The sequence below is a fragment of the Bidens hawaiensis genome, unplaced genomic scaffold, assembly GCF_021521415.1.
Source record: "Bidens hawaiensis isolate Kalapana, Puna unplaced genomic scaffold, B.hawaiensis_p1.1 tig00002125_1, whole genome shotgun sequence".
Taxonomy (NCBI): domain Eukaryota; kingdom Viridiplantae; phylum Streptophyta; class Magnoliopsida; order Asterales; family Asteraceae; genus Bidens; species Bidens hawaiensis.
Genome location: NW_027491113.1, coordinates 2,373,278 through 2,445,366, shown reverse-complemented (window position 1 = coordinate 2,445,366; position 72,089 = coordinate 2,373,278). Strand labels below are relative to the sequence as shown.

Genomic DNA, 72,089 nt, shown 5'->3' with positions numbered 1-72,089 from the left:
ACATTATAACTCGAGCCTCTACTCTAGGTCACCTCAGCAAACACCGCAGCGTTCGACTTAGTTAAGTACCCGTAAATATACACATAAGGTCGTACTCCCTACAGGAGAGCGTCCTACGACCAAGGGTGGTGCGATGTGCCCATTCATCGCATACTACCACCTATGTAAGGATCCAGACATACGTATACCATAGCCTGAGGGCTAGGTTCATACCCATAGTTATAACGGTTTTAGGAACACATAGTTCCTTGTAAACAATTTCATATAACAAGTTTGACTCATTTGAAAACAAGTTTAAAAGTTTGGGGGTGTATTCACCTTATCTCTTTAGGATCGGCTTCACTCACCGTCCAAGGGTCTTTCCCCTCTTTATCTCGCACCTATAGTACGAGTATAAATATTTGTTAGTCAGATACACGATCCGGCTTAAGACCGTTAGTCTTATCTCAATCCTCGATGAACCTTTAGTTCATTTTCTTTTACTTGAAAACCTTTAGTTTAAAAGTAAATTATAAACCTTTAGTTTATATAGAAACCCGACGTTTCTTCTTCTCCAAGAAACGTAATCATTTTCTTTTATTACTTAAGAATACTCTTTATTCATTAAATAATATTTTCATAACAAAGAATATATACATATATACTTGCACACATATATATGTATTCACCATATTCAATAATCAATCTTTTATTCATTTCTTTGTTATGTTTATTTCTCTTTTATCGAGGTATCGAGTATAACCTCGACTTAAGGCTTAAGCCTTTAATATAATATTATATTATATTGAATTGTCGTTACGCCTAACCTTAGTGGCGTTTAGAAACTCTAAGGACTCGAGCAGCACTCCAACGCCGCTTCTTTTCTCGATCAATACTTTTCTCGACACACAAATCGACAAACGGCAATCATCAACACACGTTGGCACGTACTTCGAGAACAAACACCATCTTGGTCAAATGTGGGTGGAGGGTGGCACGAACTTCGAGGAAACGTTGTATACAAACGAGGGATCGGGGCACGCTTATCGAGGCAAATCGATTATACGAACTTGGAATTCTAGTGAGATGTTAGAGAGAGAAAGGAGAGCAGATTTTGGTGTGAGTTAGAATGAATCCCGAACCTGCTATTTATAGACAAAACTTGGGCTCCCATCGCGGTACGCGATGGGTGCCAGCCGTATCGCGATATAGGTCTGTCAAGTCACTGCATAGGTGTGACATTCGTCAATTTCGGGTCTCGTTTGTATTCGTTTTTGTATTCGTTTATCATGTAAACCGACCCATTTTGTACACCAAAGCTTATGATATAATCAAAATGATGGATTTTATGTTACAATATTGTTTTACACTTGTTGGGTCTTGAAAACATTCTTTTTGGTCCTTAAAACTCCTTAAAATAACTTAAACCAAACTTTGGGGACTATTATTGCCATTTACCAAAAACTTGTTTGACCATTTCAACTAGAGGTGTTCAAAAAAACCGGTTATAGAACCGGTTTGGTCGGTTAACCGAAAACCGGTTAATAGAAAAACCGGTTATTAAAAAACCGGTTAGACCGGTTATTGAACCACCGGTTAGTACTTCGGTTACTCATTCGTGGACAAAAACCGGTTATTGAACCAGTTAGTAAAAAAACCGGTTAAATTTAAAAACCGGTTAACCGGTTAAAGGTCAAAAACCGGTTAACCTAAAAACCGGTTAACCGGTTTTTAGGTTAACCGGTTTTTGACCGTTATAAAACGGCCATTTGACCGTTTGGGTCCTTTTTTGCCCGTTTTTTCTTGATTTCTAGCCGTTTTTTTTAACATTTTACCCCCACAAACAACTATATATAGTTTAGGTTGGGTAGGTTAGCTCACACTCGATTATACAACTCTACTAGCTCTAAACGTTTATTTCATACGCGATTATTTTGTTATCTCACACTCAATTATACCACATTACCACCCCATACGCTCTTATTTCGTAGTCGTTTATTTCATACCCGTACTCGTTTATTTCATACTCGATTATACGCTCTTATTATCATGGCCTCCCAAAGTGCTGCTTCATCCGTCAACATGGGTGCCTCGAACACAGACATAACGGTCGTTCGGATCATCCCCACGAAACGAAACCAAGATGTGTGGCAACATTTCGACCTATGCGAACTGTCTAACGGTCGCCAAAAAGCTCGATGCAAGCACTGTTTGAAGTTCTATGCCAAAGATGGGTTAAACGTGATCGAAACGCAAAGAAACAGTTTTAAAAGAATGTTACGAGATGTTTTTAGCAACAATAAAACATTTTCAAGATACAAAAAATTTTGTATAGAAGCTAATTGTCAATGGTTGGGGCCAAATTGGGATTGTCCAACAAGATGGAACTCGACTTGTAATATGTTTGAGAAAGCCATCCAACAAAAAGAATCATTAATTGCGTTTCATCAAATTTTGTCAAGTAGGGGTAAATTTGCACCATATGATCCTAGAAACTGGTTATTGATTGAGATCGTTACGGAGGTCCTTCAAATTTTTAAATCTTGCACAACTAGTTTATCCGGGGTTTACTATCCAACAAGCCCCATTGCTTTACCAAAAATTGCTGTCATGTGCACAAAGTTGAGTGAACTTGATTGTAGGGGTGCACCTTATTTTGATATGGGTGTAAAAATGAAAGAAAAATTTAGAAAATATTTTCAACAACTACCCGCTGTTTTGACATGTGCTGCTGCGTTAAACCCTTGCATCAATGTTGGTGGTGTTGAAGCTTTAATAGAAAAAATTTGTGATGAGCTTGGGGTAAACGACGATCAAAACCCCTATTATAGCCAAACTTTAAAGAATGCTTTCAACACCACCTTGTCAAACATGTATGATGTCTACCTTACAAAATACGGGTCGTCTTCCCAAATTCATGACTCGTTAAGAGCTGTTGCCCAATCCCAATCCCAAACCGACCTTGAAATGGGGATGTACTACATGATTTGGGAAGACGCCGGTAAACGTCAAAGGGTAAACACCCCAAGCAGTGAACTTGGAAGGTATGGTGGTACCAACTTTGTGAAACACATGACTCCGGATGAATTTAGAAGTCTTGATTTGCTGGCTTGGTGGAGAGGTAAGGAGGATGAGTTTCCGATCCTCGCCGCCATGGCCAAAGATTTACTAACGGTCCAAGCTTCCACGGTAGCTTCGGAGTCTGCTTTTTCTGTTTCTGGCAGGGTTATATCGATTAGGAGGACTCGACTCACTGCACCAGCTATAGAGATGTCGATTTGCTACAAGGATTACTTGGACTCTTTAGATAGGGCACAACATCAACGCTCACTCGAGGGGGAAATGGAGTATGAAGCGGGCTTGTATGAAGACGAGGTCAATGAAGGACACACTCAACCAATGACCGATGAAGAAGCCGCGTACGACGATTACCTAAGAAATAGCTCGGGATCGGGTAGCGAAGAAAATTAGTTAAAGAAACAGCAAACATGGAGGCAAATCATGAGTAAGAAACAGCAAGTTGTTCATGTAATCGTGTCTAAGCATTCTTTTTCCTAATATGTGCTCTTATTTACTTGTTGATTTGGATTTTTCTAATTTAGTTAAAGAAACAGCAAACATGGAGGCAAATCATGAACAAACTGCGATTGGGAACAACAGGAGCATCTGCTAGTTCACGATTTAATGTTTGTATTTTTGAGTTAAATCATGAACAACAGTTCTTGGCAGAGATTTCTTCAGTGTTAATGATTTAATGTTTGTATTTTTGAGTTACGAATATGCGATAACGATTTAATGTTTGTATTTTTAATGTAAAAACTATAAATGAAAGTTATGTGTTTTTAATCTTTGGTTTGTTGAAAACACATTCACCAACACACACTCATACTCATCTTCCAAGCAAAGAACCCTAACAACGAAAGCAAAGAATGGCTTCGGTCAGTCCGTTTTGCCTTGTAGTTACCGGTTTGCCTTGTAGTTGCCGGTTTGTTTATACTGTGAAAAAATAATGGTCTTCATTAAGTACAAAATATAAAAAACAAATATTCGTATTTGAAACCGCGAAATTTAAAAAAAAAAAAAAAAAAAAAAACCGGTTAATAAAAAAACCGGTTAATAAAAAAAACCGGTTAATAAAAAAACCGGTTTATTAACCGGTTCTAACCGGTTTCTAAACCGGTCCTAACCGGTTAGACCGGTTAGGGTTTTGACAGAAAAAAACCGGTTATTAACCGGTCCGGTTATTAACCGAACCGGTTTTTTTCCGGGCCAAAAAAAACCGGTCCGGTTAATAACCGAACCGGTTTTTTTAAAAAAACCGGTTTGTGCACCTCTAATTTCAACCATCACATGCATCTTTACCCTATTTGTATGAACCATACTCTTACCATTATAAAAGCAAGGCTCCAAACACCATTTTGGTTGTTCATCTTCTCCAAAATCTCTCTCAAATCCAAGTATTCATCTTCAACATTTTGTTATTTTGATTTCTTAAGGTCAACTAACTATAGTCTTTCATTTTAACTTGTTCATCTAATATTACTAACACATGAATATGGTGGTACAACATATATATAATACACACCCCTTGTTTCCTTTATTTGTTACTTCACCGACTCCGGTTGGTTAAGTTTCGAATGTCATAAGGCAAGGCTTCATGGAGGACTTCGTGTTCTTGATATATATATACACACACATAACTTATTATACATATCACTTATGACTAACTTCTAACCCTTTTAGTTTGTTCATCTTATTTACAAATTCCATGGTGTGGGTTTGTATAAAACTAACCTCGGTTTAACCGAAACTAGTCCAAACCGGAAACCGAACTTTTGTATACTAGTTTTGTTAAAATAGTTGTTTAAACATGTTTATTGCTAGATTTGAGTTTCAAAAATCATTTTTACAAGTTCTTTGATATTAAGCATATGGAATCCATCTATGAACTCGTTGGGAGATGGAAACCTAACTAAACCGAAACTTTTGCTTAAAAGACTTGTAGTTAACTTTTTAGTTGTAAAATTTAAGTTTTCTTCATTTATAAACCAATATACAAGTTCTATGATATTTGGGCATTTAGAAACCATCTATGAACTTTTTGTGAGATGGAGACCGAACCAAACCAACTATACCGACTTTTACTCGCTTAAGACACACAAGTGTGTTTTTAGCTATCAAGACATGTATATTTCTTTAAAAATAGTTTACAAACTGATTTTAATTATTTTCTTAAGTACTTGGAATTGTTGGATCCAACTTGATTTAGTGGGCTAGTGTTTTGGCATGACGTTGTATCTCGATTTATTGTGTTATCATTGTTATTTGAGTCTAAAACATGAAAAAGTCGCGGTGGTTACGTGCACATGTTTGGACTCCAACGTGGTGTTTTATAAAACCTTTTATTTAGTGTTGGAATATCAAGTCATGGTGATTTCATGCGCGATTCTTCCGACTCTATAAATCTCAAAATCTCAAATTTTTAAGCCTTAACTATCTCAAAAAAAAAATCATTTACGTTTTGTTTACGGTTTTGTTGTTTATAAACAAAGTTTTATATTTTATCTAACACTAACATCTTCCCCATACTAACTCTTGGATTCACAAATCAAAAATCGAAATCTCATTTTATTTTATACACCTTTATATTCATTTCGTTTTATCCAAAACTTATCCCATTTTCTTTATAAATGTTATCATGCCTCCGCTAAGACGCCAACCGCGATATGACTCCACCCGACGTATGGCCGCTCTCGTCGCCAAGCAAATGGCCGCGGTGATTCCAAAACTTATGACCCAATTACAAGCAAACCAACCTGCACCCGTTGTTGCACCTATTGAACCCAAACCCGCATCCTACCTGCTTAAACAATTTACCAGTGCCAACCCGTCCGAATTCTTTGGAACCAATTGTGCGACTACCTTGTTGCAATGGTTCGAATTTGTGGAGAATGTGTTTTTACACAGCGAATGCCCCGAAGCGAAAAAGACAAACTTCGCTTCAAACATGTTTAGGGGAACCGCCCTAACATGGTGGGGTAGTGTTATGCACCTCCAAGGTACGGAAGTGGCCATGGCTCTTCCATGGGCCGAGCTCAAGGAACTTATGAAAAAGAAATTATGTCCCAAACACGAGCTCCAAAAGCTTGAGGAAGAATTTTGGAACCTAAAACAAGAAAGTGGTGATAATGTCGCTTACTCGCTCCGTTTCCACGAGCTAAGCGTTCTTGTACCTCACTTGGTTACCCCACCCGAACGTGAAATTGACAAATATATTGGGGGTTTACCGATGAAAATCCGGGACTCGGTCATGAGTAGCAAACCCGTGAACCTTGAGGAAGCCATCACGTTAGCCGGTTGGCTATCGGAAAATCACGTGAAGGCGGGTACCCTAACCCTCAAGAAAGCAAGTGAGAAAGACAAGCCCGAGCCCGCACCGCAAGCCAAGGTTGAACCCGCACCACAAGCCATAAACTACTCAAACTCCTCCCGACACAACAATAACAACAACAACAAGAAACCCAAAAACAACTACCGAAACTTTGTCGTTACCCAACCTCAACAACAAACCCAAGCTCCCCAAAACCGTAGACCCTATACCGGTCCTTACCCGCTATGTAACGCTTGCCAATTTCACCACCCAACAAACTCGCCTTGTCGCCAATGTACCATTTGTAACCGACTTGGCCATCTCAACACCACTTGCCGATCCGCCCAATGAACCCGACCCAACCAACCTAACCAACCAAACCAACCAAGAACTTTTCCCCAAAATTCCCAAAACCGATATACACCCTACCCACCAAACCAACCCCAACCACCCCGAGCTTGTTACAATTGTGGAGATCCAAACCATTTCCGCAACAATTGCCCTCGCCTCACCTTTGCTAACCAAACCATGACCGTACCTTACTACCAAACCCAAGCTTACCAAGTCCAAACCTATCAACCCCAAATTCCCCAACTCAATACACCACTCATCCAACCCATCCAAGCAATCCAAGCACCACCTCCACCTCCACAACAAGCACCTCAAGTCAACCATGGTAATCAAGGTGAGCTTTTATGATGAATGAAAATCAAGCTCAAGTGGCAAACGATGTTGTGAACGGTATGTTTTTGGTGAACTATCATTTGGCTTCTATTTTATTTGATACCGGTGCCGATAGAAGTTTTATTTCTTTGAAATTTGAGTCGAAACTTGCGTTGCCTCGAACTAAGCTTTCCCGACCGTTCTCTGTTGAAGTCGCCAATGGCAATTCTATTACCATCAATTCCGTCATCCGCGATTGTTCTCTTATTCTTTCTAAGCCTAAATTCTCCATCGATCTCATCCCGATGCAAATGGGTAGCTTCGATGTCATAGTAGGCATGGATTGGTTATCTTTGCACCGTGCCGAAGTCGTTTGTTTTGATAAATTCATTCGCATCCCGCTCGTCAACGGTAAAATTCTTAAGGTCTTTGGAAACACAACGTCACAAAGGCTAAACCTTATGTCGTGTGCTCAATCGCAAAAGTACTTACGCCAAAAGTACGTTCCGTTTCTAGCTCTCTCGGTGACAAAAGATAAAAAGGAAAGGAAGATCCAAAATATTCCTATTGTTCGTGGTTTCCTTGATGTATTTCCCGATGATGTTACCGGTCCTCCTCTCGTTCGTTCGATTGAATTTCAAATCGATCTTGTGCCCGGCGCGATGCCCGTGGCCAAGGCTCCTTATCGTCTAGCCCCATCGGAAATGCAAGAACTATCAAACCAACTCGAAGAACTTTCCGATAAAGGCTTCATTCGTCCAAGCTCGTCTCCTTGGGGCGCTCCCATTATCTTCGTGAAAAAGAAGGATGGTTCGTTTCGTATGTGCATTAATTATCGTGAACTCAACAAGCTTACTATTAAAAATCATTATCCATTGCCATGTATCGACGACTTATTCGACCAACTTCAAGGCGCAACTTGTTTCTCCAAAATTGATCTTCGATCGGGTTATCATCAATTGCGTGTTCGCAAAGAAGACATTCCTAAAACCGCTTTCCGTACTCGATATGGACATTTCAAATTTTTGGTTATGCCCTTCGGGTTAACAAATGCACCCGCTGTATTTATGGACCTCATGAACCGCGTTTGCAAACCATTCCTTGATAAATTCGTTATTGTCTTTATTGATGACATCCTTATCTTTTCTAAATCCAAAGCCAAACATGAACATCATTTGCGTTCCATTCTCGAACTCCTTAGAAACGAACAACTCTATGCCAAATTCTCCAAATGTGAATTTTGGCTCGAGGAAGTTCAATTTTTGGGACATATCGTAAACGACAAAGGTATTCATGTTGATCCCGCTAAAATTGAGGCCGTTAAGGATTGGAAAACTCCAACGACTCCCACGGAAATTCGATCATTCCTCGGTTTGGCCGGATATTATCGGCGTTTCATTCGGAATTTTTCCAAGATCTCTTTGCCTCTTACCTCTTTCACCCATAAGGGACAACCCTTCGATTGGGGTTCGAAGCAAGAGGAAGCCTTTTGTACTCTCAAGGACATGCTTTGCAATGCTCCTATTCTAACCCTTCCCGATGGAAACGACGATTTTGTTGTATTTTGTGATGCATCCCATCAAGGCCTTGGTTGTGTTCTCATGCAACGAGGTCAAGTCATCGCATACGCATCAAGGCAACTTAAGGTCAACGAGAAGAACTATACGACTCACGATCTCGAACTTGGTGTCGTCGTTTTCGCTCTCAAAATCTAGAGACATTACCTTTATGGTACAAAATGTGTGGTTTTTACCGATCATAAAAGCCTTCAACACATTTTCGACCAAAAAGATCTCAACATGAGACGACGACGATGGGCCGAATTACTTAGTGATTACGATTGCGAGATTCGCTACCACCCCGGTAAAGCGAATGTTGTCGTCGACGCCCTAAGTCGAAAGGTTAATGTTAAATCCGTTCTACTTCTAAGCGTCGTTGTTCAAACCGATCTTCAAATTCGTATCTTTCAAGCTCAACGCACCTCAGTCGAAGAAGGTAATATGTACGACGAAATGTCATGTGGAGCCGAACTTCAACTCAAAACCAAACCCGATGGTCTTTTGTATTTTCTCAATCGTTTGTGGGTTCCCGATCGCGATGACCTTCGTACTTGTATTCTCGACGAAGCTCATAATTCGCATTATTCCGTTCATCCCGGTGCGGATAAGATGTATTTCGATCTTCGTGCTACCTTTTGGTGGCCGGGTATAAAAAGGGATGTAGCGTTGTTTGTATCTAAATGTCTTGCTTGCTCGAAAGTCAAAGCCGAACATCAAAGACCTTTTGGTCTACTCGAGCAACCACCGATTCCCGTTTGAAATGGGAAGACATTGCTATGGACTTTATCACCAAATTACCCAAAACCCAGAAAGGCAACGATAGCATTTGGGCGATCATCGATCGATTAACCAAATCTGCTCATTTCATTCCGATTCGTGAGAAGTACTCTGTCGAGCAGCTTGCTCAAATCTATGTTCGGGAAATCGTGTGTCGACACAGTTTGCCATTGTCTATCATCTCCGATCGCGATGCACGTTTTACCTCTCATTTTTGGCGATCTCTTCAAGAAACTTTGGGAACACGTCTCGATCTTAGCACCGCTTATCATCCTCAAACGGACGATCAATCCAAACGTACAATCCAAACACTCGAGGATATGCTACGAGCATGTGTTCTTGATTACGGTGGGAATTGGGATTCTCATATTCCATTCATCAAGTTCTCCTACAACAATAGCTACCAATCTAGCATTGATGTGGCTCCTTTTCAAGCTCTTTACGGTCGTAAATGTCGTTCCCCGATTTGTTGGAACGAAATCGGTGAAGCTCAAATCACGGGACCCGAGATAGTCCAAGAAGCCACCGATGTCATTAATCAAATCCGTAAGAATCTCCTAGCCGCTAGAAATCGTCAAAAGAGTTACGCCGATATACGGCGAAAACCTATCGAATTTAATGTTGACGATAATGTCCTTTTAAAAGTATCTCCTTGGAAGGGGGTAGTCTGTATTGGAAAGAATGGTAAACTAGCTCCTCGTTTCGTTGGTCCTTTTAAAATCCTTGAACGTGTTGGGAAGGTGGCTTATCGACTCGAACTACCGGAAGAACTTGTCGGTGTTCATTCGACTATTCATGTATCATATCTTAAGAAGTGCTTATCCGAGGGTAATCTCCATATACCTCTCGACGAAGTACATGTCGATGAGTCGATGATCATGGTTGAACGACCCGTTGAGATCATGGATCGCAGCGAGAAGTAAACCAAGCGTAGTCGTATTCTGTCAATCAAAGTTCGATGGGAATCACGGCGTGGCGCGGAGTTCACTTGGGAAAGAGAAGACACAATGAAGGAGAAGTATCCACACTTGTTTGCATCATCATCGTCATCTTAATTTCGGGACAAAATTTCCTAAAGTAGGGGATACTGTGACATTCGTCAATTTTGGGTCTCGTTTGTATTCGTTTTGGTATTCGTTTATCATGTAAACCGACCCATTTTGTAAACCAAAGCTTATGATATAATCAAATTGATGGATTTTATCTTACAATATTGTTTTACACTTGTTGGGTCTTGAAAACATTCTTTTTGGTCCTTAAAACTCCTTAAAATGACTTAAACCAAACTTTGAGGACTATTATTGCCATTTACCAAAAACTTGTTTGACCATTTCAACCATCACATGCATCTTTACCCTATTTATATGAACCATACTCTTACCATTATAAAAGCAAGGCTCCATACACCATTTTGGTTGTTCATCTTCTCCAAAATCTCTCTCAAATCCAAGTATTCATCTTCAACATTTTGTTATTTTGATTTCTTAAGGTCAACTAACTATAGTCTTTCATTTTAACTTGTTCATCTAATATTACTAACACTTGAATATGGTGGTACAACATATATATAATACACACCCCTTGTTTCCTTTATTTGTTACTTCACCGACTCCGGTTGGTTAAGTTTCGAATGTCATAAGGCAAGGCTTCATGGAGGACTTTGTGTTCTTGATATATATATACACACACATAACTTATTATACATATCACTTATGACTAACTTCTAACCCTTTTATTTTGTTCATCTTAGTTACAAGTTCCATGGTGTGGGTTTGTATAAGACTAACCTCGGATTAACCGAAACTAGTCCAAACCAGAAACCGAACTTTTGTTTACTAGTTTTGTTAAAATAGTTGTTTAAACATGTTTATTGCTAGATTTGAGTTTCAAAAATCATTTTTACAAGTTCTTTGATATTAAGCATATGGAATCCATCTATGAACTCGTTGGGAGATGGAAACCGAACTAAACCGAAACTTTTGCTTAAAAGACTTGTAGTTAACTTTTTAGTTGTAAAATTTAAGTTTTCTTCATTTATAAACCAATGTACAAGTTCTATGATATTTGGGCATGTAAAAACCATCTATGAACTATTTGTGAGATGGAGACCGAACCAAACCAAACTATACCGACTTTTACTCGCTTAAGACACACAAGTGTGTTTTTAGCTATCAAGACATGTATATTTCTTTAAAAATAGCTTACAAACTGATTTTAATTATTTTCTTAAGTACTTGGAATTTTTGGATCCAACTTGATCTCATCACGTAGTTTGGACCGATAAAACCGAACACTCGCTTAACGTGCGTTGTTAGTTCTAAACAATAGATCTACATACTTGGTTAAGTGTTAGTATATTTTAATGAGTTATCTCATAACAATTAATATGTTGGAAAGTTGACTTTGGGTTTGACCATTTGTCAAGACCCGAATCGACAACCCGAACACTCGTTAAAAACCCGTTTTAGTATATTTGTCCCAAAGGAACTTGCATTTTAGCATTTTTCCCACCTTATTACGTAACATTGGTTAAGTAAATATTAAGGTTAGATACTTTAACCCGGTTTCGAGCAAACTTACATTTTTAAAGGATTGTTATTATAAATTCTTAAATAGTTACATTTTAAACCTTGAACTTTAATTGTTTACTTTTTGCAACAATTATTTTATTTAAAGATCTTCAAGACAACCATTCTAAATCCAAGATTTTATTGTCATTTAGGCCTTGCTCTTTAAACTTCATCCATCCGGTTATTCATCTTTTATCGATCAAGTTTTATACTTGAACGTGAGTAACTTCATACCCCGTTTTTCTATCTTTTGTTTTGGGGTGACATTTCATACTTATTCGAATCAAATGATTTATACTTGAGTCTTAAACCACAAACGTTGTTGTATACTTTACTTGAATAATTGCTCGATTTGGTGTTCTATGCTTATATGCCTATGTGTTTATCGCTTTCAGTTGGTGGAATCTATAAATCCTAGACTACTAGGCATCCCCTTGTAGCAAGGTGTCGTTAACGTAATGCAATTAACGATATTCTATTAAATCCTAGACTATTTGGCAATCCCTTGTAGCTAGGTGGCGCTAACGTAATTCTATTAGCGATTGTCAATTTATCCAAGTTTATAGCCAGAATATAACCAGCTAGAAGTATTTTTTCCTTTTTCAAGGGCTTCATATATCTTAACGATTTCACCACTAGCAGTCTCGACACTTAGAGTTTTATCTAATTTTGTTAAAGGTTCGTTTAATAGACTACATAAACTATAATCTATAAAATTTAAATTGGCACCCGAATCAAACAAAACTCTAGCATAGGTGTCCTTGACTAGAAACGTACCGGTTATGGTTTCCGGCATGTCAGCGGCCTTCTTTGTGTCGAGCACGAAGACTCAAGCGTTTCCCTTTTTGTTCTGGCCACTTCCACCCGTACCACCAGTAGCGGGTTTGTTCTTTGGGCACTCAAAACTTAAATGGCTTATTTCCTTGCAATTGAAGCAAGTCATCATCTTCTTCCAACAGTTAGCAGCATCATGTCCCGTACGATTACAGGATTCACAGACTTTAGGAGACGGGGCGAAATTGCATCGGCCCTTGTGGTACCTCCAACATGTCTTGCATGGCGTAGAGTTGTTTCGATTTACGCCCTTACCTCTGAAGTTGGAACCTCCTCCGGCCTTTCCTTGAGCAGCAGTTGTTGTCACCTTCTTGTCCTCTTCTTTGTTGCGGACCATGCCGCCCATCAAGTAACCAGTCAACTCCATTGCAGAGTCAGCGGTTTGAGGCAAGTGTGACCTCACCATGTAGCGGATTTCCCGCGGCAGTCCCCAAATGTATCGAGTGACTTTGCTGGACTCAGGGTTAACCAACTGGGGAACAAGGCGACAGCACTCTCTACGACCTTAAGATTAAGAAATTTTATTTGAATCTGGTCGGTTTCATGCATGGGACAAAATTTTGCCATCAGTAACGCCTTAAACTCTTCCCAAGTCAGACCATACATCATCTCTCTCCCTTTGCATATTAACAGAGCATTCCACCACTCAAATGCTTCACCCTTGAACATAAGGGCAGAGTACTGAATTTTCTCCTCATCGGAGCACTTGCTTGTAATCACAATGGTTTCCATTTCCTCGAGCCACCTCACAGTTGAAATGGCTCATTTGTCACCATGGAACTCTTTTGGTCCATAGTATTTGAAATCTTTAAACGAACACCCACTTATCTTGAGTTTCTTGAACTCACGTCTAACTCCACCATCGGCGCTAGACTCATGCACACTCTCCTCGACACGATACGGGTTCGGACGAGATTTTTCATATTTTCGAGAGGGATGAAAAGAAGGATTAGCAGATCGAGAATGTTTGGATTGCCTAGATTGAGATCTAAACTCGGATTCTTCGCTAACGGCTTTCTTAATCATCATTTGAATTTTATTCATGTATTTTTTAGGAATTTCTTCCTCTCGCTCGTTTTCATTCTCGGGGCCTTTCCCCTTGTCTTTTATTTCTTTCTCTTTACGAGCATTCTCTTTATTGCTTTGTTCAGACATTTTTCTTTTTATTTTTCAACTAAGTCTGAAAACTTTAACAATATTTCTTTTATTAAACACTTATTTTATTACACATATATATCACAAGAGATATATATATTTTATATTACACTTACGTGTATATATATATATATATCGTTCCAACGATATATATATATATATAGATCGTCCTATCATTACATAAGAACGTTTCATACGTTCTTTTATTCATCGCATAACACAGATAATTTACATTATACACATAACTTCACATGACCACCATCTTCAGTCTTTCATGAACCTCTTCACAACCTTCGATATTTTGATGCACTTACGAAGGAGTGTTTCTCCCACTTTCTTCTTTTTCTTTCCTTCCTCGTCTACCTTCTTCCTCCAATCGTCGGTTTCGTGTAGTGCACGATCCAGATGTTCTTCATACGATTGCGGGACTACGTTGGGGTATCCATACTGTGGAGGTGGGTCGCGGTAACCTATTGTCACCATCTCGTAGTGATTCCTCGGTTCTGGATACGGAACGTAAGTCATGTCGAATGAAAGGTAGAGGTAAGTTCTGGCAGCTTGGTTCTGTTCTCGAATTTCTTCAGCTTGCTCTTCCATTGATGGAATCCTTCCTTGAAATGGTGGGAAGTTTGACGAAGCTTGATTCCTAAGTTTCTCGAGATATTGGACATATGGGTCCACAGAACCATAACTTGGGTTTTGGAAAGTGAGTGATCCTTCCATTGGACTTGATATCTCATTGGGGTTTTCAGGATGCTCTTCTTCCGGTTCTTCCTCAGTTTCTTCCTCGGGTTCCTCCTCTTCTTCAGGATCCTCCTCTTCTTCTGATTCCTCTTCCTCTTCTGGTTCTTCTTCTTCTGGTTCATCATCTTCCATGGGTTGTGTAGTCTCAATGTTTATTGAGGGCATCTGGAAAGTCAAAAAAGGCATCATTATTCTCATCTTAGGCTTTCGGGACGGCCCTTCACCATTGTTGGGTTGAGAGTTGACTTCATTAAAAGTGGAGCTTCCAGTAAACCATCGGCATAGATCGGAGTGACATTGCATCCAGTCGGAAGATGGGGATCTTGGTTCCTCCTTGATAGGTATGTTGGAAAGAAAGGCATATGATGGATGCGGATTTGGCGGTACATATCCGGTCGGGAAATATTGTGGTATCTCTGAGGGTTGGTAAGTTAGGATCTCCGATGGGTGGTATGTCGGTACTTCGGAAGGTTGATACATCGGTATTGTTGGTGGATGGTAGCTTGAGTGCCTTGGTGGCTCCATTCTTTGTTTCTGTGGACTATCGGGAACGTTTATTGGGTAGTGTCGACTTCCGGGGTAGAATACCGGTTTGGACAAGTCTGGTTCCACATCTTGGTCAAAGTAAGCTTCATAATAACCAACGCTCATATTGTCTTCGGGGTAACGTTCGGCGATTCTGGCTTCCTTTTCCTTGAGCACATAATTCTCCATATGAGCTTTGAATGACATCTAATATTATGGGTGGATTAGAATGTAGAGAGGGAAAGAAAGGTTACCAGCCTATATTATCCTTAAAACAAATAAACAATTATTTCTTATACTTGGATCGAAGCTTGGGTATTGTTTTATGATACCCAATTCACTAAGAACCTGGCTCTGATACCAACCTGTCACACCCCCATCAAAGGCCTAGGAGCGTGACCCATAAGTTGGTATCGTAATTGTAAATAAATCAGAGTTGCGTTAATTTGCGGAAGACTTATAAAACTTTAAGGATCAAAAGTGTAATATTGATATATACATTCAAAAGACGGGATAATAAAATACCCGTTTAAGTTGTTACAAAAATATTACTTGTTTATGTTTACAAACCATCATTTTAAACTTATACAAAATGAATCCGAGCCATCGGATATTAGTAGCACTTCGTCATTCCAAGCGCTATCATTGTTCACCTGCAAAATGTAAGAAAATACGTCAGCAACGAATGCTGGTGAACACGCTGACGCAAAATAATCTCTTTTACTTTATTACCCCTCTAGACTACGCCTGCCTCGGCCCAACGTGGCTTAGGAATAATAAAGTCAAATAACACATTACAACTCGAGCCTCTACTCTAGGTCACCTCAGCAAACACCGCAGCGTTCGACTTAGTTAAGTACCCGTAAATATACACATAAGGTCGTACTCCCTACAGGAGAGCGTCCTACGACCAAGGGTGGTGTGATGTGCCCATTCACCGCATAGTACCACCTATATAAGGATCCAGACATACGTATACCACAGCCTGAGGGCTAGGTTCATACCCATAGTTATAACGGTTTTAGGAACACATAGTTCCTTGTAAACAATTTCATATAACAAGTTTGACTCATTTGAAAACAAGTTTAAAAGTTTGGGGGCGTATTCACCTTATCTCTTTAGGATCGGCTTCACTCACCATCCAAGGGTCTTTCCCTTCTTTATCTCGCACCTATAGTACGAGGATAAATATTTGTTAGTCAGATACACGATCCGGCTTAAGACCTTTAGTCTTATCTCAATCCTCGATGAACCATTAGTTCATTTTCTTTTACTTGAAAACCTTTAGTTTAAAAGTAAATTATAAACCTTTAGTTTATATAGAAACCCGACGTTTCTTCTTCTCCAAGAAACGTAATCATTTTCTTTTATTATTTAATAATACTCTTTATTCATTAAATAATATTTTCATAACAAAGAATATATACATATATATGTGACATTCATGACAAAACGGGGTACACTATATTCTTTACGTAACAAGTAAACGACAAATCGGTTAATTCGTAGTGCTTAAACGAGTAACCGACCGATACTAATTATGACCCGTATACATACTGAGGGGTCATATACGAGTTATATATATGTTATAGAGGCTAACATATTGATATTTAGGCCTCGGTACGTTTAAAACTCTTTAAACGAAAAAGGTTTCGTTTATCGATACGCTATAAGCTTAAACGCAATCGTTAATATCAAAACAAGTATTGTAGCATCCGTTAAGCCGAAAAAGATTTATAAAACACTTATATGACATGTTCTAAGCCATCCGTGAAAATATTTTGGAATTTTACAACGAGTCAGTACGTTTTTCTTATTTTACAAAAATAAGCTGAAAAACACTCGTTTTCACGCTATTTCTCATACCCGAATTAATTTTCTTGCGAAAAACCGAACCCGAACTAAACTTAAAATGGGCTTTTCATGTTTGGGCTGGTATGTATAAATTAATGGGCCAAAACAGCCCATTAAGGAGCCCTTCATAGTTCCGATCGGCCAAAAAAATTATACACCACACACCTTTTTATAACTTTCATCCTAAGCATTTTTATTCAATACAACATACAACATATTTTGAAGTCCAGCAGCTCTAACCTCTGCTCTATCAACTCCTTTCAAAAACCCTAAGGTAAGGTTCAATTCTAACAAGTTTTAACAAAGTTTGATCCATATGATTATCATATAAACATGTTTTGATTAGTGTTAAACATGTATAACCATCCAAAAACCCTAAAAATCAAGTAAAATTATGTTTTGATGTTAAACATGTTTACAAACCTGGAACATATACTTTTTTGGTCAAAAACGCGGATTAGAACATGAATACAACGTTTTTACGGTTAGAAAGTTCGGTTTGAACCTAAAACCGAAACCCTAATTATCAAGGCTGTTACATGGATGATTTATGCTTGGTTTGATGTTATATGATATGTAGATATACTGAGTTTGCAACCCGAGACCCGGAAAGTCGTTTAAGCTAGCAAAATTCATCGAAAACCGACAAGGTAAACCCGTAATACTCGTTTAGGGGCTGTTTAGTATTAGGTTGTGACGTGCTTGTTGTTAGCTTGTGAAAATTTTCAGGGACATTAGGGATCATATAAATGAGTCCCAGTTCAAATTTGGTAATTTTTCGATAAACGGAGAATATTTGGTGAATTTATTCCCGTTTATGGGCGTTTATTTGGGAAAAATAGCAAAAAATGTTGAAAAATTATGAAACTCGGTTTTGGAGTTTGATATGGGATGGTAAGATCACTGGTAAAGTTTGGGAATCATTTGAAATGTCTATGTATGGTTTGTGCAGCCATGGTTTAACCGAATTTTAACAGCCGAAAAACGCACAAAAAGGCATTTTGTCAAAAGAGTTAGGTTCTGGAAATTTTGCAGGGGCTATGTAGTCACATTGAGGCCCTTGGTAAAAATTATGGGATTTTTCGGAGGTCGTTTGATATAAACGGGCCATTTATTACATGATTATAACCTATTAAATGAATTTTTATAAATAAATAAATAATCATAAAATTACTGGAAATATTTTTATAAAATTCTCCATGTCTTAATGTATTTTTACAAAAATTTACATAATTTATATGTAATTACATATTTAGTTATGATTTATTAAAGATTTAAATTATAATTGTTTTAACGAAACCGGCAGTTTTGTGTTTAACGGACTGACTGGTATGTCAAAATGTCAAAAGTGGTCAAATATCATATTTTTGAATGATATTGATAAAAACGAACTTTTTACGAGAATTCCGGACAATTCAAGTGGATTGTACGCGTTTTGTATAATCAAACCCGTGTGAAAACGGAAACGAACCCTGCAATCAAACCAGACACCGAAACCTTAAAATTCTTTCATAAATCAAATCATTTTATCAATCAACATATTTACTTAAGTTTATATGATCTTACCTAATCCCGAAACGTATAAACGATCAACTGAGCTAGGCTCGGAAAACGGTGAAACTGAGCCAAATCCAGTTTTAAACATTTCATAGTATACAACGTCACAATCTAAGACTATGGTCATGTTCTGGGCCTAACAGCTATACCCAGATTATCTATACAGCCCGACTTAGCTTGAACACTGTACTAGTATTAACGATACGATACCGTTTATAGGAATCAGGCTATAAACGAGACATCTGACTATTTGATACGTGATTTCTGTGCGAACTACGATAAGGTGAGTTTCACGACCCCCACTTTCTGAACTGTGTTACGAACTTTTGGGGTGAAAAGCATGTTTACATAAACTGTTATACTTGAAAACGTGTGATGATGTGAATTATCTAAGTACTAACACTTGTCAAGTCCCCACAAACACAAGTGATTAACTTCGTGCCGGTGGCGTGTGGATAGTACTATCGGTTTGACAAACCCAACTGTGACAGAGCCGGTGGGGTAAGCCGGAACATATGTAAAACCAGTTGCCCATTGTCATTATATTTACATACTGCTATGTGGTGTTAGACATAGTACATAAATGGGGCAAATTGGCTGTTAAATGCCAACGGGAGTGCATGGGCAGTGGAGGCCATGTGTTTTAGCTCGTTTCGGTTTCACTTGTGACTTAGTATAATACATCATACACAGACATACATACATTCACACTGTAAACTTTACGAACCCGTGAACTGATTTCATTGATACTCGTGAAACTTGAAACTCACCAACTAGACGTAGTTGACCCGTTTTAACATGCTTTTCAGGTAAAGCAAAAGTGGAATGATTTGCTTACATGCTTGGTGTTAGGAGGAAAGTTGAGTAGCTGTGAATAGACGCAGATGTAATACTATATAAGAAGCTCGTAAACCGGTTATGTGTTTTTCACATCTAGTTTGTAAACTTAGTACCAACCCATGTATTATGATGTAAATTAGTTATGAATTTCCTTATAAACAATGTTGTTGATACCAGTGTTATCTGTTACATTCCCGTATTACGCTTCCGCAACTACCTAGTCGGGGTGTGACAGAAGTTGGTATCAGAGCCATTGGTTATAAAGAATTAGGATGTCCTTTAGGATACCCTAAGATAACCGTAGGCTCGATTAACTCTGGGAATAAAATAATATTAAATAATATACACGAATGATTCTCGTGATGAACACGAATGGACAAGTGGGTTATTATGGTCCGGAACGTAATAACAGGCTTGTTTGTACGAGGAAATTCGAGAAGAAGTCGATAAACAATCGAATAGGTAAAAACAGCAACATATTTGTATAAAATATAATAATAAATAAATATTTGTGGATATAAACGATTATTTGTGCTTATGTGTATAAATAGCTACATGTATTTTACTATGATTAATATAGAAGGATATTATTCTTATCACTAACCATTGTGAAGGAATATGCCAAGATCCACTGATCGTGTACCTAATACCCTACCAACAAGGCCTGAGGAGAAGGAAGAGTATCCGGAGGAAGAAACTGAGGAGGAACCAGAGGAGATAGGAGAAGGTGTAAACGCGGAAATTCCTCGCGAGGTACCCCCAGACCAACCCGACTTATCGGGTTATCGTTATGACACCTACCCTCCTAGGGAATCCCCTAGGAACGTTGCAGGACAGGGAGCTACTAGTGCTTATCGTTCACCTGTTAGAGCACCCAGATCCCCTACTCCACCCGTACAGCATACACCAGTACCTCCACCCACTATTAGAAACCGTCAGACCGCTCGTATTTCAGTGCGTCCACCTGAGCACACTTCTCTCCCACCTCGATCTACGTACCATAGGGGAGAAACATCGCGTGTACGGGTAACAGAGATACCTGTTCCTACTTGGGGTTTACCCGTCCCGGTACCCGAGCCACCTCGTTATTCTGATTCAGCATGGTTTGGTTTAGCAACTGATCAGCTCTTAGAACCCTCACATACGATAAATAGCCTAAACCAGCATAGACACGATATGTATGATCACATGAGGTATATGCAGCAGGAAATGAGAATTGTACAAAGATCCAGTGTTGACAGCCACGGGCGTCAGGATCGAGCGATGATACTACTGGGGGCATGTTTAGCGGTTAATGCGGCCCTAGTGGCTGCTGTGGTTTGGTTGTGGTTCCATGTCACAAAGAATGGATAGGACCCAGTAGTCTGGTCTCATGTATATAGTCTTTTGATATCCCAAGCAGCATTTTGTTACAGCGTGTTGGGCTGGCTTGGGAGTTGTTTGTGGTTTTGTACTATCTCAAGCACTGGCCCTTATCGGGTTAAGTCTACTTGTCACTTGGTGACAAATTTTGATACGCATATACAAGAGCTGGCCTATACCAGGTTAAGCCTATGCGCTAATTTTGGATGCATATGTACAGTAATGATTATAATTAATACAAACGTGTTCTCTTTGGCATAGTTATGTGTTGTGAAGGTGTAATATCGTAAAGTTGTGTTGATCATAGTGAAACGATATTGATTATTATATAACTGATTATTCTATAGAATGGCCCCGAAGAAAACAAACCCTTTGTCTGAGGCGGAAGTGGCCGCAATGATTGCTCGTCAACTACAAGCAGTGATACCAACAATTGTAACACAAGTCACTGCAGGCATACGTGCTAACAATACTGTTAATCAACCTACGAGCACCACCACGGCCACTGTTAATACACCTCCGCCGGACACTAATGTAGCCCCGGGTGTTACTACCCCGGTGAATACTGATACTGTCATAAATAATAATAACACTCTCCCAACTATGAATGTCACTGGGAACCCAGAACCTGTTGTGCACCCTGATAATATCCCGAACCCGAACCCTGTACCAGTTGTTAACACAACTAATAATAATAACCGAGAACCCCCGCGTCAGGAGTACTCATACAAACAATTTACATCATGTAAACCGATTGAGTTCAAGGGTATTGAAGGACCTAGCGGGCTAGTCAAATGGATAGAAAAGACCGAATCAGTAATTAATATCAGTGAGTGTCCACCGAACCGCGTAGTCAAATTTGCTACCAGTATGTTTCTAGACCAAGCGCTGATGTGGTGGAACACAGTAGTCCAAATAAGGGGACAAGATGCCATTAATCGTATGTCATGGACTGAATTAAAAACCCTCATGTTAGAGCATTTTTGTCCTAAAAGTGAGATTCAGAGATTGGAACACGAGTTATGGAATCTGGAAATGAAAGGAGCGGATCATGTGGGATACACGAATCATTTTAACGAACTGTCCCGCTTAGTTCCGTGGTTAGTTACACCGGAAGCGAAGCGAATTGAACGTTATATCTGGGGATTGACCCCTGCCGTGAGAAGTATAGTGAACTCAGTTGCCCACCCGACATTGGAAAGTGCTGTATCTCAAACGGGTGTCGTTACTTTTGACCTGATGAGAAGTGGAGTGATAAGGATGCCAGGTGAAACAACAAGTTTAAAACGAACTGATTATGGGACAAGAATACAAGGAAACCCTCAAAATAAGCGGACTTGTCCAAACACCCGAAGTTATGCCATGACCAGTTCTAACGTAAAACAAGAAACCTATAAAGGGACGTTACCGAAATGCAGAAGATGTAACTTTCATCATGTGGGTGACTGCAAACCGATCACCTGCCAAAAGTGTGGAAGAACGGGACACTATGCCCCCAACTGCAGAACCCCTACCAACACTGTTAACCGTCCACCGCAATCAACTCAACTCCCTCGACCTCAATCAAACCGCCCACAACTCAACCAACAAATCCCACCTACCACGAACCTCCATGCCTGCTATGAATGTGGCAGTACGGAACATTTTCGGAGATACTGCCCCAAATTGAACCCGAGTATGGTGAAAAGGCAAAACCAAGCACAAGCATCAACCTCCAACACAGCTAAGGGACGCGCATTTGTATTAGGACCGGGTGAAGCGTGTCATGATCCGAATGTGGTGACAGGTACATTCTTAGTTTCGGGTCAGTATGCTTCAGTTTTGTTTGATACGGGCGCCGATAGAAGTTTCGTATCTGTTAATTTCTTACCTTTAGAAAATATGCCGGTTAGTGAACTAACAAAACCATATACTATAGAACTTGCTAACGGTAAGTCTATACTTGTTAACCGAATAGTCCGAGACTGTTCCCTTATCTTAAACGACCACCCATTCCTTATTGATTTATTCCAGTGGAATTGGGAAGTTTCGATATTATAGTCGGTATGGACTGGCTATCTAAGTATAAAGCTGAAATTGTCTGTAAGGATAAGACCGTTAGAATACCTCTTTCGAATGATGAGGCTATAATTGTTCAAGGTGAGAAATCTGGAATGGTACTGCCTCTCATATCTCAACTTAAGGCATTGAGATATTTACGCCAAGGTTGTACTTTATACTTGGCGAGTGTAACAGTTAAGGAACCTGAGGAAAAAACGAATAGAAGACATCCCAGTGGTACACGAGTATTCAGATGTATTCCCCGAAGAGTTGCCTGGTTTACCACCGACCCGACAAGTTGAATTCCGTATTGATTTGATACCGGGAGCAGCACCTATTGCTAAGGCACCTTATAGACTTGCACCTTCTGAAATGTAAGAACTGTCCAACCAGTTACAAGAATTACTGGACAGGGGTTTTATTCGCCCTAGTTACTCACCGTGGGGAGCACCAGTGTTGTTTGTAAAGAAGAAAAATGGGAGTTTTCGAATGTGTATTGATTATCGGGAATTGAATAAAGTGACTATAAAGAATAGATACCCCTTACCTCGAATTGATGACTTGTTTGATCAGCTCCAAGGTGCGAAGTATTTTTCAAAAATTGATCTTAGATCTGGTTATCATCAAGTGAGAATTCAGGAAGAAGACGTACCAAAAACAGCGTTCCGAACTCGGTATGGTCACTATGAATTTTTGGTTATGCCGTTTGGGTTGACGAATGCACCTGCAGTGTTTATGGACCTCATGAACCGAGTTTGCAAACCTTACCTTGACAAGTTCGTGATAGTGTTTATCGATGACATTCTGATATATTCGAAAAGTAAGGAGGAACACGAACAACATTTGCGGGAAATTTTAAAATTATTGAGGCAAGAGAAGTTATACGTAAAGTTGTCCAAATGTGAGTTTTGGCTACAAGAAGTGCAGTTTTTGGGACACATTGTGAACTATCAAGGAATCCAAGTAGACCCAAGTAAAATTGAAGCTATTAAGAATTGGCAAGTGCCTAAGTCACCAAGAGAAATTCGTCAATTCTTAGGACTAGCCGGGTATGATAGAAGATTCATTGAAAACTTTTCAAGTATTGCACAACCTCTAACCCTTCTAACTCAAAAAGATCGAGCATATGAATGGGAAGAAGAACAAGAAATGGCCTTTCAAACGTTAAAACAGAAGTTATGTGAAGCTCCAATATTAAGCCTTCCAGATGGAACTGATGAATTGGTGGTATATTGTGACGCATCTCGTAAAGGTTTAGGATGCATACTGATGCAAAGAAAGAAAGTAATAGCATATGCTTCCCGACAATTAAAAGTGCATGAAAAGAATTATACGACCCATGATTTGGAATTGGGAGCAGTTATCTTTGCATTGAAGATTTGGAGACATTACTTGTATGGCACTAAATGTACCATCTATACTGATCACAAAAGCTTACAACACATATTTGATCAGAAAGAGCTAAACATGAGACAAAGAAGATGGGTAGAACTGTTAAATGATTACGATTGTGAGATTAAATACCACCCGGGTAAGGCCAACGTAGTAGCTGATGCCTTAAGTCGAAAAGACAGAATCAGACCATTAAGGGTACGAGCACTCGGAATGATTGTTCAAAGTAGCCTAACCGAACAAGTTCGCATTGCACAAGATGAGGCCTTGAAGACAGATCAGCTAGAAAAAGAAGAACTACATGGAAATGAAAAGAATTTTGAGAAGAAAACCGATGAAGTATATTATTACAAAAACCGGGTCTGGATTCCAACACTTCATAAACTCCGAAAGCTGATACTTGATGAAGCACACAAATCCAAATATTCTATTCATCCAGGTGCTGATAAGATGTATAAGGATGTCAAAGAATTTTACTGGTGGCCTGGTATGAAAAAGGATATAGCCGTGTATGTAAGTAAATATGCAACATGTGCAAGGGTAAAGGCGGAATATCAAAAACCTTCGGGAATGTTACAACAACCCGAAATCCCACAATGGAAATGGGAACAAATTACCATGGACTTTGTGACACACCTTCCTAAAACCTCCAGAGGACACAACGCAATTTGGGTAATTGTGGACCGATTAACCAAATCCGCACACTTTATTCCCATCCGTAACAACTACACCACCGAAAAACTCGCTCAAATTTACATCGATGAAATAGTATCTCGACACGGAGTACCTCTTTCGATTATTTCCGATCGAGACAGTCATTTTACTTCACATTTCTGGCAAGCAGTACAAGAAGCCTTGGGAACCCGAATCGACCTAAGTACGGCTTACCATCCCCAAACCGATGGTTAATCCGAACGAACCATCCAAACCTTAGAAGATTTACTTCGTGCTTGTGTACTGGACTTTAAAGGGAATTGGGATCAACACCTCCCACTCATTGAATTCTCTTACAATAACAGTTATCACAGTGGTATACAAGCAGCACCTTATGAAGCTCTATAAGGGCGAAAATGTAGATCACCACTATGTTGGACAGAAGTGGGTGATACTCAAATTTCAAGATCCGATTTAATTCAGGAAACCACCGATAAGATCCACCAAGTTAAACAAAAATTGAAAGCTGCCCGTGACCGACAAAAGAGTTATGCCGATGTTCGCAGAAAACCGTTATCTTTTGAAATAGGTGATAAGGTATTTCTAAAAGTATCGCCATGGAAAGGTGTTATAAGATTTGGAAAGACTGGTAAACTAGCCCCGAGATACATCGGACCTTTTGAAATTGTTGCAAAAATTGGTCCCGTAGCTTACCGATTAAAACTACCCTTAGAACTGAGCACTATTCATGACGTGTTTCATGTATCGAATCTGAAAAAGTGTTTGACTGATGAAACGACAATAGTACCACTGGAAGATGTTCAGATCAACGAAAAGCTCAACTTCGTAGAGGAACCGGTAGAAATTGTAGACGGGAAAACCAAACAGTTACGACACAACAAAATTTCATTGGTAAAAGTTCGGTGGAATTCAAAAAAAGAACCCGAATATACTTGGGAACGAAAGGACGAATTCCGAAAGAAATACCCACACCTGTTCCCTAGAAAACCGATGACACATTAAATTTCAGGGACGAAATTTCTTAACGGGGGGAGAATGTGACATTCATGACAAAACGGGGTACACTATATTCTTTACGTAACAAGTAAACGACAAATCGGTTAATTCGTAGTGCTTAAACGAGTAACCGACCGATACTAATTATGACCCGTATACATACTGAGGGGTCATATACGAGTTATATATATGTTATAGAGGCTAACATATTGATATTTAGGCCTCGGTACGTTTAAAACTCTTTAAACGAAAAAGGTTTCGTTTATCGATACGCTATAAGCTTAAACGCAATCGTTAATATCAAAACAAGCATTGTAGCATCCGTTAAGCCGAAAAAGATTTATAAAACACTTATATGACATGTTCTAAGCCATCCGTGAAAATATTTTGGAATTTTACAACGAGTCAGTACGTTTTTCTTATTTTACAAAAATAAGCTGAAAAACACTCGTTTTCACGCTATTTCTCATACCCGAATTAATTTTCTTGCGAAAAACCGAACCCGAACTAAACTTAAAATGGGCTTTTCATGTTTGGGCTGGTATATATAAATTAATGGGCCAAAACAGCCCATTAAGGAGCCCTTCATAGTTCCGATCGGCCAAAAAAATTATACACCACACACCTTTTTATAACTTTCATCCTAAGCATTTTTATTCAATACAACATACAACATATTTTGAAGTCCAGCAGCTCTAACCTCTGCTCTATCAACTCCTTTCAAAAACCCTAAGGTAAGGTTCAATTCTAACAAGTTTTAACAAAGTTTGATCCATATGATTATCATATAAACATGTTTTGATTAGTGTTAAACATGTATAACCATCCAAAAACCCTAAAAATCAAGTAAAATTATGTTTTGATGTTAAACATGTTTACAAACCTGGAACATATACTTTTTTGGTCAAAAACGCGGATTAGAACATGAATACAACGTTTTTACGGTTAGAAAGTTCGGTTTGAACCTAAAACCGAAACCCTAATTATCAAGGCTGTTACATGGATGATTTATGCTTGGTTTGATGTTATATGATATGTAGATATACTGAGTTTGCAACCCGAGACCCGGAAAGTCGTTTAAGCTAGCAAAATTCATCGAAAACCGACAAGGTAAACCCGTAATACTCGTTTAGGGGCTGTTTAGTATTAGGTTGTGACGTGCTTGTTGTTAGCTTGTGAAAATTTGCAGGGACATTAGGGATCATATAAATGAGTCCCAGTTCAAATTTGGTAATTTTTCGATAAACGGAGAATATTTGGTGAATTTATTCCCGTTTATGGGCGTTTATTTGGGAAAAATAGCAAAACATGTTGAAAAATTATGAAACTCGGTTTTGGAGTTTGATATGGGATGGTAAGATCACTGGTAAAGTTTGGGAATCATTTGAAATGTCTATGTATGGTTTGTGCAGCCATGGTTTAACCTAATTTTAACAGCCGAAAAACGCACAAAAAGGCATTTTGTCAAAAGAGTTAGGTTCTGGAAATTTTGCAGGGGCTATGTAGTCACATTGAGGCCCTTGGTAAAAATTATGGGATTTTTCGGAGGTCGTTTGATATAAACGGGCCATTTATTACATGATTATAACCTATTAAATGAATTTTTATAAATAAATAAATAATCATAAAATTACTGGAAATATTTTTATAAAATTCTCCATGTCTTAATGTATTTTTACAAAAATTTACATAATTTATATGTAATTAAATATTTAGTTATGATTTATTAAAGATTTAAATTATAATTGTTTTAACGAAACCGGCAGTTTTGTGTTTAACGGACTGACTGGTATGTCAAAATGTCAAAAGTGGTCAAATATCATATTTTTGAATGATATTGATAAAAACGAACTTTTTACGAGAATTCCGTACAATTCAAGTGGATTGTACGCGTTTTGTATAATCAAACCCGTGTGAAAACGAAAACGAACCCTGCAATCAAACCAGACACCGAAACCTTAAAATTCTTTCATAAATCAAATCATTTTATCAATCAACATATTTACTTAAGTTTATATGATCTTACCTAATCCCGAAACGTATAAACGATCAACTGAGCTAGGCTCGGAAAACGGTGAAACTGAGCCAAATCCAGTTTTAAACATTTCATAGTATACAACGTCACAATCTAAGACTATGGTCATGTTCTGGGCCTAACAGCTATACCCAGATTATCTATACAGCCCGACTTAGCTTGAACACTGTACTAGTATTAACGATACGATACCGTTTATAGGAATCAGGCTATAAACGAGACATCTGACTATTTGATACGTGATTTCTGTGCGAACTACGATAAAGTGAGTTTCACGACCCCCACTTTCTAAACTGTGTTACGAACTTTTGGGGTGAAAAGCATGTTTACATAAACTGTTATACTTGAAAACGTGTGATGATGTGAATTATCTAAGTACTAACACTTGTCAAGTCCCCACAAACACAAGTGATTAACTTCGTGCCGGTGGCGTGTGGATAGTACTATCGGTTTGACAAACCCAACTGTGACAGAGCCGGTGGGGTAAGCCGGAACATATGTAAAACCAGTTGCACATTGTCATTATATTTACATACTGCTATGTGGTGTTAGACATAGTACATAAATGGGGCAAATTGGCTGTTAAATGCCAACGGGAGTGCATGGGCAGTGGAGGCCATGTGTTTTAGCTCGTTTCGGTTTCACTTGTGACTTAGTATAATACATCATACACAGACATACATACATTCACACTGTAAACTTTACGAACCCGTGAACTGATTTCATTGATACTCGTGAAACTTGAAACTCACCAACTAGACGTAGTTGACCCGTTTTAACATGCTTTTCAGGTAAAGCAAAAGTGGAATGATTTGCTTACATGCTTGGTGTTAGGAGGAAAGTTGAATAGCTGTGAATAGACGCAGATGTAATACTATATAAGAAGCTCGTAAACCGGTTATGTGTTTTTCACATCTAGTTTGTAAACTTAGTACCAACCCATGTATTATGATGTAAATTAGTTATGAATTTCCTTATAAACAATGTTGTTGATACCAGTGTTATCTGTTACATTCCCGTATTACGCTTCCGCAACTACCTAGTCGGGGTGTGACAATATACTTGCACACACATATACGTATTCACCATATTCAATAATCAATCTTTTATTCATTTCTTTGTTATGTTTATTTCTCTTTTATCGAGGTATCGAGTATAACCTCGACATAAGGCTTAAGCCTTTAATATAATATTATATTATATTGAATTGTCGTTACGCCTAACCTTATTGGCGTTTAGAAACTCTAGGGACTCGAGCAGCACTCCAACGCCGCTTCTTTTCTCAATCAATACTTTTCTCGACACGCAAATCGACAAACGCCAATCTTCAACACACGTTGGCACATACTTCGAGAACAAACACCATCTTGGTCAAATGTGGGTGGAGGGTGGCACGAACTTCGAGGAAACGTTGTATACAAACGAGGGATCGGGGCACACTTATCGAGGTAAATCGATTATACGAACTTGGAATTCTAGTGAGATGTTAGAGAGAGAAAGGAGAGCAGATTTTGGTGTGAGTTGGAATGAATCCAGAGCCCGCTATTTATAGACAAAATTTGGGCTCCCATCGCGGTACGCGATGGGTCCCTGGACAGACCTAACGTGTACCGCGATATAGGTCTGTCAAGTCACTGCATAGGCTTGCCACGTGGAGACACGTGGCAGCAACCAGTGCCACCGTGTGCCATGTGGCACACGTGTCAGACTTTGTCAGACACCCCATCGAGGTACGCGATGGGAGTCTCTTTTGATCCATCGTGTAGCGCGATGGGTCAAGAAAACAGAATTTTTATTTTTGACCCTCGGGTTTGGATTTTGGCAATTTTAGTACCTAGACTTTGGAAAGTTTATATTTTGAACTCAAAATTTACGCGATGTTACACTTGGATTCCTTGTTGATTCACAATGTGTCCTAAAAATTGTACTTCTTGTAACCAGAATTCACATTTGGATAACTTGGCATATAACTTTTCTTGCCTCAATAACTCCAATATTATCCGCAGATGCTGTTCGTGTTCATCTTTACTTTTCGAATATTTCAAAATGTCGTCGATAAACACTATTACGAATTTATCAAGGTAAGGTTTGCAAATCCGGTTCATTAGATCCATAAATACAGCAGGTGCATTGGTCAACCCAAACGGCATAACCAAAAATTCATAGTGACCATACCGAGTTTGGAATGTTGTTTTTGGGATATCTTCTTCCTGAATTCTTATTTGATGATAACCCGATCTTAGATCAATTTTCAAAAAATACTTCGCACCCTGGAGCTGATCAAACAAATCATCAATTCGTGGTAAGGGGTATCTATTATTTATAGTCACTTTATTCAATTCCCTGTAATCAATACACATCCGAAAACTTCCATCTTTCTTTTTCACAAATAACACTGGTGCTCCCCACGGCGAATAACTAGGTCGGATAATACCCCTGTCCAGTAACTCTTGTAACTGGTTGGACAGTTCTTGCATTTCAGAAGGTGCAAATCGGTAAGGTGCCTTAGAAATGGGTGTTGCTCCCTGAATCAAGTCAATACGGAATTCAGCTTGTTGGATCAGTGGTAAACCAGGAAACTCATTGGGAAATACGTCTGAATACTCGTGTACCACTGGGATGTCTTCTATTCGATCATCATTGGGTTCCCTAACTGTTACGCTCGCCAAGTATAATGTACAACCTTGGCGCAAACACTTTAATGCCTTAAGTTGGGATACGAGAGGCAACATAGTACCAGATTTCTCGCCTTGAACAACCATTGACTCATCATTCGAAAGAGGTATCCAAAAAGTCTTATCTTTACAGACAATTTTAGCTTTATACTTAGATAGCCAGTCCATACCGACTATAACATCAAAACTTCCTGTTACTACATGTGGGTCTTGTCGCGCTTTGCCCGATCCATTTACGAGAGCGCATCCCCTAGCTGGATAGGAAGTTGATGTTTGCCCTTGATTTTGTCGTTTTACTACATCGGGATCCAATTTGGGGCAGTGTCTCCTAAAGTGTTTCGTACTACCGCACTTATAACATGTCTGGAGACTCATTGAAGATGGGGTTTGTTGATTTGATTGTTGTCGAATTGGTTGGGGACTAGGTGTTTATGGACAACGAGGTTGGGTTGTTTGAGACTGTCGGTTTGAAGTATTCATTATAGTTCTACAACTTGGGGTATAATGTCCAATCATTCCGCATCTTTGACATATAGCTATTCGACATTCACCAGTATGATGTAAATTACATTTTTCACATTTCGACAACGACCCTTTGTATGTATCTAGTTTTGAGTTGGAACTGGTCCTAGTATAATTCTGAGTTGCAGGGCAGATTCTTTGATTCTGAGATTTCATTTGTGCTCTAGAGGTACAATCAGTTGGTACTCTTAATACACCATTTCTTGTAAGGTCAAAGGTAACGACGCTGGCTTGTGACACGTCAATTTCCAAAGTTGGGTGGGTTGTTGAATTGACTATACTTCTCACGACTGGGTTCAGTCCCCAAATATAACGCTCAATGTGCTTGGATTCCGGAATAATTGACCATGGTACTAAACGAGTCAATTCATTGAAACGATTTGTGTAACTTAAATGATCAGTGCCTCTCATTTCCAAATTCCAGAGTTCGTGTTCCAACTTATGGATCTCATTTCTTGGGCATAAATGTTTTAATATAAGGGTTTTAAGTTCAGTCCATGACATACTGTTAATCGTTTCTCTTCCCTGAGTTTGTGCATTCATGCTCCACCACATCAAAGCATGATCCAGAAACATACTCGTAGCGAATTTGACTATATGCTCTGGTCAACATTCACTAATGTTAATTATGAACTCGGTCTTTTCAATCCATTTCACCAATCTGCTAGGTCCTCAGTACCACTGAAATTTATAGGTCTACACGACATAAACTTTTCATACGAACATTCTCGACGGGGGGATTCATGTTACCAGAAATATTAGTATATAGTGGGGGAGTTATATTCGTGACATTATTTGTATTCAACGAGGAAATAGTATTTGTAGCTGCATTAGTGTTTGGCGGAGGTGTAGTATTATCGGTTGTATCGATGCTCGACGGTTGGTTAACGGTTGTATTTTCAAGTATGCCAGCAGTGACTAGCACTACAATAGTCGATATCACTGCTTGTAGTTGGCGAGCAATCATTTCACCCACCTCCACCTCAGATATAGTATTAGTTTTCTCCGATGCCATCCTATAACAATAATCATAAACACACAGCTATGCCAAAGAACACATTTGTATTACCCATAACTATTACTATACGTATTTATTCCAAAATCAATGCATAGGCTTAACCTGGTATAGGCCAGCGCTTTAAATAGACGTACTAAAATTTGTCACTATATAGAGACTTAACCCGGTAAAGGTGTCAGTACTTGTAATAATAGTAGATTATTAACATCCTCCATGTCAGCACAATATACTACTACCAATGCTGCATGGGGTATCAAAGGACTACGTACAACAAACCATACTACTTTTATTTATATTTATCCATATGCATATAATACAGTAACCACACATAAACAACCATTTAGGCTGCAATAATTGCTTGACAACCGCATAACTTGGTTGTCACTCTGTCCAAGAGCCGTCAGTAATGTGTATCGGATCAATGTAAGTTCATCACTACCTGTTGTATATCCATCATGTAATCATATAGCTCACGTCTTCTCTATATGTTGGTGATTATAGCTATTAAGTGCTTTAGTATCTGATTAGTCACTACAGCTAACCAGGCTGGGTCGGCTAAATGGGGAGGTTCTTAGTCGGGTACATGTATACTCCATGTAGGGAAAGGTATCTTGGTAACCTGAATACAAAAGGTTCTTCCCCTATGATAAGTCAATCTGGGTGGGGAAGGCATACTATCAGGTGATGGTACACTCGTACGGTCAGTCTGACTAGCTCTATGAGTGGGTGTAGTCACCGGGGTATGGTGTGATAATGGTATGGTAGATCTAAGAGCTCTAGAAAGAGAGTGGTAAGTATTGGTGGCTTCTACTTCATATCTAAGTGATGTCCTAAGGGAATAACTATCACATCTATAGTCTGATAAGTCAGGCTTATCGATTGGCGTCTCATATGGAATCACGTCATTTCTCTCATTTTCATATATTTCTACATATTCATTCTCCCCCATGTCTATTTCTGGTTCTTCCTTCTCAAGAGATAGTATTGGTACTTGATCAATTGCATCATCTCTGGTTCTCGACATCCCCCTGTACAAAGGTTAGTATAATAATAATTCTTGACAATATTAATTATAATAATGTATAGTATTAATTACAGTTTAGTACTTACACGTATTCGTACACATTAGCACAGATAATCCTTTATATTGATATATATTTATTAAATATTATATTTTATACACATATGTTGCTGTTTTTACCTATTAGATTGTTCAACGAATCCTTCTCGAATTCCCTCGTACAAACAAGTTCGTTATTACGTTCCGGACCATAATAACCCACTTGTCCAATCGAGTTCATCACTAGAATTGCCTGTATATATTATTTAATATTGTTTTATTCCCAGAGCTAATCGAGCCTAAGGTTATCTTAGGGTATCCTAAGGGACATCCTAATTCTTTATAACCAATGGCTCTGATACCAACTTCTGTCACACCCCGACTAGGTAAATGCGGAAGCGTAATACGGAATGTAACATATAACTCTGGTATCAAACACATTGTTTATAAAGAAATTCAACAAACTAATTTACATCATATTACATGGTTTGGTACTAAGTTTACAAATTAGATGAAAATCGCATAACCAGTTCACGGGCTTCTTATTCGTTACTATGTATTTGCATCTATTCATAGCTATTCAACTTTGCTTCTAACACCAAGCACATAAGCAATTCATTCCAACTTCGGCTTACCTGAAAATCATGTAAAAACGAGTCAACTACGTCTAGTTGGTGAGTTTCAAGTTTCACGAGTACGAACAAAATCAGTATACGAGTTCGTAAAGTTCACAGTACGTATATATAAGTATGTGTATGATGTATTATACTAAGCCACAAGTGAAACCAAGACAGCTCGCACGCATGGTCACCCTTGCCCATGTACTCCCGTTGGCATTTAACAGCCACTTTGCCCCAAGTATGTACTATGTCTAACATCACATAGCATAATGTAATAAGTATAAATGACAATGTGCAACTGGGTTAACACGTTCCGGCATACCCCACCGGCTCTGTCAGTTGGGTTTGTCAAACCGATAGTATTATCCACACGTCACCGGCATGAAGTTAATCATTTGTGTTTGTGGGGACTTTCAAGTGTTAGTACTTAGATAATTCACATCATCACAAGTTTTCAAGTATAAACGTATATGTAAACATGCTTTCCACCCCAAAAGTTCGTAAAGTAGTTTAGAAAGTGGGGTCATGAAACTCACCTTATCGTAGTTCAAGCTGGTAATATGTATCAGTAAGTAATGTTCCTCGATTATAGCTTGACTCCCATAACCGGTATCGTGCTGTTAATACTAGTACAGTGTTTAAGCTAAATCGGGCTGTATAACTAGTCTGGGTATGGCTGTTAAGCCCAGAACATGACCATAGTCTTAGATTGAGACGTTGTATACTATGAAATGTTCAAAACCAGATTTGGCACAGTTTCACCGTTTTTTGAGCCTAGCCAAGTTGATCGTTTATGCATTTCGGGATTAGGTAAGATCACATAAAATTAAGTAAATAAAATGATTTGATTTATGAAAGAATTTTAAGGTTTTGGTATCTGGATTGATCGCAGGGTTCGTTTCCGTTATCATACGGGTTTGATTGTACAAAACGCGTACAATACACCCGAATTGTCTGGAAATCTCGTAAAAAGTTTGTTTTTATCAAATTCATCCAAAACTATGATATTTGACCACTTTTGATGTTTTGACATACCAACCAGTTCGTTAAGCACAAAGCTGCCGGTTTTGTTAACACATATATAATTTAAATCTTTAATTAACTATAACTAATTGTGCACTAATATATAAATTATGGAAATTTTTCTAAAAATAAGTTAAAATATGGAGAATTTAATAAAAATATTTTCAGAATTTTTATGATTAGTTATCTATTTATAAAAATTCATTTAATGTGTTATAATTAAGTAATAAATAGCCCGTTTATACCAAACGACATTCAAAAAATCCGATAATTTTTCCAAGAGGTCACAATACCATGAAATAGCTCCTGAAAAATCTCTAGAATCTAAATCTTTGGCCAAAATGCCTTTTAGCGTGTTTTTCAGCTGTTAAAACTCGATTCAAACACAATTGCACAAAAATACTTAGACATATCCAAATAATCCCAAACATTTCCAGTGATCTTACCATACCATTTATGGGTTCCAAACCAAATTTCATAATTTTATAAGAGTTTTAACTATTTTTCCCAAATAAACGCCAATAAACGGTAATAAATTCGCCAAATATTCTCCGTTTATCGAAAAAATACCAAATTTGAACAGGGACTCACTTATGTGATCCGTAATGTCCCTGAAAAGTTTCATAACCTAAAAGCAATCACGTCACTATCGAAGCACAAATAGCCCCTAAACGAGTTAACCGGTAATACCTTGTCGGTTTTCGGTAGATTTTGATGGCTTTAACGACTCTCCAGGTCTTGGGTCACAAACTCAGTGTATCTACATATCATATAACATAAAACCAAGCATAAATCATCCATATAACAGCCTTGTTAATTAGGGTTTCGGTTTTGGTTTCAAACCGTAAAAATGACATATTCATGTTCTAATCCGTGTTTTTGGCCAAAAATCCACATGGTACTGACTTGTAAACATGTTTAACATCAAAAAATGATTTTAGGTGATTTTTAGGGTTTTTGGATGGTTAAAAATGTTTAATACTAATCAAAACCTAATTTTCCATGTTTAAATCATGTTAATTAAGTATGAAATGAATGAGAATTGAAGGTTACCTCTAGGGTTTTGCTGGAACAGCAGAAGAACACAGGTGCTTGTGAGTTGGTTTGACAATTTTTGTGCAAAAATATCAAGTGTAAAGCTTATGTAACAAGCTAGAACAAAAAGGGGGTAAAAGTCCACTTTTGCGGCCGGACCAAAGGGGGGGGCATCGTGCCTCTTTTTGGCCCATTGATGCCTCGTTTTGTGTGCCAAGGTTCGGTATCGGTCCAAAATTTAGTTCGGGTCCGGTTTTTCTCAAGAAAACTAGTTCGAGTGCGAAAAACAACGCCAAAACGAGTGTTTTTCACCCTATTTTTGTAAAATAAGAAAAACGTACCGACTCGTTGTAAAAATTCAAAATATTTTCACAAATAGCTTAGAACATGTCATATAAGTGTTTTATAAATATTTTTCGGCTTAATGGATGCTACAATGCTCGTTTTGATGTTAACGATTGCGTTTAAACTCATAACGTATCGATAAACGAAATCTTTCTCCTTTAAATGGTTTTAAACTTACTGGGGCCTAAATATCAATATGTTAGCCTCTATAATATATGTATAACTCATGTATGACCCCTCGGTATATATACGGGTCATAACTAGTATCGGTCGGTTACTCGTTTAATCGTTACGAATTAACCGATTTATAGTTTACTCGCTACGTATTGAATAAGGTATACTCGTTTTGTCACGAATGTCACATTAATTGTGGAGCCCTCCTGTAACGATTCCGACGAAACCCGGTATACCCTAACCGGTAGACAATAGTTACGTCATACCTAATGTCGGGTACATGAATTACCACAGTAATTATATGAGAATACATGGTTCACTGTATTGATTGTACGTGAATATATAATTCATCGTATTGAATATGCGATCAATCGATCGATAGTTATTGAAACCCGAACGAATCGAGGGTTCAATTATAGACGATATCTATAATATTTAGTGATGTTTACGAAGTATTAAAGCTTCGGGATAAGTGAATTAAAGCACAGAAAAAGAATTTTCGATTTAATGTACGTCGGTACGTTAAACGAAACCTTTAATACCAAACCGAGCAAGAGACGATCGATCAAGCCGAAAAAGATGCGCAATTATTAATAATATGATGTTTTAAGTTAATAAATGTCATGGTTTAAGTTTTTAAAGTTCTTAAATCGGTTTTATATAAATTTCATTTTTAAGCCGAAAAACGACCGTTTTAGCCTCGTTTTAAGCCGAATTAAACATTTAACCGAAAAACAAACTGAACCAGATTATCCAAAACATTATCCGGATTACGAGAATCCAAATGTGTGGATAGGAATGGAGAGGTGGGTCCCACCCCACCCCCCACATAGACCGATCGGAATGGGGTGTTACCCCCTTGGCTTTCATTTCTTTTTTTTACATCAAAACACTCAAGATCATCAATTCTCTCCACTTCATCATCTAAAAACCCGAGTTTTTAGCAAGAAAACCGAGGTAAAAACCGAGTTATTTACTTGTTCATCTTCGTTTCTTGAGTTTATTTGCAAGAAAATGAGGTTTCAAGGATGAAAACCGATTCTTGCATGATCAAGTGATGTATACAGGTTATACAAGGGATCTTGGTCCAAGAAAGGAGTTAAACGGACCAAAAACGGATTTTTACGGTTAAATCTTTGTTTTTAAAGCAATAACCGAAACTATAGTGTAAGAGGCTTGATCGTGAGTGTAACTTGCTTGGTATTGTGGTATGTTGGTTGTAGGTTCTGTATTTAGTGGTAGATAAGGCGGAAAGACGAGTTTGTAGCTTGTAGTGGCGGAAAACGAAAGGTATATTCGGTTTATGTTCGGTTTTGGGGATTTGGACAGATTGTTGATGGTTTAGAGTTAGGTCATGAAATTTTACAGAGGTGTTAAACACATGAAAATATGAGTTCTGTGAACTTTTGGTAATTTTTGGATAAAGGATGAATATTTGGTGAATTTAATGCTCGGTTTTGGCCAAAAATGGTGAAAACTAGTTAAATATCATGAAAAATTCTGGAAAATTGCAGATAAGCTTTTTATATCATTTATAAGTCACACAAACAATTTGAGGTCCGTTGGAGAAGTCTAAGTAGGCTTTTCGGTTAAACGAGTTCTAGGGTTTTCTAGCTCGGTTTTAGTGAAAAGGGCATGTAAAAGAATATTTTGGTTCTGGAAAAATTACAGGGGACTATGTGGATGGCAGGGGACATCCAGGAGAAATTTGGGATTTTTCTAAGATCGTTTGGTATTTACGACATATTTAGTGTTTAAATGGTGTTTAAAAATAGATAAATAAATTTTAAATATAAGAATTAATTCTGGAAATATTTTTATAAAATTCCCCACTGTTAAAAAGTGATTTGTGCAAAATTTCAAGATCCGAGATTAAACGGATAATTATTTTTGCTAATTATCAAACTTTTAAAGTTAAAACGCGTAAACCGGTGAAGTTCGCTTAAGCGAGCTGACTGGTGTATAAAAACCCTAAAAATGAACTATTTTCATATAATTGAGATAAACAAGTAAAAATAAATCATCCGAACATAATTCGGATGATTTGAGTAATTTTAACCTATTTTAACAGTTTCCGGTACGCCAAAGACGGAAACGAGTCCCGCGGCCAATCGGGACGTCTAAACTGAGCTCTAATTTCACATCTTTAATTAAATTATCAGTCAACCACTACTCTCGGGTCATGTGTGACCAAACTCAATTTTGAAACATAAAAACGGGTAACCGTGCTAGGCACGCAAAACGGGGAAAACAAGCTATTAGAAAATTTGACTGTTGAACTCTAAACGACATCACAATCTGAGTCCGGAGAAGTGTTTCTGGGTTAACCTTTCCCCCAGAACGGGTACAGTGATGGGTTAACAGTGTCCCCAGATGTACCGGTTAACTTGGTTAAAGTTATATTAATAATGAGTATATAGTAACGATCGTAGGGATCATATTACAGATTGGACGTGTTAACTGATAATGATTGTTGTTACCTGCTTGCATGTGCTAAGGTGAGTTTCACGAGCCCCTTTTTCTGAACTGTTTTCGAATATTTTCTCGGAGCGGAAGCATGTTTTTACTGAAATGTTTAAGTACATACTGAACGCATGGATTTGCGTGGATTTATATATATTTTATTGTACGGGAATCGTACGGAAATGTACTAAGATGGTAATTGTCTGAGTTGCTAACATTCTAAGGCCCCGGAACACGAGTGATTAACTGAAAGCCGGTAGAGTGTGGATAGTACTATTGGTTTGACAAACCCAACTGGTCCGGCATGGATTTGCTGATGTTTCCCAGCCAGTTGCACATGTCTATTTTGTTGTTATTTATTTTGCTATGTAATGTTAGACATAGCGGTTTGGGGAAGTTCCGTGGGCGGGGGATATGCCACGGGCCCGTGGGCGGGGGATATGCCACGGGGGTTGTGTGTGATAGTCAGAGGTTTCACTTGTGGGCTCAGCATAATTACATCGTAATTCTGGGTTAACATTGCCCCCGGAATGAGTACAGTACTGGGTTAACAGTGTCCCCAGATAATATTATATTTTGATATGGATTTATCATGGTTTACTCAAATTGTGAAACTCACCAACTATTCGTAGTTGACCCGTTTTCTCACATGCTTTTCAGGTACAATTAAGATGAAGTGGTTGCTTACGTGCTAAGTGCTTGATGTGTGTAAGATTTGCGTGCAGGATATTAGGATACATTATAACAAATAGAATTGTGTATCGTATTGTATGATGTGTGTATCACCTAGACGGTAATGAAATACAAGATAATGTAATTTGAAGTATATTAATGTATTCAGTTTTCTTTATAAACAATGTGGTTGATATCAGAGGTGTCTGTTGCATCCCGTTTACGTTTCCGCTGCGGTTACGGGGTGTTACACCTCCTCTCATCCACTAGCATTAAGCCCAAAGCACGCTTGTGATTTAAGAGACGAGCCATTTACTTATGAACCAAAAATCTCTCATATCCACGGCTGATGTCGCATTCACCTAGGGTGTTAAATACTAGTACGATTTGGTGAATGAGATATTAATTATGACTTGTGAACTTCAACTAGTTATGTATTTAATTGACTAGTAGGCAAGAATGTTGAGCCGAATTATTGAATCCTACGCAAGCAAGTTATTCTTTGACACAAAAAGTATCAACCAAGCTTTAACCGGCATAGTAGAAATGTTGGTGGATTTTGGAATTCCAACCTTGATTATTCAGAGAGTCATATGAAAACTTTCAGATTAAAAGTTATTTCGGTGGTTCTCTAAAATACTTAAATCGGATAAAACTCCGAATTCGAGACAAGAATTTAGTATGGGATTTGTGAAGAAGATGAACCAGAATGTCGATAAATTGAAAGGAGCATCATATATCTCTGCAGAAACAGTTGGGTTTGGATAACTGCCTTAGGCAGTTATATTCAAATTTTAAATTATATTAATATGCCTCTAAAATCAAACTTATGATTATGTGTGACATAATCATGAATTAATATTCTAACAATGAACGGTTTTGATTGTTTGACTAATAAACAATTTCAATTAGAAACTAATAATAACATAATTGGTAACCAGTATTTACACATGTATCAATATAGGTGCACAAAAAACACGAACCCGAATAAAAACCCAAAACTGTGTTTTTTTATATCCGGGTTTTAAATACTTGAACCCGTACCCGACCCTACCGGAAGGATACGGAGAGTGTATGCATTTCAGTACCAAAACCCGTACCCGTAACCATACCCGATTTGTACCTGGTAATACTCGAAAACCGGAACTAGTTCCATACCTTGAACAAATTTTTTCCAATACTCAAAACTTGGTTTTACAAATACCCGATCTATACCCGAAATTCCTGAAAAATATCTAAAAAATGCCCCCAAAAGTGAAACGCTTCAAAAAAACTCAATATATACCCGAAAAACCCAAAAATATGAGTTTTTCGGTACCCAGAAATAAGGTATTTAAATACCCAGTTTTAGAATACTCATTTATATATCTGACCCGAACCCGGTGCATAGAATATGGTTTTTAGAGACAAAAAATGGACCCGAACTCGACAAGGAAATTGCGAATACGCGTTTTTCAATACCCGATCATACCTGAACCTGGTTCCATACTCGGAAACGGGTATTGGAAAAACCTGATTTGTGCATCTCACGTACTAACAAATAGAGGTGCACAAATCGGGTTTTTCAAATACCCGGGTTCGGGTATGGAACCGGGTTCGGGTATGACCGGGTATTGTAAAATCGGATATTGACAATAATCAGGTTCGGGTCCGGGTATTGTCTCGAAAAACCATACCCTATGCATCAGGTTCGGGTGGAGTATAGCACCGTGTATTCTAAAACTGGGTATTTGAATACCCTATTTTCGGGTATTCAAAAAACCTTATTTTCGGGTTTTTTGGGTTTTTTTTCAGGTATTTTTCGGATATAGATTGGATATTTTAAAAGGTTGCACTTTTTTGTGTATTTTTCAGGTATTTTTCAGGAATACATCGGGTATTTGAAATACCCGGTTTCGGGTATTGGAAAAACCCGGTTCCGGGTATGGAACCGGTTCGGGTTTTCGGCCCCCCGAACCGGGTTTTCGAGTATTACCGGTTACAAATCGGGTCCGGTTCGGGTTCGGGTTTTACTACCGAAATGCATACCCTATCCGTACCCTACGAGTAGAGTCGGGTACGGGTTCAGGTATTAAAAAAACTGGTTACAGGTTTTTATTTCGGGTCTGGTTTCGGGTTCGGGTTTTTTGTGCAGCTCTACTAACAAAACCTTAGCCCATAAACGACGATTGAAGCCCAGAACATATACAACAACATCCATCCGGCCCAGCAAATGAAACCCACCCCTAATTTTATTATATTTATATATATATATATATATATTCGTGAGTATTAGGGTTTCGTAACTTTAACTTAACTTGAGAATCAGCCTCAGCCGGTGGCCGTCCAACAACAATGGTTCACGTTCCCTTCTACTGCAACTGTAAGTTCACATCAATCTCCATTATTATTATTATTATTATTATTATTATTACTACTACTACTACTACTATTACTACTCTTTAGCTATATTATGATTTCATCTGATTTGTAAATGAAGACAAAGTTAGGGTTTTGCTGCTGCTTTTAGTTAATGTGTGCCCAATGCAAGCTTTAATTGTAGATATTCAATTCTCATTTCGAAATTTAAGTAAATTATTATAGGAGTTTAGACCTAAATATATTATAACTCATATACGACGAAATTGATATGATTTCTGAGCATTTGTTGGAATGAACCTGACCCTGAGTCTGTTTTAGATGGTAAGACATTTAAGAAGCCCCGCCGTCCTTACGAGAAGGAACGGTTGGATGGCGAGTTGAAGCTCGTTGGCGAGTACGGTCTTCGGTGCAAGCGTGAGCTTTGGAGGGTGCAGTATGCTTTGAGTCGCATCCGTAATGCTGCCAGAATGCTTCTGACTCTTGAGGAGAAGGATCCGCGTAGGATCTTTGAGGCGAGGCTCTGATGAGGAGAATGAACCGCTATGGTTTGTTGGACGAGAGCCAGAACAAGCTCGATTATGTTTTGGCTTTAACCGTTGAAAACTTTCTTGAACGCCGCCTTCAAACCCTTGTTTTCAAGACGGGTATGGCCAAGTCTTTTCATCATGTTAGAGTTCTCATTAAACAAAGACACATCAGGTATTTAAAAGTATATGTATTAACCTTGAGTGACTGTAAGAATATTTATACGAGATTGGTATTTATTATATATTGTCGCATTTGTAGGGTTGGGAGGCAGGTTGGGAATGTGCCATCTTTCATGGTGAGAGTTGACTCACAGAAGCATATTGACTTTTCACTTACCAGTCCGTTTGGCGGTGGCCGGCGGGAAGAGTGAAGCGAAAGAACCAGAAGGCGGCGGCTAAGAAGGCAGCGGGTGGGGATGCTGATGAGGATGATGAAGAATGAGCTTATTCTTTTGGTTCAGAGTGAGTGTCTTTTGGTATTGTGTGACGTTTGAGGATACCTGTTATCTTTTTTTTATCAACTGTTTGTAGGAAGTTTTGGATGCTTTTGCATAGTATTTTGGTGTTTTTATCAAGTCTTAAGTCTTTTAATGGATTTTTTATTTTTGCTTTGCAATTGCTTACAAGTTTTTTTAATTTGCTTAGTTTTTAGCAGCACCATCTAAGTAAAGGATTGACACATATCGATTAATATGTGATGCATGAACATAAACATAGTGTTGTTACATGATTTTGGGTTATTGGTAAAACACATTTAAATTGGGTTACAATCTTTAAAACTCTTTTGAGGGTGTTCATAATGTATTGGAAATGAAATGTTTGTACACAAATTAACCACTTGAAATAGAAACTTGCTTTTGAGCGAATTTAGACTTGCTTGTGTATGCTTATAGTCATGTGACCTCTTTGCATATGTTTTACTACGGTTTTATGACGCTATTGTCTGATACTGATACCACAAGCCTAATATACATAAGATTGTAAGCTGAAAAAACTCATTTTGGTTAGACTGAATAAAGTTTACTGTGAAATTATTTGATTGAACTCGTATTACTAGTTGATCAATAAAACAAACATTATCTCAGTGAACTCATTACTTGTTGATCAGTAAAACAAAACGCCTTTTTTCTATCGCTTTTATCACCAGATATTGGTAAACCTTCTGTCCTATTCACCCCTTTCCACCTATATGATATTAAAATTCCTTTTCAGGTGTAGCTCACTAGTTTCTAGTTTCTAGTCAATGTAGTTTCATGTACGTCAACATGTTGACTTTGGCTAGTTCACTATAAACATCATAGATGAGCTAAACCTCTGTATGTTTTGGTTAATAAGTGTATCTCGTATCTCTGAGTCCAAAGTATTAATAAAACAAAAATTTTATTTATGTATCAACTTTTTTTTAACGACATGAGCTTGATGGCAGCGGTGTTCTTCTCAAATGGTCATTACATTTATTAACCTCTCTTTACCTAAGTTTGATCCTAGAACAATAATGTTCTCTCCCTTCTAATAATATATACTTAATGGATTTGAACCTAGGACCACCCAAGAGGGAAATCTTATGAAAAATGTAACCACCCGGATGAACCTACGATGGCACCTATGTATTTTAATATTACTTAATAGAGGTGATCAATAAACGAACCGTTTACTGAACCAAAAACCGACAACTGAACTTAACCAAATCGTACCATTCATATTTTCATAAATTTGATTTTAGCTATTCACATAAACTAACCTAACCCAAAATTGAAAAAAAAAATCCCGAAACAACTAAACTAACCGAAAACAGATAATTAATTTGATTTAGGCTGATAACAGAAAACGAAGGCTCATTAGATACATCATTTATCAACCAGACGGAGAGAGTTGCTTCCGAGTCAACTGCCAAGAAGAAGAGAAATGGTAAGATCTAGAGTCAACGATTTGAATCTCAAAGAAGTTTTGGTGTCTGGATTCTATGTTTATTCTCGTTCTCGTTGGCCGATTCAGCTGACGATTCTTCGCTACTGGGATCAGCTCGCGTCGTGTTTCAGGTCCGTCCAATTCACACTATGGATCGTGTATTTGATTATTCTAGGGCTTAATTCCCAAATGTACCTATAATAATAATAATAATAATAATATCTTTTTTATTATGCTTATTAGTTTTCGATTTAGGGGTAAATCAAATGTTTCATTTCACTTCATACTTTTTCTTTGAATGCATACTTACACTTTGACCAATCATAATCCTAATTGCGGCCAACAACGCTCCCGGTAGCAGCGTAATCATTAGACCATGTGTAGTCATAATGCTCCACGCCTAGGCATTATGCGTCATGTGGCATCTTGAAAAAATAGGGTGTAGTCATAACTCTCCACTCCTGGGCATTTTGCGCCACGTGACACCCTGTCACTATTATTATTTTTTTGTTTTTTAAATAATAATTCATTAAATAATTAAATATAAAATTAAAAAAACTCCATGAAAATAAAACAAAATACATTCAATTTAAAAATAAAAACTACATTAAAAAAATAAAAAAACACATTAAATTTAAATAAAAAAAATACAATAATAATAATAATAAGACTAAATGTTGTATTTTTCAAAAAATTTATTTTGCCGAATTGCTTTTAGAGATTGGACTCTCAGGTCGTCTTCGGCAACATCCAGATAGGGATTCTCGTCTTCATTATCGCTTAAGTTGAAGTTTCGAGCATCGGAACTTGACGTTTCTGGATCAACCGAAGACGATGTCTTAGACCTTTTGTTAGGCCTAAAACTTTCAGTGTTGGCGGGCGCAATAGGGGCCCACTTAGGGTGGAACCTCAGTCGGCTTTTTCAACAGTTCAAGTAACTGAAGTTCCCCGACGTCTGTTGATACTCTACCAATGCCCTTTTCATGATTTCCGCATCAGAGACACCGCTACCCCACGTTCAAACCATCCGAGAGTGAACCGAATGGTAAGCCTTGCATTTGGAGTTTATATCGGTCCATTTCGAGATTACCGAATCTTTTTCCCGACGCGAGTCCCCGCCAAGATCATGGAACAAATCTTTAATTTTGTTCCAAAATACGCCCAACGTTTGAAAGTTCGCTAAAAAAATAAAAATATTACAAGTTCAATGTTTATTCTAAGAAATTAAAAAAAAAACATATACTTTTTAAAAACTTACCACACTCGGGATCTTCCGATATCACGCACCACGCCCGAGCAAGTAGTTCACACTCGTCGGGTTTCCACAGTATAGTTGTCTTTTTAGTCCGAGATTCGCTAGGGGGTTTCTTTACGTGTTTTCTCCCATGTCTGCCTCCACGTTGGCTCGAACCGCCACAAGTCTCCGGGACGGGTTGTGGCTCCGGGTTGATTTGTGTCTCCGACACCGTCTCGTCGCCGGGTTGGGAACCGGAACCGGCCATCATATTTGTGGTTGGGTTTTGGAAACCGGGCACCGTATTTGGGTTAGGGACTCCGGAACCTAGATATTGCATGTACGCGGTCATTTGCGCGTCGAACGAATACGGGGTTTGAGGGGTCGGGATTGTTTGCTTTGGGATTGTAGATGGGTTCGGTTGTGGATTATTTGGGTCGGGATTGTTTGCGTTGCCTTGTCGGGCGTGTGGAGCAAAACCGAGCGTTTGGTTGTTGAATGGAAACATATTGGTTGGTGATTGAAAATATATATTTGAGTGTGTTTTATAGAGAATGAGTAGATGAATTGTGTATAAAAAATGAAGCTTGAGTTTGTTTTATAGGAGAATTGTGTTAACATAAAAAAAAGTAAAATTTTTTTAATCAAACAATCCAATTTAATGGTAATATGTTTCAAAAATTGTGCCCATTCAAGCGTTTTATACAAAACGCCTATTCAAAAAACACACCCATAACGCCGGGGGGGGGGGGGGTGCCCCTGACGTTTTCGTCCAAAACACGTGCATAACGCCACGAGTACGGGTGGTCTTATAATAGATAGATTTATACTCGGTTTCTCTCACCATAATGATTATGAACAAAATGGAGAAACGTACTAACGAAATCGAGTATAAATCAAATGTAAAATGAGTGTCAAAACTATGTTGATTTCGCTTCTTTTTGGCACGGAAAATCATAATAATAAGATGGGTCCCGCCTTTTGACCAACCAAGAGTTGATGCGTGGCGCAATAAGGCTAATTTTAGCCTACAAATGCAGTTTTTAGCCTACAAGATAGACGACTAAGATGAGAGAACCTGGCTATATTTGAAAATGTCTGTGGTATTGTAGGCTAAAAGTCAATGTCTATTTTTGAAAAAAAAAATGGTCAAACGTGTCTATTTTGGTATATTTCCCTTATGTCTTTAGTTCTTGTTAAAATGTTAACACATTAACATTTCCCTTTGTTTGATCAGTTTATTGGTCTAGTATGTTCATCAGTTTATCAGTTGATGATAGTTATACTCTAGTATGTTCATTGAAAATGTTTATCAAAAGGTAATCTCTACATAGGTTTTACTACACAAAAATATATGTACTTGTAGAACAATATTGAGACTGAATAATTTCCGTGATGATAGTTATGCTCTAATATGTATTCACTGAAAATGTTTTTCTAATGTTAATTGACATGGATTTTTACCAATTTATGAATGTAGACAAACTACGGGGACATTGAGTTCGGTTTTTACCCTAGCGTGGCTCCAATAACAGTTGAGCACATTTACAAACTTGTTCGTTTGGGATGCTATAATACAAATCACTTCTTTCGGGTAAGTTTTAGAACTCAGAAGTAATAGGTAAGTGAAGAGGTAGGTCCCAGCAGAGCCCAGTTGGACCCGCAAGACTCACCTTAAACAGGGACGTCTGCGCAGAGACCAACTGGATCCGCAGGACCAACCATGCTCAGAGACGTAACGTCCTTACGCGCAGTACGCAAGCTGGTCCCGCAGGAAATGCCTCCCAATGGTGAAGGACTCCGCCTGTCCCCGCAGCCTCGGATACAAGCCATTAGGGAAGGCCACCCGCGCAGCATGGCTACACGCACAAGGCACTTAACTCTCCCCAGTGTCACCTGAAGGAATGAGCAAAGGCGGGAGGGGGAAAACTCCCGCCTAAATGAGCCAGTCCGTATGATGGAGGATCTTTTGTGTAATACCTGACGAGGTACAGACAAAAGATCTGACCAAGAATGCGACAGCTCACTGACAGCAGCATGGCAGGCAGCACGCCACAGCACTGTGACCAATAGCCGCCGCCTACCCACCAACTCCTGCCATACCACGTGCCTAGCCTGTAGTTGGCAGAAGAGGAAGAGTGCACGACACGCCTGCTCTGTGTCAGCCGCTACCTATCCACCACTCACAGGCAGGGCACGTGCATAGGTTACAGTTGGTAGCGTGTTGGGCCGGCTAAACCCCTTGGAAACCTACCTTCGGCTATAAATACCCCAATGGTATGATCATCTTACAACATCTTATCTTATCATATATACCTGATATCTGCTCTAGCAATCTCTTAATATACTTTTATATTTAAAGAGCAATCTAGTCTGATTCTCACGCCGGAGGGTGGTCACAAGGAGGAACCCCCCCCCCCTTCTCAGTGACGAGCTCACGGTGTCTGTTTTGCAGGTTATCAGAAGAACCATCTTCCAAGGGTCTAACCCCTCGTGGGAAACAGCTCTCCAACCCCCAGGTTACCAGTAATCTGCCCGGGGTCTGGTTAGTGTTTCTTCATTGGCGCCATCCGTGCATAAAGCTAGAACTTTATTTTTCTCCAGTTTTTTCAAACTTCTACAAAGATGGTTAGAGAAATTCCGGTAACCACAACCCCAGCTACTGGGGGGAACACCGGCAACACAGTTTTTACAAACACTACCCCGGCTACCCAAGTCGGGCCAAGTGAAGCAAATTTTACGAACACTACCCCAGTTACTAAAGCTGGGGCAAGTGCAGTAAAAGATCGTCTACTGAGGTTCACCGATACCCAGTTTGAAAAACGAACAAGACTCCCCCGCCAAACTCTCGATGAAGTTAAGGCATGGGCGGAGGCACGACAAAAGGAATTCCAAGCTGAGTTGGACGAACGCTTGCGTTCCGTCCAACAGGCCGACGAATTCGAAGAATACTTGGACAATGACTCGGAGGAATCCGACTCCGACGCGAACCCTCGCCATAGGGCAAAAGGGAAGCGTAAGGAAACGGACTCCCAACCGAGAAGGCATTTTGGACAAGCCTTCAAACCAAAAAGCACAGGTGGAAGTTCACGAGACTTCTCCAAAACGTTCAGACCGAACGTTGCAAATGCGGGAACGTCCAAATTTGCAAGGGACATTGCGGAAGCAATTGCCCCAAAAAGTGCCAAACAAATGCCCAACATAGGCACTTATGATGGTATGTCCGACCCAGACGACCATTTGAACAGGTTCATAGCAGGGGCAACCGTCAGCAACTGGATGGAACCCACGTGGTGTTACATGTTTCAAATGACGCTGGTGGGGGCTGCTAGGGTTTGGTTTGATCGTTTACCGGTTAACCACATTTACGACTGGGCAGACTTCCAGCAGAAGTTTAGCCAACACTTCAGCCAGCAGCGAAAGTATACCGAGGAGCAATGGACAATCCTCAAATGCATACGGGAAGAAGATGAATCTCTGCCAAACTTCATCACTCGCTTCAACTCAAAGAAGTTAAGTTTGGGCAATATCAGCGAGGATCTTGTTCGCGCAGCCTTCATCCAGGGCGCGCAGGACCCAGAGCTTATCCGCACCCTAACGGGTAAAGATGGAATGCCATCCACATGGGATGGCATCATGACAGCAGCCAAACGCTATGCGGAAACGGAGAAGCAACTGGGTAGAGACCTTCCGCAGAGCACAAACCTTTACACCCAGAGGACGAGAGAGGACAACGTCCTCACCGCCCGATTGAACAAAAAACGGAAGCAAGGCATTTGGCAGTCAAGGGTAAACTTTGACACCTCATCCGGCTTACAGCACCGATTGGGTGAAAGGGATAATGTAAAGCTGTACCGGAACTCCAGATGGACGCCACTTACCAAAAGCGTCACTGACATATTTGCTACTGAAGAGCTCCCATGGCCAAAGCCTCCAGTAATCCGACATCGTCACGATGCTGATCGGAGCAAGTACTGTGACTATCACAGAACAAAAGGCCACAACACTGAAGAATGCATAGACGTAAAAGACATGGTCGAAACATTCGTCAGAGATGGGACGCTCGCACACCTCGTGGCGAAATAAAAGCTAAGCAGGCAGGCAGGTGCGTGTGGAACCATGGCTGGGGTAAACACGAATAAAAAATCAGCTTCAATATGGAGACTACATGTTGCGTAAAGAACGAGATCCCGAAACAGGTGCGTGTCGGCTCGATGGCACTCCTGTCCCAACATGGAAGGGAGTTCAATTACACAGTTTGCATGTAATCAATTCCAATTTGTACAGAAAAGGCCAAGAGCCACTTCTAATGGAAATGATTCTCTTTCAAACGTCGAAGCTGATGATTTACATTTATACTTTTGTACACACTAATATGCCGGTTTTCACCGCATAATTACAAAAAACGTCATTGCATGGGAAGGCGGTCCTACCCGCACGAACCCAAAAAGCATGATAAACCTTCACGCAGGTCAGTTGAAGGGGAAAAAAGTTACCATATGAAAGTGCTGGTCTATCCGCATGAATCATTCGAGGGAACTGCACCAACCTATCAACAACCGCGCGTGGGACGGTTCAAAATTCTTAAGAGGAAAAGGTAAACCTATACGCAGGTCAGATATGGGTAAAGTTATGCCATCCTACTAAGTGCAAGTGACGGGTCTACCCGCACAATCACGAAAGAGGAAGCAAAACTTCACACCTATTATCAGCCACGTTCAAAGGTTAACTTATCCTCAACAGGCAAACCTTCACGCAGGTCAGTTGAAGGAGAAGAGTTCAATTATTCCATTAAATGAAAGTGCCGGTCTATCCGCATGAATCATGAAAGGAAAATGAACACTAACCTATCAACAACCGCGCGTCGAACGGTTAAAACTATCCAACACTGGTGACGGCATTCACATTACGTGAAGTCGTTGCGTGGGAAGGCGGTCTTACCCGCACGAACCCAATAACGTGGCAAACCTTCACGCAGGTCAGTTGAAGGAGAAGAGTTCAATTATTCCATTAAATGAAAGTGCCGGTCTATCCGCATGAATCATGAAAGGAAAATGAACACTAACCTATCGACAACAGCGCGTCGAACGGTTCAAAACAAAATTCTTAAAAAGGTAAGAAAAACCTACACGCAGGTCAGGTATGGGTAAAGTTTTGCCATCCTACTAAGTGCAAGTGACGGTTCTACCCGCGCAATCACGAAAGAGGAAGCAAAACTTCACACCTATTATCAACCACGTTCAAAGGTTAACTTATCCTCAAAAAGTAAGAAAAACCTACACGCAGGTTAGATAAAAGTTAAAGTTAAGCCATCCTACCAAGTGCAAGTGACGGTTCTACCCGCACAATCACGAAGGAGGAAGCGAAACTTTAACCCACTATCAACCACGTTCAAAGGTTCTTATTCTAAACACTTGGAAAATTGCTATTTTAAACTAAGTATGCAAGTCATAAGTTTATAAAGCAAAGAATCCAATGAAAGGAATAACAATCGTATATTTCAATGATATATTACAACAGTGGCCGGGTAACTACCCGCCTAAAAGAAATCTATACAAAGCTAAGTCTATCCTAGCAGTGGGAAGGGATCTTCAGGATCAGGCTTCAGGGCCACCTCCGCTTGGACCAGCACCGTCAGAGAGCGGCTGCCCAAGGAAAGCCTTAAGGATGTTTAGCCCATCATCAGCAGCAGCAGCTTCATTCACCTTCTCCACCACTGGATGCGGGAAGGCAGCGTACTGGTTCACAGCTTGGTCATAAGCAGCTTCAGTATTAACATTGAATAAAGGGAAGTTGGAGGGCGGAAAGCCTCTCTCAGCAAACCCTAGACCAAGCAGGAAGCCAGTCTTCTCCCCATCCTCATGAGAAGCGTTGAGGGCTGCGCTCATCGCATCGTCATAAGAGGTCTCAGAAAGGACCCGACGCACAACCTACAAAAGAATACAGGTTAGAACAAGCTGGCAACATCTGTCACAAGGACGTATGCCAGAGATTTCGCGGCTACGCGCCCGAAATCCCGTGCCCACGCGCCTGAAAAAGCAACTGGAATGACCATGTTCTGTCACGTCACCATAACTCCCTGCACGTCCTGACACAGTCAGAAGAAACCGTCGCACGACGTTTCAGAGGTTTGGACTTATCTTTTCACCAACTCTTCGAATTTCAAAATTCAAAATTCGAAAATATTAAAAAGTAAGCGGGAAAATACCCCTTACCCCTTGGCAAGCAAGTAACCGTAAGACGGATGCGGGTACAGTGTAAAGGCAAAACCCTTCACATACCTAGCACCCGCAGGGAATTGAAGCCAAATAAACCTTGGCAAACAAATAACCGTAAGACGGCTGTGGGTACAGTGTTAAGGCAAAACCCTTCACATACCTAACACCCGCAGGGAATTGAAGCCAAGAAAACCTTGGTGAACAAGTAACCGTAAGACGGATGCGGGTACAGTGTTAAGGCAAAACCCTTCACATACCTAGCACCCGCAGGGAATTGAAGCCAAGTACCTCGGCAACCAAGTAACTATAAGACGGGTGCGGGTACAGTGTAAAGGCAAAACCCTTCACATACCTAGCACCCGCAGGGAATTGACGCCAGGAATACCTTGGAAGTAAAGTAACCGTAAGACGAGCACAGGTACAGTGTTAAGGCAAAACCCTTCACATACCTAGCGCTCCGCTGGGAATTGAAACCAAGAAGGATCTTCTGGGCAATGCTTGCGGAAACGGAAATAACATCCCCGCATAGCGGGAACGTCGAGAACTACGTTGTTTGAAGCTCCAAGATGGAATTGGTGGTCTTAACATAATTGATCACTATGTTCAAAACTACCAAAACCTCATGGAAAATACATACAACTGGGACTCAATGCTCCTGACTTGCGAGGAGGTTACAGACCTACCCGCATCATACCCAAAGACCAAGCAGGAAACTCGGGCATTTCTGCAAGTGACAAGGACTTCCGCGGAAAGAATCCCCATGGAAAACCTTACAAAACCCTTTTCAAAACCCTTTGCTTAAGTCCAAAAGTTCATCTCATTTTATTAAACACTCATGAGAAGAACATTGGACTGGGGGGACTTGAAGAGGTAGGTCCCAGCAGAGCCCAGTTGGACCCGCAAGACTCACCTTAAACAGGGACGTCTGCGCAGAGACCAACTGGATCCGCAGGACCAACCATGCTCAGAGACGTAACGTCCTTACGCGCAGTACGCAAGCTGGTCCCGCAGGAAATGCCTCCCAATGGTGAAGGACTCCGCCTGTCCCCGCAGCCTCGGATACAAGCCATTAGGGAAGGCCACCCGCGCAGCATGGCTACACGCACAAGGCACTTAACTCTCCCCAGTGTCACCTGAAGGAATGAGCAAAGGCGGGAGGGGGAAAACTCCCGCCTAAATGAGCCAGTCCGTATGATGGAGGATCTTTTGTGTAATACCTGACGAGGTACAGACAAAAGATCTGACCAAGAATGCGACAGCTCACTGACAGCAGCATGGCAGGCAGCACGCCACAGCACTGTGACCAATAGCCGCCGCCTACCCACCAACTCCTGCCATACCACGTGCCTAGCCTGTAGTTGGCAGAAGAGGAAGAGTGCACGACACGCCTGCTCTGTGTCAGCCGCTACCTATCCACCACTCACAGGCAGGGCACGTGCATAGGTTACAGTTGGTAGCGTGTTGGGCCGGCTAAACCCCTTGGAAACCTACCTTCGGCTATAAATACCCCAATGGTATGATCATCTTACAACATCTTATCTTATCATATATACCTGATATCTGCTCTAGCAATCTCTTAATATACTTTTATATTTAAAGAGCAATCTAGTCTGATTCTCACGCCGGAGGGTGGTCACAAGGAGGAACCCCCCCCCTTCTCAGTGACGAGCTCACGGTGTCTGTTTTGCAGGTTATCAGAAGAACCATCTTCCAAGGGTCTAACCCCTCGTGGGAAACAGCTCTCCAACCCCCAGGTTACCAGTAATCTGCCCGGGGTCTGGTTAGTGTTTCTTCAGTAAGTTAATATTATTTGTTATGAATATGTGAGAATGGACACAGGTGGATAAGGGGTTTGTTGCACAAGTTGCTGATGTGGCTGGTGGGAGAACCGCTCCAATGAATGACGAACAGAGGAAAGAAGCTGGTAAACCAATTAAAGGTGAATTTAGTGATGTTAAACATGTAAGAGGAATTCTTTCTATGGGAAGGTAATTATTATTATTATTATTATTATTATTATTATTATTATTTATTGTTGTTGTTATATAAAGTCAAATAATCACCTTTTAAAGCATTAACATAGTTACATAAATTGAGTTTAGGTATTCGGATCCAGATAGTGCTCAATCCTCATTTTCAATACTTCTTGGAAATGCTCCACGTCTTGACCATGAGGTTTGTTTGTTTAACATTTTTATAAAACTATGCAAATGATTTTTTTGGAAAATTTTTTAGTGGTAATTATCTTGATCAGTATGCAATATTCGGTAAAGTTACCAAAGGTGATGAGACGCTGAAGAAGCTTGAGGAATTACCCACTCGTCAAGAAGGGATATTTGTTATGGTAAAGTTTTTTCTTTAAACCTTTTTTTGGAGTGGTAACTTTACACAATAGTAACCAAGTGTTCCACTAAAGTCAACGAAAGTTTTTTGGTCCTTCTAAGGTGTTCTAATCATATATACTTTTTGTTACAGATGTTTAAACTTTTTGAAATTTATTTGAGGCAAATGAAACACAAGTGAGGCTTGGTTACTCTTTGTTTATTATTTTCTTAAGCTTGACTTAAATTTAGCAATTATGAAACTTAGTTATTATTTAGTGAATTTTCTTTATTCATGATTACCTCCTACTTCAAGTTTATCACTTATGATTAACAAAGATTCATATATGTTTCATTTGACCCACTTAATTTTAGAAAATTTAATTTTAGGGTTTGCAATTCAGAAAGGGGTGGCGGCGCAGCTTGTTGCCCGCCTACCTGCTATATTGATGTAATATCTATGTTTCATCAGTAGAAATAAATAAAATTTTATTTTAAAAAAAAAAAAAAAAAAAAAAATTATACAACACTGTAACGCCTAATGAAAGTTGAGTGAGTTTAGAGTATAGGTGGCAACCATGACCCATTCTTCAAAGAATGAATTGATTTGGGCAAAAATAAATTGTATATGGGTTAATTCAAATCAGTTAACGGGTCAATTTGGATCTACTTAAATTAGTCAACAAGTCAAAACGGGTAACTGTTTTAAACTTGTTAAATTAAAAGGGTCCAAATGGCTTACCACTACCCATGACATCGTTGGACTCCACCACCTACTCATTTTCGCTGACACCATCACCTCCGCGGCTCCGCCACTAGCCATCATAATAAAAATAAAACAGGCGAACCTATTTTGGTACTTTTTGTTATAACAACTCATTTCAAACCGACTCCATTTTTTTGCTAGAACCCGTTTTGACCCAAACCAAATTGATGTTTTAAAGTGATACATTTTGACCGGAACTCATTTTGGTCAGACCCCATATTGAACCCAAGCCCGCCCATCCGCCTACTTTGCCAGACTTACTTTAGAGGGACAAAAGCACTGTGTGACTTTACTGGAATAGTTGGTTTCTATTAGGTGAAGTTTTCCTGATCTCATCATCTTGAACAAGTATTCAAATAGACTAAAATGTTATGTTTTATAAAACACACACATTTGAAATTCTTTTTAGTTCTCTATAATGCTTTATGTTATATTTAATAGTGACTGATCAACCTCTCTGTTTATTGTTAACTTTTCTCCCGGTTCAGCCAATTGAGCGCATAACGATTCTGTCAACATACTACTACGGTGAGTAGTTATGCATGTTTTTAGTTCTTAATATCTTCTTAATATAAAAATCAGATATACATATTGTTGGTACTGATTTGAGCCACAAAAGTCCTTTGTTTTTTATTGTATGGTTATTTCATATATTTGTGAAATATGTATTTTCCAGCAAAAAAAATGGTGACTTGACCACCTTTATTAGTGAAATAACATGTTAATGCTCATAAAGGGCACTTGTGAGGACCAACATTAGATTTTTTGTACAACAAAGAGAGATAAAGATGATTCAAACAAAAAATTAATTAACCAAATAGTTTGATAATTCAATGTTAGGCTAATTCTAGCTGATAGTTAATACTTTTATAATTATATTACAGATACAGAAATGGAGACTTGTCAAGAGGATAAATCAATACTTAAGCGGAGACTTGCAGCCTCTGCTGTTGAGATTGAAAGACAGGTAACGCTTTCTACATTTCAAATAAATACTTATTTAAATGGAAAATAACTATTTTTATTTTTATTGTTGCAGAGGATGAAATGCTTCCCGTGACGAGAAATAGGTATTAAAGAAGCAACAAGGTATCATATTAATTTTGAAACCGACAGGTAGTTAAAGCTCGTTATTTTGCAGGAAAAAAAGAACGTAGAAATGTCGAATTACTTGCAACATCAACTGTTTGTAGATGGTCAATGTGGCCCCGGTTTCATTGACCCGTCGAGACAACCCAACCATACTTCTAATAGACACTCCCATGTGCAGATCACATGCTTAGGGTACACTAGAGATTTTATTAATGACTGCTTTGAATGCAGACACATGTGGATTGGGTTTGTTTGTTATGCTAATAGACAAGAATGAGGTGATGGTTCTTGCATGTCAGTGTCATGTGTGTCGTCCCCGTTTCTCAATTGACACTATTTTTCAGTTTTTCGGTTTAATCACAAACAAAAATAATCTGACAGATGTCCATTCGGGTTTAGCTTCCCACCTAGCACCAAGAATTATGCTGTCTTTTATAAAAAAATATATAAAGATTTTGACTTTTCATTCTCAAGTGGTCAAATCTTTGCAAATGAGCATCAAGAATTGTCTTGTGTGGGAAAAGATTTGACTTTTTTCTATACATATGGTCTAATGTCACATTGCCAATGTCATGTGTTTTGGATTATGGTTTTCTTTCAACAAGTAAACTGAGAATTATAGTTTGGATTTTGTTGGGAAAGATTTGACACTTTTTCTCTGCAAATGGTCAAAGATGAATAAATATATAACTTTACAGAGAAAAATGTATGCAAATTTATTGGGGGTGTGTATGGGAGAATGGCCCTAGTGACAGCATATGGGCAAATTAGGAACACATCACATGGTTGAAAATTAGGTTTGACCTTTGTCTCATTTGACCATTGCTTCTTTTAACCGTTTCTTTAGGTGCAAGAGGATAAGGTGTGGTCCTTTTTTGGACACATAGGGAGCAACTACATGTAAGTTACTACATGGGTGGTTGGAAATATTATCAGAAAGAATCAACCACATTAAAATATATTAAACGTGTAACCTCTTTTAACTTGAACTTCTTCTAAGTAGAGATCAAGGTGATTAGGTCATGTGTTTAGGGGTTTCATTTTTAAGTATTACAACTTGTCTAGGAGGTTGTAGATGAGGTATTTTACAAGCTGATTTTTCTCCTCCAAACAACATGATGTATGATTTGTCAAAAATGTCAACCCCCCCCCCCCCCCCCTCCCCCTCCCCTCTCATCTTTTCCTCTTTGGACATCGACACACCATCTCAACATAACATAATATGAGTTTCTTTGATACCATTTATGACATTTAGCTCTCATACCATCGATTTGCTTTTTTTTACTAAAAGGTCATGTATTTGTTTTTTATTACATGAGTGAAGACTTTCTAGAATGTCAAATATCCATGGATCACCCCATCGAATATGTTTAACTGAGGAGTTCTCCTCATATTCATACTATCGTGTCACACATTGGTAACATGTGAGGCAATACATTTTTTTTTGGATTCGGAGTCTACTGTAATGAGAACATGATATAAAGATAATTGTCTAAGGTGTTACAAATATCTATTTGAGAGTCATTGTCCTTCTGAGGTTTGCTCCACCATCATAAACATAACACAAACATGAGGGTTTTTTATACCGTTTGTAATAGGGATGAGATCGGGACCGTACCGGTACCAACCGGTCCCGGTCCTGAAAATTGCGAAATTTTAGTACCAGTACCGGTATGGGACCGGGATAGAAGGTAAAAATTCGGGAAATACCGGTCCCGTCCCGGTCCCGTACTGGTACCGAAACTCAAAAATTTGGTACCGATTCGGTACCGACAGCACCAAATCAGTACCGGTACCAACCGGTACCAGTACCGATTTTGCTCATCCCTAATTTGTAACATATAACTTACCATATTTATTAATGTTGTCAGTTATTTTTATTTACAACTCATTTATTTGTTTTTTTTTCCGAGTGGAAACTTTTTATAAGGTTGTGCATCCATGGATTACTCTCAGTCAAGCAGGTTTAGTTGTGGATTATTCTCTCGTTAACAACCTTTTCGTAAAAAAAACATGGATGATATTTGAGGTGAGAGTGTGAGACATTTCGTTAGACCATTCCCATTCATAAACCAACTCAACCCAATCTTTATTACTTCCTCCGTCCCATTAAAAGTGTCCACATTTTCTTTTTTGTTTGTCCTACTACGAATGTCCACTTTCAAAATTTATTAGACAATTTTCAATTTTACTCTTAAACACATACAACTAACATTAATAAACTATATTTATGGACCCAATTTCCAAGGACATTATTGTCATTTGGTAAACAAAAAGAAAAAAAGTAATAATTTAATCTACCTTAAACTTTGTGTTTTTCAAACTAAGACACTTTAACCGAGACGGATGAAGTACAAAACTAATTTCCCTCTCTTTAACCTACCCAGCCAAACCAAACCCAACTTTCCACACTCATTAACAACCCAACCTTAATTATTTTTTATTAAATAAATAAAATTTATATTTGCTATTTCTTTATTGAATGTGATTATAAATATAAAAGCATTTTTTAATAAATATACAATATATATTAAATTTAAAATACTTATAAAAAATTAAAGTATACATATTTATCAAACATACTCAATATAGTAAATAAACAAAATAACAATCGTAGCATGAAATATGAATTAAATTTACGAATGATACAAACTACGTAATCACCCGTCGCCAACTTTTTTTCATATATGCTCAACCAAATCGTTCTTAACGCGATATGATCAGCTTCTCTATTGGTCATATAACCGGATAAACTTTCAATTTGTTACGTAGAGTATTGAAAAGTTTTTTCATCATATTCACTTTAGCTTCTTGTCGCGGGTCAATATTTACTTTATATTAAAAAATATATTTTTTATGAACTCTATTTTTAATAAATTTATACCGGTGTGTTCACAAAAATAAACTGAACAAGACTATGTTTTTAGATATTTTTAAAAACTTAATTATTAAACGTTATTTTAAAATATCAATATTATAGTTAAAACTAATTAATATGTAAAAAAAGAAAAAAACAAATTAAATAAAAACCCAATAAAATAGTGACATGTGGCAGTGAATGAGTTTGCAAATTAATTTGGTGTGGTAAACCTTTCAGCTCATTTTTTTATGACCCGACGTCACTCATATGAATATAACAAAACGAAAAGATTGGTAATTTGTCTAAAGTGTCACAACCACAATTGATGATGATGTCACCATCACATGCACCTGGAGATGTTCAAAACGGTTTGGGACTAGGAACCGGAACCGGTTCCTAACCGGTTCCTATATTCAAAACCACCTTTTGAACCGGTTCCAGGCTCGAACCGGTTAGGAAACCGAACCGGTTCTCCCACCCTCGGACTCCTAACCTATCTAACCGGTTCTTACCGGTTCCTAACCCGGTTCCTGTAGCGTAACCGGTCAAAAAACGGCTATTTTTGACCCCAACGGTCAAAAAATGGCCAAAAAAAACGGTTAGGAACCGGTTCCGGTTCCAGAACCGGTTCCGGTTCGGTTCCGGTTCCGGTTCCTACCCGTCCCCACTCAGAAATGCAAGAATCGGTCACGGATCATCGGGTTGAATCAGATAGGGTCCGGTTCCTACAAAAAACGGGTAGGAACCGGTTCGGTTCCGGTTCGGTTCCACCGGTTCGGTTCCAGGAACCGGTTTTTTTGATCATCTCTACATGCACCAACGTAGAGAATCGAGTAACCTAGGGTGTGCGATCTGTTTTGGGCTCAAACTGAACTAATAATCGATGTTTAGTTTTTGAAAACTATTTGTTTTTTATTTGGTTTCCCTTTTATGGTTTCCATTTGGGATAAAATTTTCTGAATAAATATTGGCAAAAAATAATATTCTGGGCTAAATCTATTTCTTAATTAACATTTAATTGATTATTATTAATATGAGCTAAAATATTTGGGTCATACTACTAATTAAATTTCTAAAAATTACTAAAATTTTAAAATAAAAAATGAAAGTTATGTTCGTTTTCTATTACATGCAAAACCAACGTCAAATCGAAAGTTCGGTTTTAACGAACAGAATAACAAATTGTCGGTTTTTGTTTCGATTTGGTTTTTTATATATCTAAAATCAGTTTTTCCGGTTTAATATACATAGCTAGCTGTTGCTACTGTGTTAATACATAAAAGTCATCTTAAAAAGGATAAAAGACTTATATTTTATGATACGACAAACTACTTTAAGCACTAAATCCAGATTTTACTTTGTTTCATTTTTCAAATTATTTGAATTTCCTTTTAAATTCTTTGTAATTATCAACCCACATTAATAATGAATAATAATAAAATGTTTTCATTGTCCATTGTTGTAATTAGTTTTTTGATTAAAACATGACAGTATGGTTTTAGTGAACAATTCAATTACCAGGAGACAAGGGGGGCTACGATATTTGACATGTAGTAGTTAAAGATTATCATGTGAACCATACATAATATTATTATCGTGTTCTCTTAATCACATATCACTAATGAATAAAACCAAAATTTTAAATTTAAACTTTTTCTTAAAAGAGTATTTGTCCAAAAAAAAAAAGAATAATAACAATAATAATAAACTTCAAACTTGTTATCAGTTTTAGAGAAAAAACTCTCTTGTCAATAAATATAGTTACAAAGACAAATGTCTCAATGAAAACACGAGTTTACCGATCATCTCTAAACATGTCGTATCATCATCCGATATTACTGGCCGGTGAACATATGCGATTAAGCATTGATGTACCGTTTTTACTAGATACTGATGTTCTTATACATACAAAAATATACTATGAGATACACATATTTTGTTATTTATTTAATTATTTAGCATGACATTTTATGCAAAAGAAAATTAATATAAGAGAAAATGTGAGGAAGAATTTAGCGAGGTTTTTTTTATTATGTGTTTAATGACACGTTTATTTTTACAGCATTCTTTGATCAAATATCAAACGACAGTTTTAACTTTTAAGAGGTGTGACAAATTTGCCTTTCATATTTTGAAGGACAACCTTTTCCATTTTGAAAGTTGAATTTGCTCTCACAAGAGTATTCCCCGTAGCTTTTTTAAATTTGTGTGAGTAAATTAAGTAAATTATATGATAGGGTTAAGAGTGGTTTTGAGTAAAGGAGAGAAAAATGATAGTGTTTTTTTTTTTTTAAAAAAATTTGAGGGAACATTGTTTGTCCCCATTTATTTTTAATATTTGTTAAATTAGTTATGAGTATAGAAAAGAAAAAACCTATAATAATAAATGTATACAAAAAGTATTATTCAATTGAATAAAAAAGAAAAATGCAGTGATTTTTAATGTAATTATAGAAATGTGGATGAGAAACGGGTATATTCTAAGACAAGATTGACTAGTTAAATTAAAAATCTTTCATTTATTTGGGGATAAATTAGAGCATTCTCATCCAACCCCCCCCATATTATGTGAGTGAGTGTTTTTATAATTTAGAGAGTGATTTTGAGTGTTGTGAGTAAAAAAGTTTTTATATTTTTGAAAACGTAGTGATTTTTCTGTATATTTGAAAAGTTACTGTTCACACCCTATGATATTTTAATATATCTTGAAAGTAGTTGTGAGTGAAGGGAAGAGAAATGATAATGATAAATGTATAGAAAGAATTATTTAATTGAAAATGAGAGAAAATGTAGTGTGTTTTAGTGTAATTTTGAAGTTAGGGATAAAGGGTTGGATGAGAATGCTCTTAGAAGGTTCGTTTTCACATGGCAAAGAAGATACTTATTAATACGAGTATGATGATGTGTCTATTCGGAGAAACTTAATAACGTTAGAAAACTTTTTAATATAATAAAACTAGTTTTAAAACTCGTGTGATGCACGTGATGTTTAAAAGAGATACAATTAAGCTATAAAAATTATTGATTAAACTTAAAACACAAATCTATAATTTCTTCTATTTTTATCATCTTAGATTTATATCGTTCATTGAATTTTACCACATTAATCTCCTATACTTAAAAGTGTATAAATTGATTTAACAGAAAATATAGATCTGGTTTCATTAAAGATATAAATATTATAATTATATTAACATAGATACCTGTATGCTTTTAATCCCCTATAATTTAGGTAATTAATTATTTTATTAATGAATGAATTTTATATTTTCATTAAAAGTAGAAAATAGTTTAATTGAGAAATTTAAGCTAAAAACGAATCTTTAAGTGATATGTGTTCACAATTATTTTCTTTTATTATAATAAGTAGTTATAAATTATATTTTCTATGAAAAATTGAAATAAAAAATAGGAAAATTGGATTTTAATAATCCCAACTTAAGTTGGCCAATAATAATCCCAACTTTGAAAATAGTTGTCACTAGTCCCAACTTTCACACTATTTGTTTTCATTGAACCTTCGTTAAAAAAAACTTAGCGGCGTTAAGTTTTTTTTCAAATTTCAAACTGATATTTTAGGGCTTTTGATCGGAATGAGGATACGAGTCGATTGATGTAAAACTTAACTTGAAACGGCGCTTCAAACAGCTTGATTTTTGTTAATTAATAGTTTAAACACCAGAATTGAAGCATCATTTAGTTGTTTGGACCACTGTTTGGAGGTAAGTTTTACATCAATCGACTCGTATCCTTATTCCGTTCAAAAGTCTTAAAATATCAGTTTGAAATTTGAAAAAAACTTAACGCCATTAAGTTTTTTTTAACGAAGATTCAATAAAAACAAATAGTGTGAAAGTTGGGACCGGTGACAGCTATTTTCAAAGTTGAGATTATTATTGTTCAACTGTATTAAGTTGGGATTATTAAAATCCAATTTTCCTAAAAAATAAAAACAAAAACTATGCTTTATCAGTCTATCACATGTCAAAAATGGCACTTTCACATAATCAGATGTTAAATTTTTACATAAATCATCAAAGCTTTAGATAAATTTAGTAGCTAGCTAGCTTAAGTTGCGTATTATATATTATTTTGTAGGAACAACATTGCTAAAATTCCATAAAAACATCTTTAAATAAGTTAGGGTGTTCGTACGTAAGGAAAACTGGTGCTTGAGACACGTGTTGACACAAATCCACTAAAACTGTAACATCCGGCCCTTATATCATTATTGTCCGCTTTACTTATGAAGAGCTCACAGATTTGTTTTTAGTTGCCCAGGTGGAGACTCCCCAGGTGGTTGAGACACGTGTTGACACAAATCCACTAAAACTGTAACATCCGGCCCTTATATCATTATTGTCCGCTTTACTTATGAAGAGCTCACAGATTTGTTTTTAGTTGCCCAGGTGGAGACTCCCCATGTGGTTGAGATACGTGTTGACACAAATCCACTAAAATTGTAACATCCAGCCCTTACACCACTATTGTCCGCTTTACCTATGAAGAGCTCACAGATTTGTTTTTAATTGCCCAGGTGGAGACTCCCCAGGAGGTCACCCATCCTGCTACTCCTCCCACCTGAGCACACTTAATTGTAGAGATCTCCTTTCGTCCACTACCATTAAGTGTGAAACACGTATTTAAGAGACATGAGCGTTACTTATGAACCAATGATCTCTCTTGTCCACGGCCAATGTGAGATTTGTCTAGGATGTTACAAAAACAGATTTCATATATATATATACTTTGAGAACGTATATGCTATTATACAACAAAAGCAGTTTTAATGTCGGAATTAATCTTCTGGTTTGAAAATGTACGGACATGACACAAGAGATGTCTTTTGTTGCTAAATTGTTTTGTGTGCTTATGGGTTATGGTATTCAAATATTTGCGAGTGCCACTGTTTATGAACCAAACTTTTGATACGAGTGGCTTCTGATTCAACTTCTAAGCATGAGCCTCTCAGACCAAACACGTCAACACTTCAGAAGGCTCTCTAGTTCAATCTTTGGACCCTCACAAAGTGTATCTATATATATCATTAAATCTCCACACTGCACCTAGCTATTACCTAACTCCTAACTCCTAAGCCACATGCATGTGCAAGTGTGAGGGTGTTTGCACCCTTTGTGACGACCCTCACTTATTCCTTGGCTAAGGAAACAATACCTAAAGGCACTAATTAAATGCCCAGGATCTCACTTTTTTTTCTTCCCATTCCCAAAGGTTTAAACCTTTCACACACATTTTTAACCTTCGGTGTTTCACTAATCTAGCTTTGTTTTGGGCACAATTTAATTCGTTACAAAGCTCTCACTTACTCAAATGAAAACACTAATAATTAAGATAATCATATATATATATATATATATATATATATATATATATATATATATATAAAACTAGCTTTTGAACACGTGTATTACACGTGATTTGTCAAATAATAAAAATAAATAATGTCCGTTATTTGAAAGAAATGAACAACATTAAAGGCAAAAAGACAATAAAATATATAGTACAGATAATAAGAAATTTAAAATCTCAAATTTATAAATTCAAAAAAAATATCTTTATATACAACATTTGTCAAAAGTGTTTTCTCTCATTATCCATGAAAAGTTATGATGAATGAAATGAGATATTAGAGATTTAAAAGAGAAATTATAACCATATGTCAAAATTGTTTTAAGTCGTGACCTATGGATAAGTAGGATAAATGATACGAGAAATTAAAGAATTAGAAAGATAATTATAATTCATTTGTCAAAAATATTTTGACCCATGATCCATGAATAGTTAGAATAAATGAGATGAAAGATTAGGAAATTATAAAGGAAATTATAACCCATTTGCTAAAATGGTTTTGCCCCATAACCCACGGATATGTTGGATGAAATAATAAGAGATATTAGACCTAGAATGAATGTGAGATTGCCACATCATCTTATTACTTTCTTTTATTAGTATACTTAGATTAGATATGTCAAATTGTTTTGAGTCATGACCTATGGATAAGTAGGATAAATGATATGAGAAATTAAAGAATTAGAAAGATTATTATAATTCATTTGTCAAAAATATTTTGAACCATGATCTATGGATAGCTAGAATGAATAAGATGAAAGATTAGGGAATTATAAAGGAAATTATAACCCATTTGCTAAAATGGTTTTGCCCCATAACCCACGGATATGTTGGATGAATGATAAGAGATATTAGACCTAGAATGAATGTGAGATTGTCACATCATCTCATTATTTTCTTTTATTAGTATACTTAGATTGTTTGTGTCTAACTTAAGTGGAAGCACAATTTTCCCTTAATTTTTTTTTAATTAGAAGTTAACTTTAAAATAAGAGCTTTTCGGAAGAACAAAAGAATTAGAGTTACATATTACACAAACCGAGCTACATCTGGATAATCGGTAAGCGAGCAACAAGCCGCGCCGCTATCCCCTTTTGAATCGCAAAGCCTATTATACTGAATATAAATCCTTGGTTCCTCGGGCTCTGCGAGTCACTGTGGACCACCTTCTGCACCCGCTCCAAGAAGCGAACCGCCTCGGGAGCTAGGGATCCAAAAGTGTCGATTGCATCGTAACACTATCTCATGCTATAATTAATATATAGTTTTTTTAATATGACTAACTCACACACCATCTAATCTAATGCTACTCCTAAATCTACTTCATTGTCAAGAAATGGGACTCAACCCTTCAACTCCATGAGAAGGAACACCCATAATTATACCTTTAAGCTAGAATAGAAGCCAAAGGGTATTAACTTATTAAGTAACGAGTATATATGTCGCGTCTTATAACATCTCCACCTAATTAAGCATATGAGTGAAGCTTATACATCGTTATATAAATTTAAGTTACATTTTTTATTAGTTAAATACTTTCATGTCGACACTGGGGCACATGAGAGACCTACATAAGAAGACACCCTAATTTAATGTGTTTTGTTTGGTGTCAAAACAGATTCATGCATTCAGTATAGTCTAATTGTTTTAAACCTCAATAATAAGGAGACAACTTCACATATGTGCCCCTACATATGGCATCTGGAGGCCTTAAACTATAAACCTAAAACATTATTGGATCTTAATTCTGACAACAGAACCGAGCCCCATGTCTTTAATTTCATGGTTATGACCACTTCAAGATGTTAGATTAAAGGTTATTAATTTACATATTCCCTACCAAACATTTTGGTATGTTTATGGTTCTTGGCGGGCAAATGTCTCCAGTTTGAGTTTGATATTTGTGTACTACATTAGCAAAATATCGAGTATACTTAATTAGCGAATACGCCATCACCACTTTGGTAGTGGTCAGCAGGTTTTTCTTAGGGTTTTCTTCAGGGAGCTCCATGTTCGAATCTCGGCTCATTTGCGTGCTTTGATATGGACAACACCACTGTAAAAGAGATTCGAACTTGGGTAGTAGCGTATGACAAGTGTTATAACTATTTGGGAGAAACACTACTGTCGCTACGACAAACGCCTTTAATAAAAACTTAATTAGCGAATACTATTAAGTCGAAGGCATATTCTTATATTAGGACTTTTTTATGAATCATGCAAGTTCACGTACATTTTCATATCAGTTTAATTTGCTTAATATTAATTTCTCACGGTGGTACCGAAACTATTGATAAATACAAAAATAGAATTTGTAATTTGTTTTTCATTAACTAGTTTTTTAATTTTTCTGGATTTGAAAATAATATTTTTGTAAAAAATAAAATAAAATGAACAAGTTAATTTGCATAAACTAAAATATCTTTTTTAAACTCTTAAAATCATAATGCATGTATGGAGCCCCCCTCTCCCACTTTTCAAATCTCCCTGTTTAAAAGCCAAGCCAGGTTCACATCTTTCTCCATGCAAACTTTGTCTTCAAACATTAACCTCCAAAACATCCTTCTAATTAGTCTTTCTTTTCCTCCAACAAATTCACAATGTCGAGCCGAAGATCTCGTTCCCGCCAAGCCGGAGTATCAACAATCAACGACGCGCAGATGACGGAACTTATTTCCAAGCTACAACAACTTATTCCCCATGGCATTAATCAAACCAAGAGTTCAAGGGTAACATATTTATAACCTTAATTTCTGTATTAGTTTCTTGACTTTTCATACTGTACCTTCATAAAGTTTATGTGATAAGTGTCATCAACCAAAGTACATGAACCCCCACTTGCATAAAGTACCAAAACCCATTGTCCATTGGGGGTTCAAAAGAGCAACTCAAATCTACATTGCAGTTTCAAGTTGATGAATTGGGTTGTTGTGTGGTTTTCCTTTGCCTTTTTCTAGATAAGTTGTGTAATATGGTTCACACACACACACACACTTGCATTAAATTCTTGTGGTGCACCTAACCCAAGTAGCTAACTTCCTGACTGCATGTGACTGTGTTGGACTCATTCAACCATATATTATGTCCATTTGTGTGTGTTATACTGATTCTCTCTCACAAGTGTGTGTTAGTTTCCATAAAACAAAACTATACTCATAGGTTTAAGGTATCCTAACTATACATTAAATATAGTACATACATGTCTTTTGTAACTTCACCAGGAGAATCGTACATGAGAATGTTTTTTCCTTTAAATATCTTTCTATAACTTTTATTTTAAAATGCATTAGTGAAAGAATAATGAAGAATTAAAATGATAATGATAAATGGTATTTTTGGTATTTTGAATAAGTACTCATAAAAACAAAAAAAATAATTGAAAGTAAATTTATTTATATAATAATGAAATCATATTCAAATATATATGCTAAAAGTTAATATTGAAACGAGTTGAAGAGAAAAGTTAAAGGGGTCAAGTCAAGTTAAATTGCTAAACTAGTTAGTATAGTTAATTATTAATAGCTTGAATGTTTAGAGTTTAACTTTGTTACTTTGCATATTTATCTTATTAGTCTAGAAAGTAGGAGTTTGAGTCATAGTATGCTTAGATTAAATTTCGTGTTCACATTCTTGAGCCTGATTGCCAACAAAATAAACTAGTTCCGACTACGTATTAAACTATATATTAGAAATTTTAATTAGTGCATGTGCTTGTTTTTCTTTAATATTTTGGACTAATTAATTATTAGCAATATTGTAATAATGTATTAACTTATTTTCTTGGATGTATGTATAGGTTTCAGCTTCAAAGGTGTTGCAGGAAACATGCAATTACATTAGAAGCTTGCACAGAGAAGTTGATGACTTGAGTGAAAAATTATCAGAGCTTTTGAACTCTGCAGACACTGACAGTGCTCAAGCAGCCATCATTAGGAGCTTAATTATGTGACTATATGCATCCAGTAATTAATTAATGGAGCTAATTAGCTTTTAAACATGTCTTAGTCGATAATTATTCAGTTGATCGATATGCATTTCGATCTTCTTGATTTTTACTTCTAGGGTTTCTTAATGTGTATCACTTTTATCATGTTATATTTATATATATATATATATATATATATATATATATATATATATATATATATGTATTTTAGGATGTTATTCTCAAGGGCTCTCTTGCCATGTACGTAATTAATTTCCATCTTTTGGATTGGATGTTCAATATATATATACTAGCTTTTAACCCCCATGGTACGGGAGTTTACTTAGGTTTTGTTTTTAATTGTTTTTCTATTTTATTTTTGTAATGTTTTGTTTTATTTTTTAACGGAGTTTTGTTTTGATTCATGTTTTGTTTTGATTCATTACGTGTATATTAGTTTGTTACTTGTATATTTTTTAACGTTTGAGCTATTTCAATTAAAATATCTTGGGTTGGATTGATTCCTAGTTGAATAGCTGCTAATGGTATATAGTCCCAATTTCCTCCAATTAACTTTTGGTATTATGAAATTTCATTTTGTTGAGTAAAATTTATTTATATAAACTATAAAATTTATTGTTTGACGGATGTATTTATGTGTTACATGGTGGTGGATGGCTTGTTGGTTTTGTAGTTCGTGACACTATTTTAATCGATAACAAAATCACACGAATAAATATCTTCAATCCAACTAAATTTAAACATATTTTTTGAAATAGGCCTGTAAATAAACCAAATGAACATAAACGAAGCATATTCGGTTTGTTCGTTTAAAGTTAAGCGCACGCACAACCAACTCGGATATTTAAAAAAAAACCCATTATTTTAATACCTTTGAATAAATCACTAATGTTGATAGAAGTTAATTTTAATAATATAAGTATTGAGTTATTACGACTGCATGAAAAATTTAAGACTCTACAATGAATAAATATTTGATTCCACCTTTTCAAATATTATTTGAATCGGTGGGTCAAACAGGTTGGGTAACGGGTCAAAACAACAACAAAAGAAATTTGTTGGTCGGATAGTGTCGAGTCCGAGGTTGGTCTTCTGCGACAATCTAAACCCCTAAAAAGCTTAAACTTTAAAGCTAAACAAATTAATCAACATTCGCTAAAAAACTTAATTTAAGACAAAATCTTGTTACATTACCGCACAATTCCAAACATGCCAAACATGTAGAATACATATTCCCATCCAAAAGATTCAATCACGGGTGGAGTCAAAAGTAACCTATAGGTATATTAACACATGAGTTAATTTATAAGGTGGGTCGACCCGAATCTGTTCTTTAGACTCAGCAAGTCAGCAGCATTTGCAGCAGCTCTATGTCTAGACATTAAGTTTCCAATTGTTGCAAATGATCCTTCAATGTTTGGAGGTGAACTTCCTCTTCAATTCGGTCCCAAATTTTGGCCCGTTATCACTCCAAAATCCTCAAATGTACCCTGCGATGCCCACTTTCCACTTGCTTCACTGATTCTTTTTGGACTTTTGAATGCCATTCCACCAACAAAAAAGATTGAACCTTTCCCACTTTTTGGGTCAAATTTCTTGCATCTCTATCGATTTTTTACCGCCTATAATGTTAAAAAAAACACATATGAAACCAACTTTCGTGTCATGTTCATGTCAACCTATAAAAACTCGTGCCATGTTTAGGTGCCTGCTAACACGACCCATATAACAAACTCTATGGTACACAATTAATCTATTAAAAAAACATACTTTTTTTTGACAAAATTTGACTCACAAAAAGAACCAGTGCTTTTGAGTTTGACTAATAAAGCCCTAAAGTTACATTTCATAACTTGCAGGAACTAAAACATAACCAATTAGTCACAGTCAGTAACAAATTTGGTCTTTTCAATATTCATTTATCAATTTACCATTTTCTTATATGAGGACTTTAGACCCAGTAGCCTGGTATAATAAACTCGGTGGTGAAAAGTAAATGTTGTCAGTATGGAATTCAGTTTCTAATTCATAAACAAAAAACAACTATAATATATTAATATTATATAATAAACAACTCCAATGCCAATAAGACGAGACTACAACATATCAAGATTCCATTAACTTTCAAAACTTAATAAAATCCCTGCACCTTTTTATAGTTTAAAGTTATTATTATTTTTCTCATTTTAATTAGTTTTACAACTGCAAGACTTATTAATAAGGTCGCATAATCCATCTATAGCCCATACACTTTACATCGCTTGCATTTACACTTCCATATATTACTTTCAATAGTACATGATCTGGTATAATTGGTTATTTTAATCGCGCACACTATACAGTAAATTGTGACTGCATGCGAACGATTCTGCCATGTACCACCTTAACCAACTACTTTACTGTAAACGTGCTAATTTGCGTTTAGAAATACATATTTTGCAAAGTAAAGTAACATACCTTGAATCAAAGCTTCCATGGAAGCATAACCTGTTACGTGTTCAATGAATCAATAATCCACTTTTTCAGCTAGTTTTGTTTGAATAAACTGCAACCAAATAACATCAAACAAAAAAAAGCTAATTTATGCAGCTATTTCATATAGCATGTAACATAAAACAAAAATATAAATATGATCTTAAAGAGATTGTGTCATTTTTGTATTTGGATCAACAAATGGCCAACTCAATCCCAAGTGCTTACCAAAAATCACAATCAGACTTTAATTTTCTTTCAATATGACTAAAATTAAGGTAAAGGGTTAAGTTTGGTTTTGGTTATTAACCGAACCGAGCCAAAAGCCAACAAACTAATTGAAAACCGAATGGTTAATAAAATCAATTAACTAATGGCTTCGGTTTCACTAATAACCGAACCTAACTGTACACACCACTCACAGAAATCATATAAGATCCAATGATCCAAATAATTGTAATGAACAAATTCTCTGTACAAAAAACACAAATTGTCAAATTGCTATACCACGACCTAAAAACCTAATCGCTAAAACCAAACACACTTATTCAAACACGTTAAACTTCACTAATTTACAAAACTATTGAAAACGGTTACAATTGTCAAATTAATATAAACTCATTCAGAAGACTGAAGACTGCTCAAACTAAAAAGAATCATTCTCTTGAGTAGAACTTAATGGCATGATTCATTGAAGCCGTATAACCCTTCATTCTGAAACCTATATGAAAACACTTAAATACGAATAACATTAGCGATTATAGTTTAGATGAAAATCGAAGTCAACGTTTTAGGGTCCGTACTGTTGATGAGCAAGAATCATTTTAGTATTTAGATGCAACATGAAATCAAATATTTAGGCTTAATAGTATTTATGAAATGCAAATCAAACATACCTTATAAATCGTTTACTGGATATCGATGTCGCTTGATGTTTTCAAGAGGAATCAAATAGAGACATGAATTGTTCGAATCAACCTATTGAATGGCCACCGATTCTAATTTGTAAAGCAGACGACTCGGTTGGAAGTTAATTGTTGTGTTTAAGCTTTTCAGAATTGAGATTGAGAGAGAGAGAGAGATAGAAAGACCTGTGAGATTTTTTTAGAAGTTATGACCCGTTTAAAGAGCTATTTCTCTGTTATCACCAAATTGATGAGAGTAGTAGTTTTGGCTGGAATTGAGGTCTAGGGTTTTGTTACGCTGGCTGAGAGGTTCGGTGCCAGAACAGAGAAAGGATTAGGGAGGGGTTCTGACCCATTTAACTGTATCTGGGTTTGGTAAGAACTTGATCCGCGAAATTTAAACCTTAAACGGGTTTGGTTTTCGTTTATATATATTATTATTATATTATAGATAGATATATGATTATGTTCGGATAAGAATCATACGTGTTTAAATATTCAATGTTACAATACATGTAGTTTATTTATTATTTCACAGTTATGAAATTTTTTTTAAATTAAGTGACTTTTAAAAA

At 37.5% G+C, this 72,089-nt stretch overlaps 2 protein-coding genes and 1 pseudogene across 3 annotated transcripts; all 3 read left to right on the top strand.

Moving 5' to 3' along the window:
- Positions 1-41,821: 41,821 nt before the first annotated feature.
- On the top strand, positions 41,822-42,997 carry LOC143607667 (small ribosomal subunit protein uS4y-like; annotated as a pseudogene). The gene is made up of 3 exons (XR_013149015.1): positions 41,822-41,896; positions 42,214-42,594; positions 42,682-42,997. The product of XR_013149015.1 is annotated as a small ribosomal subunit protein uS4y-like (transcript).
- Positions 42,998-44,018: 1,021 nt separating this feature from the next.
- Positions 44,019-56,270, top strand: LOC143607890 (peptidyl-prolyl cis-trans isomerase CYP23-like). Its single transcript, XM_077083170.1, has 9 exons — positions 44,019-44,029; positions 44,368-44,461; positions 47,045-47,158; positions 53,622-53,770; positions 53,885-53,957; positions 54,037-54,126; positions 55,358-55,397; positions 55,754-55,836; positions 55,909-56,270. The coding sequence occupies exons 1-9, from the start codon at positions 44,019-44,021 to the stop codon at positions 55,927-55,929; spliced, it is 675 nt and encodes a 224-aa protein (XP_076939285.1). The 3' UTR covers positions 55,930-56,270.
- Positions 56,271-66,620: 10,350 nt separating this feature from the next.
- On the top strand, positions 66,621-68,260 carry LOC143607657 (transcription factor ILI6-like). The gene is made up of 2 exons (XM_077083027.1): positions 66,621-66,920; positions 67,988-68,260. Exons 1-2 carry the CDS (start codon positions 66,792-66,794, stop codon positions 68,138-68,140), a joined length of 282 nt encoding a protein of 93 aa, XP_076939142.1. The 5' UTR covers positions 66,621-66,791; the 3' UTR covers positions 68,141-68,260.
- Positions 68,261-72,089: the final 3,829 nt, after the last annotated feature.

Bases quoted from the DNA above. Each gene is read 5' to 3' on its own strand.
- LOC143607890 (XM_077083170.1), top strand. The intron at 47,159-53,621 runs GTAAGTTTTAGA...GAATGGACACAG, and splicing joins ATACAAATCACTTCTTTCGG to GTGGATAAGGGGTTTGTTGC. The intron at 53,958-54,036 runs GTTTGTTTGTTT...TATCTTGATCAG, and splicing joins CTCCACGTCTTGACCATGAG to TATGCAATATTCGGTAAAGT.
- LOC143607657 (XM_077083027.1), top strand. From the start codon at position 66,792: ATGTCGAGCCGAAGATCTCGTTCCCGCCAAGCCGGAGTATCAACAATC. The intron at 66,921-67,987 runs GTAACATATTTA...ATGTATGTATAG, and splicing joins ATCAAACCAAGAGTTCAAGG to GTTTCAGCTTCAAAGGTGTT.